The sequence below is a fragment of the Chlorocebus sabaeus genome, chromosome 1 (assembly GCF_047675955.1).
Source record: "Chlorocebus sabaeus isolate Y175 chromosome 1, mChlSab1.0.hap1, whole genome shotgun sequence".
Taxonomy (NCBI): Eukaryota; Metazoa; Chordata; class Mammalia; order Primates; family Cercopithecidae; genus Chlorocebus; species Chlorocebus sabaeus.
This window is the reverse complement of record NC_132904.1, coordinates 15581649-15647429: the sequence shown is the minus strand read 5'-3', so window position 1 is coordinate 15647429 and position 65781 is coordinate 15581649. Positions and strand designations below refer to the sequence as shown.

Genomic DNA, 65781 nt, shown 5'->3' with positions numbered 1-65781 from the left:
CATTTCTTTTTTTTTTTTTTTTTTTTTGACAGATTCCAGCTCTGTTGCCCAGTTTGGAGTACAGTGGCACAATCTCAGCTCACTGCAACGTCTGCCTCCAAGGTTCAAGCAATTCTCATGCCTCAGCCTCCCAAGTAACTGGGATTACAGGCACGAATCACCCCCGGGCTGATTTTTTTTTTCTATTCTTTTTTTTTTTTTTTTTTTTTTCTGAGATGGAGTCTTGCTCTGTCGCCCAGGCTGGAGTGCAGTGGCCGGATCTCAGCTCACTGCAAGCTCCGCCTCCTGGGTTTACGCCATTCTCCTGCCTCAGCCTCCCGAGTAGCTGGGACTGCAGGCGCCCGCCACTTCACCCGGCTAGTTTTTTGTATTTTTTAGTAGAGACGGGGTTTCACCGGGTTAGCCAGGATGGTCTCGATCTTCTGACCTTGTGATCCGCCCGTCTTGGTCTCCCAAAGTGCTGGGATTACAGGTGTGAGCCACCGCGCCCGGCCGGTTTTGTTTGTTTTTAATGAAGGCGAGAGTTATCATCAGGTTTTTGTGTTTAATTAATGGAGGATATACTGGAAAGGACAGAAACCTTAAAGCAGTAGGAGACCACCATAATAGTTCACATTTTGCAGCCATAAAAAGGAATGATGCCAGGCATGGTGGTTCATGCCTATAATCTTAGCACTTTGGGAGGTGGAGGCGGGCAGATCACTTGAGGTCAGGAGTTGGAGACCAGCCTTACCAACATGGAGAAACCCCGTCTCTACTAAAAATACAAAATTATCCGGGTGTGGCAGTACATGCCTGTAATCCCAGCTACTCAGGAGGCTGAGGCAGGAGAATCGCTTGAATCTGGGAGGCAGAGGTTGCGGTGAGCAGAGATGGTGCCATTGCACTCCAGCCTGGGCAAAAAGAGCGAAACTCTGTCTCAAAATAAATAAATAAATAAATAAAAAAAGGAAAAAGGAATGAGATCATGTTCTTTGCAGGTACATGGATGAAGCTGGAAGCCATCATCCTCAGCAAGCTAACACAGGAACAGAAAACCAAAAACACAGGAATAGAAAACCTCATGTTCTCACTCATAAGTGGGAGCTGAACATTGAAAATACATGGACACAGAGAGGGGAACCTCACACACCAGGGCCTGTTGAGGATTGGGGGGTGGCGGGTGAGGGGAGGGAACTTAGAGGATGGGACAATAGGTGCAGCAAACCACCATGGCACACGTATACATATGTGACAAACCTGCACATTCTGCACATGGATCCTGTTTTGTTTTGTTTTGTTTTTAGAATAAAGAAAAAACAAAGAAAAAGAAGAAACAAGCAAGCAAAAATGATTCACATTTAAAATAATAAAAAATAGGTCGGGCATGGTGACTCAAGTCTATAATCCCAACACTTTGGGAGGCCAACGCAGGCAGATCTCTTGAGCTGAGGAGTTCAAGGCCAGCCTGGGCAATATGGCAAAACCCTGTCTCTACAAAAAGTACAAAACAAACAAACAAAATAGCCAGGAGTGGTGGTGTATGCCTGTCATCCCAGCTACTCAGGAGGCTGAGGTGGGAGAATCACTTGAGCCTGGGGGGCGGAGGTTGCAGTGAGCTGAGATCATGCCAATGCACTCCACCCGGGGCAACAGAGCAAGACTTTGTCTTTAAATAAATAAACAAAATAATAAAAAACAGAGAAGAGGAAAGAGACCTAAGATACATTTCCAAATCTGAATCAATAGGATTTATCAACCTTCTCCCCTGCCCTCAAAACGAATTCCTTCCTCAACTCTGTTCTCCTGACACTACTCATAGGTTACGTATAACAGCATTATCACATTTGCTGTCATGTGGGCTCCTGGCTAGCGGCTGCTTCACAGCTTAGTGGACAAGAACACTGAGACAGGGTGGGTCTAAATCCTGGCCCTGCAGCTGATTATTTGTGCGATTTTGTCCAAATCACTCCATCTCATGAGCCTCATTCTTCCAGTCTGTTAAGTGCTCAAAATAAAAGTATCCAATTCAATTCAGTATGTAATGAATTATTTAGCCTAACAAATAGTTATTATAAATCTTTGGGCCAGACGCAGTGGCTCATGCCTGTAATCCCAGCACTTTGGGAGGCCAAGGCGGGTGGATCACCTGAGGTCAGGAGTTTGAGACCAGCCTGGTCAACATGGTGAAACCCCATCTCTACTAAAACTACAAAAAATTAGCCGGGTGTGGTGGCAGGTGCCTGTAATCCCAGCTACTCAGGAGGCTGGGGCAGGAGAATTGCTTGAACCCAGGAGACAGAGGTTGCAGTGAGCCAAGATCGTGCCACTGTACTCTAGCCTGAGCAACAGAGCAAGACTCCGTCTCAAAAAAGAAAAAAAAAAAAAATCTGCATGAGGAATGTACATAAAATGGTGCAGCCATTTCGGAAAACAGTCTGGCAGGTCCTCAAATAGTTAAACATAGAGTTACCACTATAGCCCAGCAATTCCACTCACCCAAGAGCATTGAGAATATCTGTTAACACAAAAATGTGTACACAAGTGTATTATTCATTAGAATAATACAGCTGTATTATTCATTAGAGCTAAAAAGTACAAACATCCCAGTAGTCCATCAACTGATGAATGGAGAAACAAAATGTGGTATACTCATACAATGTCATATTATTTGGCCATAAAAAGGAAGTACCGATACATGCTACAACATGGATGAACCTTGATAACATTATGCTAAGTGAAAGAAACCAGACACAAAAGACCACATATTGTATGACTGCATTTATATGAAATGCCCAGAAGAGGCAAATCCGTAGAGACAGAAAGTAGATTAGTGGTTGCCAGAGACTGGAGAGGGGAGATAATGGGAAATGTGGAATGACTGCTAATGGTATGGGGTTTCTTCTTGGGGTGATGAAAATGTTGTACAATTAGATAATGGTGATCATTGTAAAACTTTGTGAATATACAACACGCTGAACTGTATACTTTATTATATTTTATTTTTTTTGGAGACAAGGTCTCGCTCTGTCACCCAGGCTGGAGTGCAGTGGCAAGATCTCAGCTCACTGCAACCTCCGTCTCCTAGGCTCAAGCAATCCTCCTGCCTCAGCCTCCCGAGTACCTGGGACTACAGGCATGTGCTACCAGGCCTGGATAATTTTTGTATTTTTAGTAGAGATGGGGTTTTGCTATGTTGCCCAGGCTGATTTTGAACTCCTGGACTCAAGTGCGCCACCCACCTTGGCCTCCCAAAGTGCTAGGATTACAGGTGTGAGCCACTGCTCCCAGCCTAAATTGTATTCTTTAAAAGAGTGAATTGTATGGTGTGTGAATTATATCTCAATTTTAAAAACAACAACAACAACAACAACCACCTTTGCATGTGTCAGGCACTAGGGATTCAATGGTGAATAAGACACAGACCCTATCCTCAGAGAACACAGAGCCCAGGGGGAGAGAGTTACAGACAAATCAAGTGTTACATCATCTACAGGAAGCACCAGGAGGAGAGACATGGTGCCATGAGAACATATGCTTAGAGAAGGGGATTTCATCTAGACTGGGGCTCAGGGAGGAATCTTTCAGGGTGAGGCTTATGCTAAGAATTTTCCATGCCAGAATCAGTAGAATTGATCAACCCTCCAGAGGAGTAAACAGCAAATGAAAAATCTTACAACAGGAGGATGCAGAGACATTCCGAGAGCTAAAAGAGGGATGGTGTGAACAAAACACATAGGATACAGGGCCTGTGGTGTGACGTTCCAGCTGGCAAGGTAACAAGCTGATTACATTGGATCTTCTGAGACAATAAAGAGTATGCAGTAATCTCAAATGACCGAAACTGACCTTCCTCCTCCCTAACTTCCCTTGCCTCCATTGTTGCCCGTATCATAAAAGCACCACCCTCTTCCACCCAGTGGCTTAAGACATGAAACTCAAGTCATCCCAGGCTTTCTCCCTGCCTCACTCTCCATATCCAGCCTATCAGCGAGCTTGTGGGTCCTACCACCTAAAGACTTGTCATCTCTAGCCACTACTGTTCCCCAAGCCCAGATCACCATCAGCTCAGGCCTGGACTCCTGCAACCCTCTAACCTGGTCTTCCCAATCCTACCACCCACACATGACCCCACCAGCCCATCGGAATGGACCACTCGAGATGCAGATTTGATCAGGCCACATCCCTTGAAAGGCTTCCTGTGACCCTTGGGGAAATGCACAAACTCCCAATGATGGCCCCTGAGTCCTGTGCCATCTGGGTCTGCCCTCTGTGTTTTTGCCATGGTAACCTCCTTCACACCCAGTAATACTCCATGCTCTCTCCTACCTCAAGTTCTTCCTGGGTCTGGAACATTCTCTGCACTAGCCTAGCCAACCAACCCTTCAGATCTTTTGTTTGTTTGTTTGTTTGTTTGTTTCTGAGACAGAGTCTCGCTCTGTTGCCAGGCTGGAAGGCAATGGTGCAATCTATCTCAGCTCACTGCAACCTCCGCCTCCTGGGTTCAAGCAATTATTCTGCCTCAACGTCCCAAATAGCTGAGACTATAGGCACCCACCATCATGCCTGGCTAATTTTTGTATTTTTAGTGGAGGTGGGTTTTCACCACGTGGGCCAATGGTGTCGAACTCCTGGCCTCAAATGACCACCCTCCTCGGCCTCCCAAAGTGCTGGGATTACAAGCGTGAGCCACTGTGCCCAGGCAACTCTTCAGATCTTAATGGTCATTTCCTTTAAGTGCCTGACCTCTTGTAGTAACTTGACTGACTCCAGCAATAAATCCTTTTGCAATGTAACCTATGTAACATCTGAGTTTCCCTTTGATAAAACTCATCATATATTTGTTCCTCCGACAGTTCAGAGGGCAAGGGCCTGTGCCCACCTTCCTCACCACTATCCTCTCACCACGTAACACAGAACCCACCACCCACGACCCACCATCCACCATGCCTCCTGCCCGACAAATTCCTAACCATCCTTCAAATCTCACTCACCTATTACTTTCTAGGGGGCAGTTTCCATGAGCACCAAGACAACGGGACACATTCCTTTACACACCCTGCTGAACATCTCTTTTTTGGGGGGCAGGTAGAGATGAGTGTCTCACTGTGCTGCCCAGGCTGACCTCAAACTCCTGGCCCCAAGTGATCCTCCTGCCTCGGCCTTCCAAAGTGCTGGGATTACAGGTGTGAGCCACCGTACCTGGCCACAACTGGCTTAGATTTTCTATCTTCTTTGTCCCAGCACCTAAAACAATGCTTGTCACAAGACTCCTCTCAGGTCAGCCCACAAGAGCTCTTATGAAAATCTCTAAACTGTGGCTGGGCACAGTGGTTCCCGCTTGTAATCCTTGCACTTTGGGAGGCCGAGGTGGGTGGATCACCTGAGGTCAGGAATTTGAGACCAGCCTGACCAACAAGGTGAAACCCCCTCTCTACTAAAAATGCAAAAATTAGCCAGGCACGGTGGCAGGTGCCTGTAATACCAGCTACTTGGGAGGCTGGGACAGGAGAATTGCTTGAACCTGGGAGGCGGAGGATGCAGTGAGCTGAGATCACGTCACTGCACTCCAGCCTGGGTGACAGAGGAAGACTGTCTCAAAAAAAAAAAAAAAAGAAAGAAAAAGAAAAAAAAAAAGTAAATCTCTAAAATTGCATGCAAAATTCTACGTGCATTCAGGAGATAGGCTGTGACTTCTGTCAGATTTTCAATGAGGCCTAAGATCTGAAAGAAGAACCTTTTCCCGAGATGCTAAAGAAGCTTCAAACAGCGCTGCCAACACAGACTTCTACTATGAAAAACCATCCCCCTCTAGAATACAAGTTCCAAGAGGGCAAGAATCAAGGACCTTTACCTATTTTTTTTTTTTTTTTTTTTGAGACAGGGTCTTGTTCTGTTGCTCAGGCTAGAGTGCAGTTTTGTGACCATGGCTCACTGCAGCTTCAAACTCCCGGGCTCAAGCGATCGTCCCACCTCAGCCTCCTGAGCAGCTGGCACCACAGGCACGTGCCACTATGCCCAACTAATTTTTTTCTTAAGTTGAGACAGTGTCTCACTATTGTGCCCAGGCTGGTCTCAACTCCTGGGCTTAAGCAGTCCTCCCACCTTGGCCTCCCAAAATGCTGGGATTACAGATGTGAGCCCTGTGCCTGGCCTCTTTACCTATTCTGTTAATTGATGTATTCCAAGTACCTAGAATGGTGCCTAGCACATTGTTGATGTAGGTGTAAAATGACTAAATATAGTCTCAGACAACTGAAACAGTTATGTAGACGGTATATGTATTGGTTATCTATTGCTGAGTAACGAATTATCCCAAAACACAGTGGCTTAAAACTACATGTATTATCTCAGTTTGTCTAGGTCAGGAGATAGGGTATAGCTTAGCTGAGTGTTCTGTCTCAGGGTCTCTCACAAGCCTGCAAAGCGTCGGCCAGGGCTGCAGTCATCTGAAAGCTCAAGTGGGGAAGGATTTGCCTCCAAGCTCACCCATATGGTGAGTGACTCAGTTCCTTGCTGGCTGGAGGCTGCCCTCGGTTCCTTACCACCACATGGGCCTCTTCATAGGTTAGCTCACAACATGGATGCTTGCTAGCTTGCTTCATCAGAGTAAACAAGAGGGAAGAACAAGACAGTGAGAGAGGGAGAGAGAGGGAGAGAGAGAATGAGAGGAAGATCAAGAGAGGGAAACAAACAAGACAGACTTTACACTCTCGTAATTTAACCTTAAAAGTAGCACCCCATTACCCTTGCTGTGTTCTGCTTATTAGAAGCAAGTATTTAGGTCCAGTACACACTCAAGGGGGAGGATTATACACAGGCATGAATACCAGGAAGGAGGGATCATTGGAGGCCCCAGTGATCTTTGAGGCTGTCTACTGCAAGACATGTACAGAATGTTTTCTCATATAGCATCCGATTTATCTGGGCACCCAGAGCAGAAGGCACACACCAAATGCCTACAGGTCAAGCAGATGATGACAAGGAGGGAAGACATCAGTGGGGGAGGTTTGGCAGACAACTGAGCCTCTGCCCACCCTCCATCAGGCTGATGCCAAGCAGGAATGCAGGTCAACTGTTGTCAGATCTTCCAAATTTTCTTTTTCTTTTTCTTTTGAGACAGGGTCTTGCTGTCTCCCAGGCTGGAGTGCAGTGGTGCAATCTCGGTTCACTATAACCCCTGCCTCCCGGGTTCAAGTGATTCTCATACCTCAGCCTCCTGAGTAGCTGGGATTACAGGTGTGCACCACCAGCCCAGCTAATTTTTGTATTTTTAGTAGAGACGGGGTTTCACCATGTTGGTCAGGCTGGTCTCCAACTCCTGACTTTGGGCGATCTACCCTCCACCGCTTCTGGCCCAAATTTTCAAAAGAAGCCAACATCCTAATTTTTTAAGACGTCTTCTGATTTTTAAAACGGATAAGCAAAAATACACCCGTTTATTTATTATTTTATTATTTATTATAGCAGTTTATGACTCCTCCCTATGGCAGAAAGTACCTACTTCATTGTTTTGTTTTGTTTTCTTTTTTTGAGATAGGGTCACACTCTGTCTCCCAGGCTGGAGTGCAGTGGTGCAATCTCGGTTCACTGTAACCTCCTCTGCCTCCCAGGTTCAAGTGATTCTCATGCCTTAGCCTCCCAAGTAGCTGGGATTACGGGCATGCACCACCAGTTCAGCTCATTTTTGTATTTTTAGTAGAGATGGGGTTTTACCATGTCGGCCGGGCTGGGCTCAAACTCCTGGCTTCAACTGATCTGCCCACCTCGGCCTCCCAAAGTGCTGGGATTAAAGGCGTGAGCCACCACCCCTGGCCGGCCTAATTGTTATTTCTTATACCCTTTTATGTGTGTTCCAGCCCTCTTACTGTCCACTCCACCCCCGTCCCACTTGCTCATAGGGATCTAACTAATTCACTTTGAGCACTTTCCACAGCTCTTTGCATGTAGCAGGCCAACAATATTGTTGAATGAAATATGAAACTCAACACATATCTCACAAGGGGCCATTTCCCCCTGTCTTAGAGCAGGGGTTAAAAGTGGTCACTGGTGTCTAAGTTAGAATCCTGGCTGGATGACCTGCATGCTGCATGACCTTAGGCAAGTTACTAGCTTTTGAGAGCCTCAGCTTCCTCAGCTGGGAACAATCGTACCTGCCTTAGAGAGTTGTTAGATGGATTAGCTGAAATAATACACGTGAAGAATTTCACAGAGTTTAGCGCACAACAGCAACTCAATAAATGATTTACTGTCACTCACATCATCCATTCCCTTTCTCTCCTCACTGGCTTCCTGCCTCATCACCCTTTAGTCCTTTATCGACCATCTTCTGCCACTGTCTACCTGGCTGGCAGCTCGAGTGAGCCACCACAACGCAAACTTGTCATTATCACTGAACGATTTAAACTCTTCAATAGTTTGCTGTTGCCCTTAGTCGGAGAAAATCCAAACTCCTTATCACAGCTCACCAAGCTGTTGTGGAGCTGTCTGCCCAGGCTCCAAGTCTCATCTTCACCTCTCTTCACACTCAGCACTCCAGCCACACTGAAGCTGAAGCTCTCCTTTCCTGAATGCTCCACCTCCACACTTAACCGCCACTTCAACAAAGCCTTTGCAAGTGCCATTGCCTCCAGCTGGAACCTCTAATCCCCCCTCCTACCACCCCTTCTAGATGTTCCGTCTATGTGCTAACAGAGAATTCTTGATGTTTCTTGCTGAACCTGAGGGCATGCACAATATCGATTTTCCTCACCTGTCCTCTCTTCCAAGAACAAGGCCAGCAGAGAATAGGCAAATGATAAAATGTGCGGAATTGTCCACAGCAGCGCTGACCATAAGCAGACAGCGCCACCTGTTGACCAAAATCTGCACTTCAGTACCTGGAAAGGAGCTTTATTGCTTTCTACCCCTAAGACATGAGTAATGGCTTTGAAGTTTTCCAGTACATCCGGTATCTTCACTCCCACCAAACTTAGCAATGAAAAACGCTAATGTTATTGCATACTTAGTGTATGCTAGGTACTCTCCTAAGTGCTTTGGTTATTAACACGTTTAATTTTTGCAACTACCTAATGAGGTAGGTAACCTTACTGCCATTTTATGATGGGGTAATTGAGGCACAGAGTAGTTAAAATGCCTCACCCAAGATCACACTGCTAGAAAATTTCAGTAGAAACTCAAAGTTAAGCAGTCTGGCTTGAACCTGCACTCACAAGCCCCAAACTCACTGCCTCTGTTCTATCTCCTTTACTCCAATGATCTAGTTACAACCCGGACACTTCTACCAGGAAGCTCCACTTTGAAGGTACCGCTGTCACAGTGGCACTGGTGTCAACCACAGTCCCATCTGGACACAGCAAACGCAGCAGTTGGGTCTGGCCTCCATGTTATTGCTCTGCTTGTGTGACCTCCAGCAAGCAACTTACTTCTTAAATCCTCAGCTTCCTCATCTGTAAAACAGGATTAGTCAGGGGGCTAACCCTATTTTACAGATGCAGAAGCTAAAGCACACAAAAGTGACAGGTGCAGAGCCACACAGAAAGCGGCAGACAACAGGCAAACCTAAGCTGTCTTACTTTTTTTTTGAGATGGAGTCTCGCTGTCACCCAGGCTGGAGTACAGTGGCACAATCCCGGCTCATGCAACCTCCGCCTCCTGGGTTCAAGCGATTCTCCTGCCTCAGCCTCCTGAGTAGCTGGGATTACAAGCACCCGCCACTATACCCAGCTAATTTTTGTATTTTTAGTAGAGACAGGGTTTTGCCATGTTGGCCAGGCTGGTCTTGAACTCCTGACCTCAAGTGATCCACCCACTTCAGCCTCCCAAAGTGCTGGGATTACAGGCGTGAGCCACTGTGCCTGGCCTGTCTTACTCTTAAACACTACATTAGTCTCCCTCTGCTGGTAGGGGCTGTGTCTGTTTACTCTCAAATGCCACGCACACTGCTTTGCACATAGTAGGTGTCAACAAACTTGTTTTAATATATATATATACACATACATACACACACAGTCACATTCCAGTGTGACAAATACTCCACCAGGAGACAGCGCTACCACTCCAGGATCTTGAAGACTCGCTACAGAGAGCTTAGGCCTGGCAGTCTTCACAGATGACACCCAACAGGGAGCACTTTTATTAAAGTGGGAAGGGGTGGGGTGTACCCCAGGGTGTATGCTGACACGGACCTCATGCGGGCCCAGAGCTCTGCTGCACCCTCTTCATCAGCTCTTCATCCTGCATAGACAACTCTGTCAACTTTTTGCCCATTCGCTCATGGATGTCCAAGTACTTAGAGACACATCGGTCCAGGCACACAGACTCGCCCTTGGAGAGCTCTGCTTCCTTGTAGTGAGGAGGCACACACTTCCGGTGGCACGCACTGGTCATTCTGGAGGGAGGGAGGGGCAAGGTCATGTCAGCAGCATCCTGTGACATCCCAGGAACCCTCGACTATTCCAGCCCTGCTATATTGATGTCACCTTCCCCAAGAAAGCAGTGTAAATCCTCAGTTTACACCTCAACCACTGGAAGGTCCTTGCAAGTAGGAAACTTGCCTGAGCCCATGTATATGACTAATTAAGTAGAAACAATTTGTTAAGGACTGGCTATGTGCCAGGCATCATGCTAAGTGCTTTACCTGCATTCTGTTACGCAATGCTTACAATTACCCCAAGAGATACTTATCCCCATTTTACAGATGAGAAAATTAAGGCAAACAGAGGCTCAGTAACTTTCTAAGAATCACATAGAGCTGAGATATGAACCCAGGTCATCTGACCTCACAGTCTACACTTAACAATCTTTCTAATTTATAGCCGTCAGGATAAACCAACCAATCAAGAGAGCTTAAGCCAATAAAAATAGCAGACATTTCACTGTTACTAAGTGTTGGGCTTGAGGCTAAGGACTTTCATATATTTTTAGATTTAATATTTATGATGCCCTATGAGGTAGGTATCATTATGTCTTTTTCATTATGAGGAAACCAATTGTCAAACAGTGCAAGTAACATGTCCAAGTATACTGCTGGTGATTGGTGGAGCCAGGATTTGTTCCCAAATGTGCCAAATGGTTATGAGCACTAGTTGCAGAACCAGACTGAGGTGCTAGTTCGGCATTGTTACCCACCAGCTGCGGACCCTAAGGAAGTTACTTAACCTCTAGCAGCATCAATTTCCTCATTTTAAGATGGGACTAATAAAATTAACCCATTGGATTATTTTGAAGATTAACAAGAGCCTGACACAGAATAAAGGGTTTTAAAACGTTAACTACTAAATGGGCTGGCTATGTGCTATTTATCAAGAGGCAAATACTCAGCTTTTCTTGGAACCTAACCAGAACCTGGATTGGAGTTTCTCTTCCTGCTTGGCTCCTGCAATGCCAGTTCCATCCCCATCTAAATGCCCAACTCATTCTAGTGACTGCATCTACATTAGGATCAACCTTGGAGGTGCGTATGGGGAGGGTAAGCATGGGCCTCAGGCTCCCCTACATTCAGGAAGGAATTTGTTGTAAGTCATTCACCTTCGATATGGGTGACCAAGACTTATTTTCCAAGACAGGGTAGAACATAGTTCTCTTTACCTGTTGTACATATCGGCCATCATCTCCACCTCCAGCTCCGCAGCCAGCTGTTGGGCCCTGAGAGGATCCATCTCAGCTTAGCACCGTGGAAGGTATCTCCTTCTGGCCTCCTAATCCTGGGAGCAGACATCACCATCAGCACCCACCGCCGCCGTTCACTCTCCTACCCCTGGGGCTAGAGGATACAGAGGACTCACAGGGCGCCAGACCACCACGGGCCACTAACCTCAGTGAGCTTAACCACCCCATTTCACGGATGTGGAAACTGAGGCCTCGCCCAAGGTCGCACAGGACGTCCATGGCGAGCCTGGAAATCGAGCCCCGGATCTCTGATGCCCCAGTCCCTGGAGGTCACCTCTATTCAGAAGATCGAGGACCGAGGCAGAACGCTCTAACCCATAAGCCTGAACCTCCTGGGCCCTGGGAATGAGATCGTACGCTGAACACAGGCAACCGGGACGCAGCCTCAAGGCTGCGCCTCTGAAATGGCGACGCCATAATCAGAGCCACATTGAATTCAGAGGTCATGGGTCACTTACCACTGCCTGGGACGGATCGCAATGCTCACGGAGACCCCAGCTTCTCACAAAAAACTATAACGTTACCCGCCTCTCCAGAAGGCTCCAGCGGAAGCACGTGGGTTACTTCCGGGAGGGAAGTCCCGCCTCTCCTTTGATTCAAACTCGCTTCCGGAACTAAATACCAACGAGACGGCGCCGGGAACTCGGCGATCCTAGAAAGGGAGTGGCCGGCGCCGGGCGAAGAGGAAGGCGACTTGCCAGTGCTAGAGGGGACGCCAAAGTACCATAGAGGCTTGGGCGGGGTGCAGAGCGTCTGCAGCCCGCTTACAATTCAAGTCCCTTGGGATGTCACAGAGCCGCTTCAGTTTATTGGTTCTGTAGGAAGAGGCGTGGCGACAGATATCAGTGAACCTCATCCCAGTTCCGGACAGCCGACTCCTGAGCGCAAATCAGGCGTGGAGAAGGAAGAATGCCCTCAAACAGCGATTCTGTTTTTGTTTCGCGTTAAAATCCCTGGAACGTTTTTAAACGTCCCAGTGCCCAGGACTCACCTCATTTCAATTAAATCAGAATCTCTGGGAGTAGGACCCAGCCATCAATACAATTTAAAATTCCCCAGGTGATTCGTCTGTACAGCCAAATTTGAGAAGCAGTGCTCCATGGGACGTTGTGCGATTACTACTTTGTGTAGGTCACACTAAGCCCCTTCTGGGGTTGCAATGATAAGCGAGATAAGCTTCCTGCTCGTAGAAAGACAAGACGTGTAAAATATGTTTTCTTCAACAGTCAGAGGTCCTGAGCCACAAAGAGATTAATAAAAGCAATTTCGGCTGCCACCGGGGCTAATCTTGGGTGAGGGAGAAGGAGGGTACTGGTGAACTTTTCAACTTTCAAGACTTAATGTGTTCTTCAAACTGCACCATTCACTCATTCCCCACTAAAAAGAAGGAAACAACACTCAGTCCCTTGATTTGTCACACAATTTCCTAGTAAAATAAATTTACAAGATGTAAATTGATGACGCAAGGGCACATTGCCCATTGGAAAAGGTGGGCTAGACATTTTATATGTATGGTCATCATATGCTTCCCTAATTGTCCAAGACCATCCTGATTTTAAACAATTGACCTTTCTGCTCTGAAGACTCATCTTTGTCAAACCTTGTGCCCTGATTTTTAAAGATTGAGGTATAATATTCATAAAGTGCATAAAATACACGAATCTCAAGCTTAATTAAATATATATGTGTATATATACATTTGTATAACCACCACCCAGATCAAGATATAAAATACTTCCTGAACCCCAAAAAGTTATCTTGTGTTTCTTCCCCATCAATACTGCCTCTTGAAGTTAACCACTATTCTGACCTCTATCACCATCAATTCGTTTTCCTTGTTCTTGAACTTCATGTAAATGGAATTACACATTATTTTCTATTTTGTGCCTGACGTCTTTAGCTCAATGTACCTGTAAGATTTCCTCCATATTGTTGTGTGCATCCGTTATTCCTTCTGTTTTATTGCTGTCTAGTGTTTGTATGAGCATGCCAAAATTCATTTATCCATTCTCCTGTTGATGGATGTTTGGATTCTTTCTAGTTTTTGCCTATTTTGCAATAATGCTGCTATGATACTCTTGTACCGATGGACATATCTTGCCTTGGTTTTTGCTTTTGAAAATATAGTCAACATTGGCCAGGTGTGGTGGCTCACGCCTGTAATCCCAGCACTTTGGAAGGCTGAGGCAGGTGGATGACCTGAGGTCAGGAGTTCAAGACCAGCCTGGCCAACATGGTGAAACCCCATCTCTACTAAAAATACAAAAAAAAAGTAGCCCAGTGTGGTGGCGGGTGTTTGTAATCCCAGCTACTCAGGAGGCTAAGCAGTAGGCTAAGGCAGGAGAATCGCTTGAACCGGGGAGGCAGAGTTTACAGTGAGCCAAGATCACACCATTGCACTCCAGCCTGGGCAACAAGAGTGAAACTCTGATCCCCTTGCAAAAAAGAAAAAATATAGGCAACATTATGGAAAGTTAAGAAACTGCGTGGGAAAAGGAGATGGGTTCTTACAAGAGGAATCTTGCAATATTTACTGGGCCTTACGAAAGGTTACATACTGTATGATTTCATTTAAGTAACATTCTCAAAATCACAAAATTATAGAGATGGAGAAGAGATTTCTGATTGCCTAGTGTTAGGGTTGATGGGGAGATAGAAGTATACCTATAAAGGGTAGCACAAGAGAGATCTTTGTGTTGCTGGATAATTCTGTATCCTGATTGTGGTGGTGGTTACAAGAATCTACACAGGTGATAAGACGTCATAGAACTGACTGGACGCGGTGGCTCATGCCTGTAATCTCAGCACTTTGGGAGGCCGAGGCGGGCGAATCACGAGGGTAGGAGTTGGAGACCAGCCTGGCCAATATGGTGAAACTCTATCTCTACTAAAAATACAAAAAATTAGCTGGGTGTAGTGGCAGGCACCTGTAACCCCAGTGACTTGGGAGGCTGAGGCAGGAGAATCGCTTGAACCCGGGAGGTGGAGGTTGCAGTGAGCTGAGATTGTGCCACTGCACTCCAGCCCAGGTGACAAAGTGAGACTCTGTCTCAAAAAAAAAAAAAAAAAATGTCGTAGAACTATGACACACACACATTACACCAATGTGAATTACCTGGCTTTGATAATGAATATAGTTATGTGAGATTTAACCTTTAGTGGAAGTTGCTAAAGGGTGTACAGGACCTCTCTGCACTATTAATGCAATTTCCTGTGAACCTATAATTATTTCTAAATAAAAAGTTTTAAAAATCACTACAAAAAGGAAAACAAATCACTGCCCACACTATTACTGTTTCCCATCACTTCTCACTTCCATGGCTGACATTGGGGTCCAAGCCACCACCATCCTGCACCAGGGTCACTGAGTTTATCTCCTGACTGCTCTCCCCACTTCTATCCATGCTTCTTCACTTTATTCTCAAAACAGCACCCATCCAGAGTGTATCTGCCCAAGACTGGCGACTTCTTCCACATCTCTCTCTGGCTTACTGGTTTTTCGTTTAAATTCATTTCTCTTGTCCTACTGTCATTAAATATTGAAAAGAGCAAAATACGCTGGGCGTGGTGGCTCATGCCTATAATCCCAGTCAGGTTTCAAGTATTACTAGAGCCAGCCAGCAACCATTAATATTCGACTGTTTAATCACTAGTACCCAAACGCAGATGCACACAAAGATCTCTCTTTCAGATCATCCCGGGCAAGACCTCCAAGTTCCTGTCATATTTATGTTAATTAGTTATTTCCTTCAATATGTATTTATCAAGTACCTACTATAAGCCAGGCAATTCTGCTAGGCTCTGGGCATACAGCCATGAGCATGGTAGATAAAATCCCTGCCCTCATGGAGCTTAAAGCCTAGTGAAAGAGACAGATAATAAGGAAATGAATAAGGTAATTTTAGATTTAGTATTATGAGGACAATAAACACAGTATTATGAGGACAATAAAAACAGCTGAAATGATGGAGAGGAATTGAAGGTCTCTGAGGGAATGAAATTTCAGCTGAGTCCAGAAGAGTGAGAGGGAGCCAGTCTTACAAAGAGTAGAAGGAAAACCAGTCCTGAGTCTGAAAAGGGATGGATTTATTTAAGGAATAGGAAGGAGGCCACTGTGGCCCAGTGGTGGGGCTTCGGGGAGGAGGACTGGGGGGTCCCAAGATTCGTAGTAGTAAGAGTGTCCCCTGCACCCATTCTCCAAAAGCAGTGCCTTTCTTAGATCATAAAACACACAGAGAAAGTGAAGACTTTTTTTGAGATGGAGGCTCTGTCACCCAGGCTGGAGTACAGTGTGACTTGCTGCAACCTCTGCCTCCCAGGTTCAAGTGATTCTTGTGCCTCAGCCTCCCAAATAGCTGAGATTACAGGCATGCGCCACCACGCCTGGCTAATTTTTGTATTTTTGGCAGAGACAGGGTTTCACCCTGTTGGCCATGCTGTTCTTGAACTCCTGGCTTCAAGTGATCCACCCGCCTTGGCCGCCCAAAGTGCTGGAATTACCGGCATGAGCCACCGAGCCCAGGCTTGTTTTGTTTTTTTCTTAGCAAAATGTGCTAAAATACTCAATTTTTTCTTAGTATAAAAATGTGTTTGGGCCGGGCGCGGTGGCTCAAGCCTGTAATCCCAGCACTTTGGGAGGCTGAGACGGGCGGATCACGAGGTCAGGAGATCGAGACCATCCGGCTAACACGGTGAAACCCCGTCTCTACTAAAAAAAAATACAAAAAACTAGCTGGGCGTGGAGGCGGGCACCTGTAGTCCCAGCTCCTTGGGAGGCTGAGGCAGGAGAATGGTGTGAACCCGGGAGGCGGAGCTTGCAGTGAGCTGAGATCCGGCCACCGCACTCCAGCCCCGGCGACAGAGTGAGACTCCGTCTCAAAAAAAAAAAAAAAAAAAGAAAAAAAGAGAAAAAAAAATGTGTTCGGAGTCTAATGTGTACCTGTCACTTCAGCTCAAAATAGAACTCAGGAGTTTTGTATTTTCCAGCCTCCATCCAGTGATCTGTCAGCTTGTCCCATCACTTTTGCCCTCTCTGCCCCTCCCCCTCCAAATCTCTCAGTCAGCTGTGAGCCCCAAGACACATCCCCTGTGTTGGCAGCTGCCCCACTCATCCCCTCCTTAGCCCAGCCTTAAGCAGCTGCTTTTGTCTGAGGACGAGGGAAAGGGCCTATGTAAGGAACGTGGCAGGGGTGGGTGTGAAGGGAGCACAGGAGGCCTTGCATGGGCTCTGGCTGAGCAGCGGAGGCCAGGGCCATGCTCCAAATGGGTCCTGAAGATGGTTGTCAAGGTCCCTATGGTTAGGAGAGTCCATTGGGAAGAAAGGTGACCACAGGACGGATGCTGCCAGGCTCAGGGCAGGAGGGACGTGCCGTGATTGAAAGGTGCCACCTGTCAGATCTTCCACGGGAAATCCGAGCCTCCCAGTCTAAGGGAAAGTGTTGTACCAACAGGCTAGTAAACAATGCTCTTCAGGCAGCCCAAGCCTCTTGAAGTGGGGGTGGGGTGGGGTGGAAGAGGGAGAGGAAGGGGGGAGGCGGGACCAAAGAGCTGGGGGCTAGAGGCCACTGGGGTTTAAAGGCAGCCTGGGAGTGAGGCCGCTCAGCTGGAAGAAAGACAGCTCCTGAGCCACAGGCAGAAGCCCCACAGGTAGGAGAAACCCTGGGTCTCTTTCTAAGGGCCCCTCCCCATCTGCCAATTCTCAGTCCCACCTTCCAAGGGCCAGAGCCTCCCAGGAGGGCCCCCCAGCTGGAGAAATCCAGGCTCCTTTCTAATTCTCTCCACCACGATATCTACTCTCTTTAGATGCCAAGGGTCTCAGCCCTGCACCAGAGCACCTACAGAGCAGACTGCCAGTGGCCATCCATGAGGAGGCCTCAGAGCAGGGGAGGGGACCTTGGGAGTCTCGAGAGTCAAGCTGGGTTGGGGGGTAGACTGTCTAAGCCAAGCCTGTCCAGCCCATGGGCTACCTATGGCCCAGGATGGCTTTGAATGTGGCCCAATATAAATTCATAAACTTTCTTAAAACATTATGAGATTTTTGGTGTGTTATTTTTTTGTTTTTTTTGTTTTTTGCAATTCTTGTTTTAGCTCATCCGCTATCGTTAGTGTTAACGTATTTTACATATGGCCCAAGACACTTCTACTTCTATCAGTGTGGTCTAGGGAAGCCCAAAGATTGGGCACTCCTAGGCTAAGCAATTGAGATCGGCCTCTCCAAGGGAGGGCCCCTGGCTGAGTGGGGAAGGTGGAAGCCTTAGGACAACGAGATGACAGAGGAGGCTGCAGTGGGTGGCGGACACATCACAGAACATCCAGCGTTTATACTACTGGGGGTTTGGTTCTTGGGCTCCTGGATCCCTTTCCTCCTGGTCTGCCAGAAGAAACAGGAAGAGAGAGGGAGGGGAGATAGCTGCACTGCTGCTTTGGACACAAAACAGGAATGGTCTGGAGGCTTCCTGGGGAAGGAAGGAGGAAGGAAAGTAGAGAAAGATAGGAGGGGCAGAGAAACTTTCATGAAGGGCCTACTGTGCACCAGAAGAAAGAGAGAGAAACTCCTCGGCTGAATCTGACTGCCCTTCCCAACTGGTGGGGTGCCCCAACTCTGGGCCGGGGCCTTTGGAGGGACACTGGGCTGAGGAGCTAGTGGGAGCATATATTTGGTGTGAGCTCTGGTGTGGAAGTTGGGACACTTGGATTCTAGATAAGGCCAGGCCATTTGTCCTATAACTTTAGTCAAGGGACTTCAATTCCCTGAGCATCAAATTCCTATTGGCTCCCTAATGGGCCCAATAACCTATTCTGAAGGGTCACAGCAAGACACCACCAAGAGAAAGCAAGGCCTCCACAGCGTAAGCTGTAAACTACAGTAGGGCTATGAATGCTGGGGGTGGGTGGTGGCGTCCTGGTTTCTCAGCACTCTGAGCATCTTCACTGCTTTTCTATTTGTGACAAGCCTGGAGGGTAGAAAGCTGAGGTGATAAACACGCAGGATAGCCGAGGTATGTGTGCGTGTGCGTGCATCTACCCTTCCCCTCCACCACCCTAAGTATGCAGCATGTAGACAGAAGGAAAGATGGTTAGAGCTGCTAGGCTCAGTGGCTCATGCCTGTAAACCCAGCACTTTAGGAGGCCGAGGCAGGAGGATCGCTTGAGGCCAAGAGTTTGAGACCAGCCTGGGAAACATCGTGAGACCCCATCTCTATTAAAAAAAAAAAAAAAAATTGGCCAGGTGTGATGACGCACACCTGTGGTCACAGCTCCTCAGGAGGCTGAGGTGGGACGATCCCTTGAGTCCAGGAGGTCGAGATCACAGGGAGCTATGATTGAACCACTGCACTCCAGCCTGGGCAGCAGAGTAAGACCCTGTCTCTTTAAAAAACAAACAAAAAAAAAGATGACTGGAGCACTTAGCTATGTCTTAGCCAAATAGTGTCACACTTTGAGGTATAAAAAGGGCTTGTTATCATCCTACTGGCATTCAGTTCTCTCTGCCTTGACTCACTGATAAATGCCCTCCAGGCTGGGTCAGGACCTTGCCCTGGCCCAGGGCTGGTCACAGCCAACCTACACCATACAAGCTGATGGAAGCTGAGTACTCATTCACGCCAAGCATGCCTCCGAATCCTGTTTTGTTTTGTTTTTTTTAAGAGCTGAGGTCTCACTTTGTTGCCCAGGCTGGAGTGTAGTGGCTATTCACAGGCATCATTATAGTGCACTGCAGGCTTGACCTTCTCAGGTGATCCTCCTGCCTCAGCCTCCCAATTAGCTGGACCACAGGCATGTGCCACCACGCCTGGCTCCAAATATTTTCTAAGCATGGGCTGCCTTAATCCTCCAAATATTTTCTAAGCATGGGCTTCCTTAATCCTCCAGCATCCCTATGGGATGGGACCTATTGCTATCTGCAGAAATCAAAACACAGAGAGGATGGATAGCTTGCTCAAGGTTAACACAATTGGTAACCCATGGCAGCTGGGATCCCATCACAGGAAGACACAAGAATCAATGATTTTCACCACTAGTCCATGTCTCCTTCCAAACAAGAGCAGAGAGCAGGAGGGGAAGGGATTGTGTTAGACCAGCATTTGCCATGCTTTCTTCTGCTGCTAGAGACGGCAGTAGATGCTCCTCAGAAAAACAAAGCAAAAAGAAAAGAAAACAAAGGGAGGGGGAAAAAGTCATGGTCAAATAGGTTTGGAGAAAAGTGAGTGAAATGAAGTATAAGCAAGGTTAAGGTTTCTTGACTATCTGGCTTCTAAAATCTACTTAATTGCTAATGAAGTTGTGTATCTGTTTTTGTTTTGTTTTGTTTAATTTTATTTTCTTTACTATAGAGACAGAATTTCATATGTTGCCTAGGCTGGTCTTGAACGCTTGGGCTCAAGTACTCCTCCCACCTCGGTGGCCCAAAATGCTAAGATTACAGGCGTGAGCTACTGCGCCTGGCTGAAACTGTATATCTCTAAGAGGGTAAAGAGTAGGCTTTTTTGCAGAGCAACCTTAGCCAGAGAATATTCTTTCTCCTAACCCCACAGAAAACCCTCTCCATGTCATGGCAGACCCTAGTTTTCCACAGAACACAGTGTGGAGAACCTGACCCAAATGAACCTCATCATTGTCAGCCGAAACTGAGGCCCAGAGAGGGAAAAGGACTTGCTCAGGTCTCAGTCGGGACTGGAAGATGCAGGTCACAGCCAGTTCCACAACTTCCCGGCTCCCAGCATATCTGCTGATGTATATCCATCGCCCTGGCTCAACTTCCCTCTTTTTTTTTTTGAGACAGAGTCTTGCTCTGTCACCCAGGCAGGAATGCGGTGACACAAACTCGGCTCACTGTAACCTCCGCCTCCTGAATTCAAGCGATTCTCCTGCCTCAGCCTCCCAAGTAGCTGAGATTACAGGCGTCCACCACCACACCCAGCTAATTTTTGTATTTTTAGTAGAGATGGGGTTTCACCATATTGGCCAGGCTGGTCTCGAACTCCTGACCTTGTGATCTGCCCACCGCAGGCTCCCAAAGTGCTGAGATTACAGGCGTGAGCCACCATGCCTGGTGTCATCTTCTCTCTTACTTTAAGACATTGCTGGAGCCACTGAACCAGGAAGGGGGCTCTAGCAGGAACCATAGGACAGTGTGAGCATCTTTACAAATCCCAGCCTACTTTTAGGAAACAGTGAGGGCATCGAATTCAGGAACCCCAGGACTCTAGGTAAGACCCGAGTGGGTGGTGGGAACAGAGCCCTGTCCGTCTTCTTGCCTCCTGTCCTCTGCCCATTTACCCAGGTGCCCTCGGTACTATCACTGAGAAAGATGGTACTGCCAACGGCAAGGGGTATTTTTAGTGCGTGACAGGAGTGCCCACTTTTCTTACTGCCTGAGTCATGCCCTGAGCCCTATTTGGGGATTGTTTTCTTTGTAACTACACCCCCCAAGAAGGGCAGGGGCATGAAGGAGCTAACCCGAGGCCCAGCTAACCCTACACACCTGTTTTGTAGATCCTCCAGTATATACAGTACTTAAATAGGCAACTCCGAGTTAAGATGTCATAATCTACCCCCATGCTTTCTGGGGGCAGTAGGAGGGTCAGGTTGCCAAGCAGAGGCCCAGGAGAGTACAGCTTCATTCTTCACTCAAGGAAACACTTCTTTGCCCAGGCCCACGTTTTCCAAAAACCATAGGCTGGCAGAGCTGGCAAAGCTCCAGAGACCAGTTGGCCCTGGGGTTCCTAAATTTCAGCCATTTTTATGCACCACCTTTATGATTTTGCTACCTCTGCACCACCTATATTCCAGTTTCCTGAATGACTTCCTTTGAATCAACTTATTTTTAAATTCAGTAAAAGTATTTTTAAAAGACACTGTATCACTGTTGGAAATGGAAACTCAATACCACTTACCAGAAATAGAAAGTAACTGTAAAAATAAATACAATGGAAACAAAATGGTGTTATTCAATTCTATCTAGATACTTCTGCTTGCCTAGGCTCTCAGGGGAGAGCAGCAATTGTTCCACAGGTGTTCTAGGATGCCAGTATATAATTGTGACCAGGCGCTGCTCATGCCTGTAATCCCAGAACCTTGGGGGGCCAAGGCAGGTGGATCACTTGAGCTCAGGAGTTTGAGACCAGCCTGGGCAACATGGCAAAACCCCATCTCTACCAAAAAATAAAAAAAATTAGCCAAGTGTGGTAGTGAGCACCTGTAGTCCCAACTACTCAGGAGGCTGAGGTTGGAGGATCACCTGACCCCAGGAGGCAGAGGTTGCAGTGACCTGAGATTGCACTCCTGCACTCCAGCCTGGATGACAGAGCAAGACCCCCTCTCAAAAAATAAATAATACAATAAAATTGTGACCACCTCAGTGGCTTAATCAAAAAGAGGCAACATGACTGAAAAGGCATTATGTGACTCAATGTTCTTTAAAGCCAAAGCCAGAACCTACAGAGGGGCATCAGGTGAATATCATCCAACATCACATCAATGTAGCCCAACAATCCCAGCTTCGGGGAAGCACTTCTCTGTCCTTCATGCCTGGGTCTCATGTCCAAGTAGGAGCCAAGACTGAACCACGGACTTCCTGACTCCCAGACCAGAGCTCTCTGAGGATGGGGTCTTCACCTCATGCTGGGATGGGGCATGACCAGGTCTGCTTGTCTTCTCTTTCCAGAGATGGAGCAGAAGGAAGGGAAGCCCTCTGAGGATGGGACCACCGTCTCCCCAGTTGCAGACAACCCTGAGATGTCAGGAGGTGGAGCCCCTGCAGAGGAGACCAAAGGCACAGCTGGAAAGGCCATCAATGAGGGGCCTCCTGCAGAGGCAGGAAAGCAGGAAAAGGCACCTTTCGAGGATGGCATTTCAGCGGAACTCCAGGGGGAAGCAAATGGATTAGATGAGGTCAAGGTGGAATCTCAGACGGAGGCTGGTGGGAAACAGGACGCTGAGGCTGAACTTAAAGAGGAGGATGGTGAGAAGGAAGAGACCCCTGCGGCTTCTCAGGAGATGACTAGAAGGAAAGAAGAGACCAAATCTGAACCCAAGGAGGCTGAGGAAAAGAAGGAGAGCATACTGGCCTGTGAGAAGCAGAAGGCGGAGGAGAAAGAGGCCAAACCTGAATCTGGGCAGAAAGCCGAAGCCAACGACAGAGACAAGCCTGAACCTAAGGAAACTGTTGAGGAGGAGGAGGCCAAGGCAACCTCTCAGGAGGAGACAGGCCAGAGGGAGAAGCGCAGCACTGAACCCAAGGAGAAGGCTACTGACGAAGAGGCCAAGGCTGAATCGCAGAAGAAGGCTGTTGTGGAGGATGAGGCTAAGGCTGAACCCAAGGAGTCTGATGGGAAAGAGGAGGCCAAACATGATACAACAAAGGAGGCTGATGCAAAGGAGGAGGTGGAGGAGGCGGAGGAGGCAGTGAGTGAGGCAGGAAAGGGGGAAGGAGGCTCTGTCATCTCCTGCTCCTGGAAACAAGGCCCCTCTGCTTCAGTCCGTTGGCAAAGTTTGGTCTTCCTCCCAATGATTTCCAGAGCCCAGGGTGGGGGAGGGGGGACAAGGGGTGCAGCACCGTAGTCCCAGACTGCCTTTCAGATCTTTCTGAAGTCCTCGAAGCCAGGGCAGGTGCTATGTGACCATGAGCTCACACAGGTCATGCTCATTCCAGGAGCCAGGCAGTCCCAGTGAAGAGCAGGAGCAGGACGTGGAAAAAGAGCCAGAGGGAGGGGCAGGGGTGCTTCCCAGCTCCCCAGAGGAGTGGCCTGAGAGCCCCACGGGGGAGGGGCACAACCTCAGCACAGGTGAGTGAGAACCCAGAGCCCACAGGATGCTGCAGGGGCCACCTGCGGGAGGGAGCAAGGAACATGTCATGGATAGCCCCAGCTTCCCTCCCTCCTTTCCCTCTCCTCCAGATGGGTTGGGTCCAGACTCCGTAGCTTCTGGAGAGACCAGTCCTTCAGCCAGGTAATGTCAAACTCTGGGGCTCCAGCTCCAATTCCCTCTACCTCCTGCTTCCCTCAGCATCCACCATCACCTCAGTCTGGGCTCCCCCAGCACCTGATTTCAGGATATTCCAGGATTCCTGGCATTCAGCTTCCTATCCCAGGGCAGAGCCCAGGAAACCAAAGAAGCTAGGGGCATAGCGGGGCACAGTGGCTTATGCCTGTAATCCTGGCACTTTTAGAGGCCGAGGTGGGCAGATCACCTGAGGTCAGGAGTTCGAGACCAGCCTGGCCAACATGGCAAAACCCTGTCTCTACCAAAAATACAAAAATTAGCTGAGCATGGTGTTGGGTGCCTGTAATCCCATCTACTTGGAAGGCAGAGGCAGGATAACTACTTGTACCCGGGAGGCGGAGGTTGCAGTGAGCTGAGATTGTGCCATTGCACTCCAGCCTGGGTGACAAAGCAAGACACTCTAAAAAAAAAAACAAAAAACAAAAAAACCACAGGCAGAAAGGAACACGAAGGATACCTGGTCCACTTCCCATGTCATGGCTGAAGTCTGCCCTGCAGCATCCCTGACACTTCACAGGAGCTCCTTATCTTTCAGCTGAACATGTATCCATGGTGCCAGTCACCCAAAAAGCATGATCAGAAGCCTGAGTTGAGACAATGGTTCTGCCATATACCAGCTGTATGACCTTGGCCACATCACTGAACCTCTTCTCATTTGTGAAGTGGGTGTACCAATTGTACCTAAGTCGTAGGATTATTCTCAGACTTCAATGAGTAACAAGTGCAAAGCACTTTAGCCCAGTGACTGGTCCGTGGCAGGTGCTGGATAAAATAAGAGGCTTATGCTTGCCATTGCACCACTTCAGTCACTAGAGGAATTATATGGAGCTGAAATCTGCCTCCTTGTCCTCCCTTTTTTTCTTTTTTTTTTTTTTTTTTGAGATGGAGTCTTGCTCTGTTGCCCAGGCTGGAGTGCAATGGCACAATCTCAGTTCACTGCAAACTCTGCCTCCCAGGTTCAAGAGATTCTCCTGCCTCAGCGTCCCGAGTAGCTGGGATTACATGCGCATGCCACCACACCTGGCTAATTTTTGTATTTTTACTAGAGGCGGGGTTTCACCATGTTGGCCAGGTTGGTTTTGAACTCCTGACCTCAGGTGATCCACCCACCTTGGCCTCTCAAAGTGCTGGGATTACAGGCAAGAGCCACCGCGCCTGGCCTCCTTGTCCCTTTCTTAGGGAAAGATAACCAGTGAATAGTCACTGAGCAGGCACCACTGGATGCTTTACATTCACCTTCTTACATAGGACAGGTAGGTATTCTTGTCCTCATTTTACAGATGAGGAAGCTAAGGCTCAAACGATGTGACAGTCCCAAGATCACACAGCAAATAAGAGGCAAAGCTGTGCCGAGTGCAGTGGCTCTCACCTGTAATCCCAGCACTTTAGGAGGCTGAGGTGGGCAGATCACCTGAGGTCAGGAGTTCGAGACCAGCCTGGCCAACATGGCGCAATCCCATCTCTACTAATAATACAAAAATTAGCTGGGTGTGGTGGCGGGCGCCTGTAATACCAGCTACTTGGGAGGCTGAGGCAGGAGAATTCCTTGAACCCGGGAGGCGGAGGTTGCAGTGAGCCAAGATCATACCACTGCACTCCAGCCTGGGCAACAAGAGCAAAGCTCTGTCTCAAAAAAAAAAAAAAAAAAAAAAAAAAAAAAAAGCAAAGCCAGGTTCCAAACTCAGGTCAGACCTCAGAGGTGTCCTAGCTCTACCCACATGTCCTCACCAGACCACATGCTCCTCCAGGTTAGACGGAGACTCACGATTCCTTCTCAATGTCCTCCCAGTGCTGGGCACAGAAAAAATGTGTGTAACAACTGCACACACCCCTTTAGACTGCAGTGCCGCCCACCCTCCAGCCCCACAGCCCCCTCCCTGCGTCCTGCAGTGCTGGTCCCAGCCTCTCTCATGCTTCTTTGGACTTCTCCATATAGTGAGTCTTCACCCAGCGATGTGTCCCAGAGTCCCCCTGAGTCCCCTCCCTCAGGGGAGAAGAAGGAGAAGGCACCAGAGCGCAGGGTATCAGCCCCTGCTCGGCCCCGGGGGCCCCGAGCACAGAACCGCAAAGCCATCGTGGACAAGTTTGGCGGGTAGGACACAGGCCAGGGGCTGAGCTGGGTTTTCCCGTTCGTAGGAGCCCTGGGTTGGTGGGAGGGTGGCCTCAGGGGCTGTGAGAACAGCCCAGACCAAAGCAGGAGGAATGACACCTGAGGGCTGGGGATCCTCCCAGTGGGGCCCTTCATGGCCTCCTGCCTCTCTGGCTTGGCCTTGCACCCCTCTTCCCTCACAGGGCAGCGTCCGGCCCTACGGCCCTGTTCCGGAACACTAAGGCAGCTGGGGCAGCCATTGGTGGTGTCAAGAACATGCTCTTGGAGTGGTGCCGAGCCATGACAAAAAAATACGAGGTGGGCATGGGACAGAGCTGCATGGGTGAGGCAGGGGTCCAAGGAGGGTTTGAGTGGTGCAAACCCCAAAGGGCAGGAGGGTGGGAAGGGGGCCAAGTCCAGGCCATCTGGCTGAGGCTCACTGAGGCCTCCCCTGTGCCCTGCCTGCCACAGCACGTGGACATCCAGAACTTCTCCTCCAGCTGGAGCAGTGGCATGGCCTTCTGTGCCCTCATCCACAAGTTCTTCCCTGATGCCTTTGACTACGCAGAGCTGGACCCCACGAAGCGCCGGCACAACTTCACCCTGGCCTTCTCCACAGCAGAGTAAGCCACAGCCATGGGCTGGCAGAGCTGGACGGGATCCTAGGCGAGGACTGATTCACAGGGGTTGAGTAGTGCGGCAGTTACACTGATGCTGGTGCCACACATTCATATACCCAACAGACATTTTTTGAGGGCCAGGCACTGTTTCAGGCTCTGGGGATACAGCAGTGGGTGAAACAGACAAAAATCTCTGCTTGGGTCAAGTGCAGTGGCTTACTTGTATAATCCCAGCACTTTGGGAGGCCGAGGCAGGAGAATCGCTTGAGGCCAGGAGTTCAAGACCAGCCGGGGCAACATAGTGAGACCCCCATCTCTACAAAAAATCAAAGAATTAGCTGGGCATGGTGGTGGATACCTGTGGTCCCAGCTGCTCCGAGGGGAGGCTGAGATGGGAGGATCACTTGGGCTCAGGAAGTCAAGGCTGCAGTGAGCCATAATTGAGTCACTGCACTCTAGCTTGGGTGACAGAGCAAGACCTTGTCTCAAAAAAACCCAAAAAACTACAATTTTAAAAAATGAAAGGGAAACTTGCAGTATGGATTTACAACTCTAAGTGAGTATCAGAAGGGCAGGCAGCTCTGCTCTGACCAAGTGCTCCTGAACCGCAGGCTGTGAACCACTGTCCTGCTCCTGCAGCTGCCTGGACTCTGGTTCTGAGCCAGGCAGAGCCGCTGGAAGGTGGGAGGAGTCATCAGATGACAATGACAGGCCGACAGGAGGCATCAGGCAGCTGAAAGCCCAGGAGGTCGTGGGGATGTGTGGAGAAGGAGGGAGGAGAATAGAAGCGGAGGTGCCTGGGTTTGAATCCCACCTCCTCCTCCCCAGCTCTGTGACTCTGGCCAGCTGTCTTAGCCTCTCTAGGGGCCCCACATCACAGGGCTTGCTGTAAAGATTCAGTGTGAAGAGGAAACAGTGTCTGCCACAGCCATCACACCCCACTGCCTGTTCCAGAACTCTCCTCCGATTCCCATGGAGTCCGGGAATGAGGGGAGGGAGTGGCCAATGCCGAAGCCCCCAGTGGCGGAGCCCTTCCCCACCCACTCCCCAGGCTCAGTGGGAATGAAGGTTTTGCCTCTCCCACACAGAGGGACAGCATCCGAACCCACAACCATGGGGCACTGCACTGGTTGCAGGGAGTTTATCCCATTCTCCAAAATCCTCCAGTGTGTGTCCTTCCCACGGCTCCCAGTCCAGCGTGGATTTTGGCCCTGCAGTCTCAGCCCCAAGGGAGGATTTCCACTGGGGCCCTGGTTTCTCCTATGCCAGCACCTATGGCTGACTTTGGTAGGCAGGGACTGCTGAGACCCAGCTTCAGAGTAAGGATGCCAGAGGTGTCAGACAGGCCCCCGGGGTTGTGTTGCTCACTTTGGCCTTGGGCAAACCACCGAAACACTCTGAGTCTCTGCTTCCTCTTCTGCTGGCTGAGGATGGAGGGAAGGAGTCTATGGGAACGTCCAAGGGGAAGCGTCTGATAAAGCATGAGATTGGTGTGAGGCCTCAACACTGATTAGCTCAGATTATCGGACTCAGCAAAGCCAGTGGTGTCACAGAGCTCCAAAGGGCAGCTGCGAAGTTAGAAAAAGAGGACTTGTTGCCAAGTGCCAGCAGCTCCTGCAACACACCAAGCATTCCTGCCTCGGGGCCCCTGCACCTGCTGTTTCCTCTGCCTGGACTCCCTTCCCCAGATGTGCATATGACTTACTCTAAGAGGCCTACCCTGAGCACCCTATTAAAAAATACTACAGCTGGGTGCGGTGGCTCACACCTGTAATCCCAGCACTTCAGGAGGCCAAGGCGTGTGGATCACTTGAGGTCAGGAGTTTGAGATCAGCCTGGCCAACATGGTGAAACCTTGTCTCTACTAAAAATACAAAAATTTGCCGGGCGTGGTGGCACACACCTGTAATCCCAGCTACTTGGGAGGCTGAGGCAGGAGAATCACTTGAACCCAGGAAGCAGAGGTTGCAGTGAGCTGAAATCTCCCCACTGCACTCCAGCCTGGGCAACAAAGCAAGACTCCATCTGAAAAATAAATAAATACATTAAAAACAAAAAATACCAGATCTCCTCCAACATAAGAACATACCCTGTGTCCCTTCCTGCCTTATTTTCCTCCTGAGCACCTCTCACCATCTGATGTACCACCTACTTTGTGTGTTGCTTACTGTCTCCCGCCACAAGAATGTCCATGCCATGACAGTGCGGAAGTTTTGGTTTTATTCACTGATGAATTCTCAGAGCCTGGAAGAGGGCCTGGCACATAATACGCTCCTGATAAATACATAGAAACTGAATGAATGATGCTCCTGGAGATGCTGCAGCTGCAAGCCAGGACTCTGGCTAGGATTTGGTTTCTGTCCTTTATCTTTTTTTTTTTTTTTCTTTTTTGAAACAGAGTATCACTCTGTCGCCTAGGCTAGAGTGCAGTGGTGTGATCTCAGCTCACTGCAACCTCCGCCTCCTGGGTTTGAGTGATTCTCATGCCTCAGCCTCCCAAGTAGCTGGGATTACAGGTGCCCGCCACCATGCCCAGCTAATTTTTTTATTTTTTGTAGAGATGGAATTTCACCATGTTGGCTAGGCTGGTCTCGAACTCCTGACCTCAGGTGATCCACCTGCTTTAGCCTCCCAAAGTGCTGGGATTACAGGCATGAGCCCCCGCGCCTGGCCCCTTTAAGTTCTTCCTGAGGGGCCTGGCCTAACAGAAGTTCCCCGGTTCCAGAGGACAGATACACACGCATGTGAAAGTGGTGGGTTAATGTAGAACTAGAGACCAGAGGGTCCTGCTCCCATGTGAGGACAAGAAGCGCAATGAAAATGTGGGCTTTGGAATCAGACCCAGCTGGGTTTGAGTCTTCTATTATTTTAATTTTTTTTTTTTTTTTTTGAGAAGTTCCCATTCTCCAAAAAGGTCTCACTGGGTTGTCCAGGCTGGTCTCAAACTACTGAGCTCAAGGGATCCTCCCGTATTGGCCTCCCAAAGTGCTGAGATTACAGGTGTGAGCCACTGTGCCTGGCCTCAAACTCATTATTGAAGTATTCACTGGGGTTGGCTTTGGTGTTACCTGTCTACATCCTGTGACCTACCTATAGGAGTATCACAGCTAAAGGAAGCCACGGCACCTGGCCTGGGTTTGTCTTAACTCTGCTGTGGCCTCAGTTATCTCATCTATATAATGGGATGATTGGCTTAGATGATCTCCCAGCTCCAACATCCCAGCCCATCCTATGAGCTTCATCGTTGCTGGGCTGCCCGCACCCATCCCCTTATCCTTCACCTTTGACCTTCTGCTCCCATATCCTTCACCTTTGACCTTCTGCTCCTCATTCTACCCCATTCCTTAGGAAACTGGCTGACTGTGCTCAGCTGCTGGACGTGGATGACATGGTGCGGTTGGCTGTGCCCGACTCCAAGTGCGTCTACACCTACATCCAGGAACTGTACCGCAGCCTCGTGCAGAAAGGACTGGTGAAGACCAAGAAGAAATGAGGAGGTGACTGCCTCTGTGGGCAGAGATGGGCAGGGCGCCCAGCTCACCAGCTGTGGCCTGGGGGCTCCCTTCTGCTCGATGGAGGCACCAGAGCCAGGGGCTCAGGCAAGGGCATGTGGCGTTGGTTTTAACTGCATTAAAAGTACTTTTGTAAAATCCTCTCTGGCCCCTCAGTGCCCTCTCCATACTTGGCCCAGGAACGTCTGCACTCTGGGATGATAAACTCTGGACACAGAGGTTTCCTCACCTGCTGAGGTATCAATAACTATGCAAGGTGTCTGGGAAAGGACAATGGCCTGGGTCTCACCACTAACCAGCTGTGTGACACTGGGCCATACAGTTAACCTCTCTGGGCCTCAGTTTACAGGCTGAAAGGGGATAATGGGAGTTGCAACCTTATGAAGGTGTTGCGAGAGTCAAATGAGATAATGAAAAGGGCAAAAAGCTTTGCCCAGTCCTGCCACTCAAGTGTTCAGTAAGTGGTCGCCAAAAATAAAAAACAAACTTACATTTTGACTCTGGTGGCACTTCTTCTGGTTATATTCCCCTCTTTCCACGCTTCTCAGGTAAGGGTACTCCAGGGCAAGAGCTGGAGAAGATTCTCTAGAAACAAGTGGGATCTGGTTGACTTCCTTGACTCAAATCACCCCATATTCTGTCTCTGAAAAGCCAGCAGTATTCCAGGAGCTTACAACAATTGCAACCAGAAAGTTCTTCCTCTGGGTTAAGTTAATCCCTCTATCTGGCTGAAGTTCTGGCTTGTTTTTGCTTTTCCATTGCTCATGAGATACAAACCCCTGAGCTGATTACAATTTCCTGCTAACTATCCAGTCTGGTTTTATCAGCCATTTGGGGCATATGTGCTGATAAAAGCAGCTCATGAAAAATACAGAAAACAAAACACATCCCAGCCACAACCCTGGCTCACCTGCAGGGGTGTGGATTGGAAGAATGGACCCCAGCAATCCACTGAAGTGCTCTGTGCCTCAATTGCCTCATCTTTAAAATGGGGATGTTGGCTGGGCGTGGTGGTTCACACCTGTAATCCCAGCACTTTGGGAGGCCAAGACAGGTGGATCACCTGAGGTCAGGAGTTCGAGACCAGCCTGGCCAATATGGTAAAACCCCATCTTTACTAAAATTACAAAAATTAGCCAGTCGTGGTGGCGGGCATCTGTAATCCCAGCTACTCAAGAGACTGAGGCAGGAGAATCACTTGAATTCAGGAGGCAGAGGTTGCAGTGAGCCGAGATCACACTGCTGCACTCTAGCCTGGGTGACGGAGTGAGACTCTCTCTCAAATAAAAAAAATAAAATAGGGACGTCATCCCTGTGTACCTTCTGAAAGCACCTCTGTCCAAGGATGGCCTATTTTTCCATAGCCAACATTCCTTTTGATGTTTGGGGAACATCCAGGGGAAGCAAGGTCAGAAATTTATGCTTAAATCCCTAGTCCTCTCTGGTCCTGATGAAACTACCCCATCGCCTCATCAAAGACTCAGCTGCACTCCAGAATTCATCTCTGACTTTAATGGCTTAAGCAAGAACATGGTTTCTGTGGCTCCCCCTGGACTGGATGCTGGAGGACACACACTTCATAGCACAGTCTGAGGCCTGGTCCCAGGAACTGGCAATCTAACAGGATGGCAAGTGGTTTTGAAACATACAGATTTTCAGGATGGAAGTTTGATTTTTCAGATTGTGACTCATCCGTGGAAAATAAACGGTTTAGCACCTAAATCTGTAGATTCCCATCAGTGGCTTTGCTGACTCAGGTGTAAATAGGGTACCCTCCATATGTCTCCCACCCATACGCTCCACTGTCCCCAGGCCCTCAGTGCCTGAGCCCTAGGGGGATTCGAGTTGGCTGCTGGGCTCATTTCCTGCAAGCGGGCCTGCAAGGTGACCTGTTTCTCGAAGATGGAGAGCTGGAGAACTGGCCTGTAACTCTGCAAACTGAAACTCCCTTGGCTCTGGGGGATGCAAAGGCTGTGGGAAGGGTGTACCTGTGGCCAGGTGAACCCGGGAGTGAGTCCACACACAACACACACACTCACAGCTCCCTTCCCTCTACCACACACACACAAACGAATGACTAACAACCTAAGAAAGAAAAAATGAGTGGGGAATGGGCCATAGGGGGCTCTGGCCTCAGTCCATGAGGTGTGTCCGTCCACCATGCCAAGGATCCAGGCCACAGAGGGTCAGAACATGAGTTAGGCAGGCCGGTCCACTCCATATTGGAGGGTGAACTCTTCAGCATTCTTTCTGAACAGCTCCGGATTCTCCGTCAGCAGGTCAGCGAGGTCCACCCGCAGGGGCTCCCTGATATTCGGTCTATTCACCAGCACATTCAGGGCCTCCAGGACTGGGGAGAGACAGGCCAGGACATCAGGGCAGAGGGAAGGGGGTCATGGCTGCCCACTCCCAAAGCCTTGACACTCCACACCCACTCCTTGGAGGAAAGGTTCCATCTCTTAGGATGACTCTATGACCGGATCAAACACCCCGCTCATTCTTGGTTGGTGACACCCAAGACCTTGACTGATTACATCAGTGGTTTTCAAACAACTACATTCCATGGCTTCAGAGAAGCTCTTCATCATGGGAGCCACTGAAATAAGTGAGGTTTCTGGGTCTTATCCCCATTTCAACAAAAACTACTCTGTTTTCCTCCATTATATTGATAGTCCAAATAAATTTTTCCTTGGGCAAAAGGGGTCTAAGGCTAAAGACTGAAAACCACCATGGCCCCCTGGCTCTTCATCTTTCACAGATGCCTTTGGGAACCTGGTGAAGGTAGCAGCCCATCTCCTGAGACAGACGCACACTCCACGTGCAAAACAGATCGTTCCCAGACCCCTTGAAGCTCATCCAAGGACCACTCCTCTCCCTGCTCCCACTCCCACCAACCAAAGGACTTTTGTTTCCTGAGTTAAAAACTCCTGAGGTGGTCCAGGTAGAGGATTGCACACTGACTCAGTCACAGGCTCTAGAGCTGCGTTGTTCAATATGGTAACCATTAGCCACAGGCAGGCATCTAAATTTAAATGAATCAAAATCAGGCCGGGCACGGTGGCTCACGCCTGTGATCCCAGCACTTTGGGAGGCCAAGATGGGTGGATGGCTTGAACTCATGAGTTTGAGACCAGCCTGGGCAACACAGCAAAACCTGGTCTCTACAAAACATACAAAAATGAGGCAGGTGTAGTGGCATGCTCCTGTAGTCCCAGTTACTCGGGAGGCTGAGGTGGGAGGATGGCTTGAGCCCAGGAGGTAGAGGTTGCAGTGAGCCAAGATCACACCATTGAACTAACTGCCTGGGCAATAGAGACAGACCGTGTCTCAAAAGAAAAAAAAAAAATTAAAATTAAGTACCATTAAGAATTGAGTTCCAGCCAGGTGCAGTGACTCACACCTGTAATCCCAGCACTCTGGGAGGCCAAGATAGGCAGATCACCTGAGGTGAGGAGTTCGAGACCAGCCTGGCTAACATGGCAAAATCCCTCTCTACTAAAAACACAAAATTAGCTGGATGTGGTGGCACACGCCTGTAATTCCAGCTACTCGAGAAGCTGAGGCCAGAGAATCGCCTGAACCCGGGAGGCAGAGGTTGCAGTGAGCCAAGATCGCACCACTGCACCCCGGCCTAGGCGACAGAGCGAGACTCCGTCTTAAAAAAGGAAAAGAACTGAGTTCCTCAGTTGCAACAGTCACATGTGGCTCGCGACTCAGCCAAGTGCTGCTGTTTGCCATCTGTATGACCTTAGGCAACCACTTCGCCTCTCACATGCCTCAAATGTCCGGGTCTATTCAACAAGGCTAACGACAACACTACCTCACAGGGTTGTGGAGGAAATGAAAATGAAGTCCGCGTGTGATGTTCTTAGCACAGCACTGAAAGTGCTCAGTCAAGTGACAGCTATTATCATTATGAGGCCAGTTCCCTCCACTGTCATTTAGGACACCGAGTCCCAGAAAGGAACGAAAACTTGCCCAAAGTTCACAGAGGGAACAGCGGGCTTTCTTATCCCGAGCCCTTCCCTGTACAGCCAAGCTGCCTCTCTTGTGAACCACAGCAAGGTTCCTCTGTCACAACTGCCCAGGTATAGGGACAGAGGCAGGAGGAGGTCAGTCTGTCCAGGAAGCATCCCTTCTATCTCATAGTAAGTTCAGCCAAGACTCACAATTTTTACCTCCTCTCTTCCGGGCTTTTAAAGCTCAGAATAAGTCTGTGAACCCCCCTTCCAGTAATCTCTACCCAGTATCAGTCCCTCCTCCGGGCAAAGCCCAGCCCCACCTTGGCAAGTCTTGGTGCAAGGCTTCCAGTTCTCACTGCTGATGATGGGCAAGCAAACATGTCCGCTCTCGTCCACGTTGGGGTGGTAGATCTTGGTTGTGAATTTGATCGTGGGAGGCCTGAACGGATACTCAGGCGGGAAGCTGATGCACAGGTTGAAGGCTTTGAGGTGGTAGGGAGGTTGGTCCTGTGCAGAGAGAAAAGGGGTCAAGCTCCGGTCTGCTTTTCTTCCCTTCCTGCCCCCATCCCAGGGTCCTAGGCATCCTCTGCTTCACTCCCAGGGGGACACATGAGCCAGGATACGCACAGCACCTGCATTCATTTGACAACTGAGTCATGGATTAGTGAAAATGTGAAATCACCAAAGGGCACTGGCCTGGGAGGCAGAGAAGTCTGATCCTGGCTTTTGCTGTGTGACCACGGTTGAGCCACTTCCCACCTCTAGGCCTCAGTTTCCTCATTTGTAAAGTGGATAAAGATGGACTAGATGAGCTCTAAGGACCATCTCAGCTTTCATAGATTTCTGAGATTATGGAAGAAAAGGATGGAACATCCTTTCTTAGAACATTAGAATGGGGGTGAGGAAATGGAGAAACTGAGGAAATCCTAAGAACTCAGGAACTTAGGAAAATACAATGGTGCAGCTGCAGTGGAAAACAGTATGGCCATTTCTCCAAAGATTAGACATTGAATTACCATATGATCCAGCAGTTCTACTTCTGGGTAGATACCCAAAGAACTGAAAGCAAACAGGTATTTGTATACCAATGTTTCTGGCAGCCAAAAGGTGAAAGCAAACCAAGTGGATCAATCAACAAAACGTGGCATATACACACAATGGAGTATTATTTAGCCTTAAAAGGAAAGAAATTCTAATATATGCTACAACCTGGATGAACCTTGAAAACACTATGCTAAGGGAAATAAGCTAGACAAAAAAGGACAGATATTGCAAGATACCACTGAAGTGCAGCACCTAGAATAGTCAAATTCATAGAAACGAAATAGTAAAGTGGTCACCAGGTGCTGGGGAAAGAAAGGAATGGGGAGTTACTGAAGGGGTACAGAGTTTCAGTACAGGTGGACAAAAAGTTCTAGAGATGAACGGTGGTGATGGTTGTGCAACCATGGTTGTTTGTTTGTTTCCTGAAGCAGGGTCTCGCTCTGTCATCCAGGCTGGAGTGCAGTGGCATTATCATTGCTCACTGTAATCTCAAACTTCTGGGCTCCAGTGATCCTCCCACCTCAGCCTCCTGAGTAGCTGGTACTACAGGAGCCCACCACTAAGCCTGGATAATTTTAAAAATTTTTTGATAGGGTCTCACTATGTTGCCAGAGCTGGTCTTGAACTCCTGGCCTCAAGTGATCCTTCCACCTTGGCCTCCCAAAGTGCTAGAATGACAGGCATGAGCCACCATGCCCAGCTGTAATCCTATTTAATGACACTGAACTGTATACTTAAAAACGGTTAAGATAGTAAATTGTGTTATATGTATTTTACCATGATTAAACACAAACAAACTCAGGGGCTGGAGTGACCGAGGGGTTGGGAGCTGCAAGGAGCCAAGAGAAGACCCTCTAGACTTTGAGCGACCTGAACACTTTTCTGAGCGCCTATCTGTGCTGTCCTGTGCTAAGGACTTGACATGCATTAGCCTGGGCAACAGAGTATGCGGGTCACACAGACTCCGGAGCCACCATGCCTGGGTGTGACTCGGCTCTGACACTCACTAGCAATGTGATCTTGAGCAAGTAACTTCACCTCTCCATGCTTCCATATGACAATAATAATAAACTTCTTCATAAGGCATATGTGAGGATGAGATGATTTAATTTATGCCAAGCACCTGGCACATGGCAAGTACTACATATATGTCAGTTACTACAATAGGTATAAAAACTCACAATTATTAGCGTCTCTATTTACAAAGGAGAAAACTCAAGTTCAGTGTATGTAAGTAACTCACCTAGGACCACAGCAGCCTTGCAGGGATGGGAACCCGGCACTGTCAACCCAACACCTTTACACAAGATGACTACTCACAGCCCTAGGAGGGAGAAACCCCAGAACCTGGGTGACCCCAGTGCAGAACAAAGGGGCCTTCTGGTTGGTTCCAAATTACCAAATCTCTTCAGAGTCATTGTTATTGAAAAGACAGAGCAAAGACAGCAAGAATGGCATATGTGGTTAAGCAGAGAGTCAAGATTTTCAGAGCTCCTCCTCCTTAATAGGCAAAACAGAAATCATGGTGACCTTGAGTGCACTGAGATGAGAGATGGAGTAACTAGGCCGGGCGCGGTGGCTCATGCCTGTAATCCCAGCACTTTGGGAATGCAAGGTGGGTGGATCACCTGAGGTCGGGAGTTCGAGACCAGCCTGACCAACACGGAGAAACCCTGTCTCTACTGAAAATACAAAATTAGCTGCGCATGGTGGCGTGTGCCTATAATACCCGCTACACGGGAGGCGGAGGCAGGAACCGAGAAGTGGAAGTTGAACCTGGGAGGCCGATGTTGTGAGCAGAGATCACAGCCTCGCACTCCAGCCTGGGCAATAAGAGCAAAACTCCATCTCAAAAAAAAAAAAAAAAAGATAGAGTATAAAAGAGTAGGAAGATAAAGAGAAAATATCTCACCTTTTATGGTCTCAAGAAGAAAAGGCTGGGCCTATCAGTCAGAGAAGGCCTATGGCTGAGGCCTCAGAGCAGGATGGGAGGGTGCTGTGGTTAGATGTTTGTCTCCTCAAATCTCAGGTTGAAATTTTATCCCCAAGACCGGCGCGATGGTGGCTCATGCCTGTAATCCTAGCACTTTGGGAAGCTGAGACAGGTGGATTGCCTGGGCTCAGGAGTTCGAGATCAGCCTGGGCAACATGATGAAATCCCGTCTCCACTAAAATACAAAAAAGTAGCTGGGCGTGGTAGCGTGCGCCTGTAGCCCCAGCTGCTCAGGAGGCTGAGGCACGAGAATTGCTTGAACCTGGGAGGCAGAGGTTGCAGTGAGTCTCACTCTGCACTCCAGAGTGATCTCCAGTGTTGGAGGTGGGGCCTAGTAGGAGGTGTATGGGTCCTGGGGGCAGATCCCTCATGAATGGCTCAGTGCCATCCTCACAGTAACAAGAGAGTTCTTACTCTATTGCTTACTGAAAAAGCTGGTTGTTTAGAAGATCCTGGCACCTGCTCTCTCCCTCCCTCTTTCTCTCTCTCTCTCTCTCTCACTCTTGCCATGTGATCTGTACATGTGGCTCCCATTTGCCTTCCACCATGAGTGGAAGCTTCCTGAGGCCTCACCAGAAGCAGATGCTGGTGCCATGCTTCTTTTTTTTTTTTTTTTTTTTTTTTGAGATGGAGTTTCACTTTCGTTGCCCAGGCTGGAGTGCAATGGCATGATCTCAGCTCACCGCAACCTCTGCCTCCGGGTGCAAGCGATTCTCCTGCCTCAGCCTCCTAACTAGGTGGGATTACAGGCATGCACCACCATGGCCGGCTAATTTTGTATTTTTAGTGGAGATGGGGTTTCTCCATGTTGGTCAGGCTGGTCTTGAACTCCCGGCCTCAGGTGATCCACCTGCCTCGGCCTCCCAAAGTGCTGGGATTTTGGGATGAGCCACTGCACCTGGCGCCATGCTTCTTGTACAGCCTGCAGAAGCTTGAGCCAAATAAACCTTTCTCTATATATTATGCAGCCTTAGGTATTCCTTTACAGCAACACAAATGGACTAAGACAGGGGTATCAGTGTGTCCTGCCTGAAAGGGCTTCTTTCTGGGCTTTGTAGGTCTTAATAGAGGAAGGAGGTAGCAGAGTCATGGAGCTGAGAGCTCTGGGGACCTGTCCCAGCTCTGCCTCAGGCTTGCCGTGTGACTAAGCTTTCTCTGAGGATAAGTTTCCGTGTTTGTAAAATGAAGAAGTTGGACCAGAGGATTCCATATTGTATCTTACAGTCAATTGAGAAAATCCTACTACCTTCTAAGTTCTAGGTTAAATAAAGTATTTTGCTACTTTTTGTTGTTGCTTTTTTGAGACAGAGTTTCACTCTTGTCATCCAGGCTGGAGTGCGATGGCCCATTCTCAGCTCACTGCAACCTCCACCTCCCAGGTTCAAGAGATTCTCATGCCTCAGCCTCCTGAGTAGCTGGGATTATAGGTGCCCACAACCATGCCCAGCTAATTTTTGTATTTTTACTAGAGACAAGGTTTAGCCATGTTGGCCAGGCTGGTCTCAAACTTCTGACCCCTGGTGATCCACCCACCTCAGCCTCTCAAAGTGCTGGGATTACAGGGGTGAGTCACCATGCCCAGCCTGCTACTTTTTAAAAAATTTTGAAAACTATTCATTTTTCATGGAGTGGTTAAAAGAGAAGACCCTGGAGTCTGCTGAATTCCACTTACTTTGAGTGACCACAGACCAGTTACTTAACCTCCTTGGTTTCTATCTCCGCAATTTTAAGAGGAAGACAACCTTCCTCATTGGACGGTTGAGAAGATTCAATATGACCTGATATGTCGTGTGCTTAAAACAGCACTTGGTCCACAGGAGACTCTCAGAAAGGAATGAGTATTCTTACTATTAGCTTCAAAAGGCTCATCGAACTGAAACCTTCTATGACCAAGATGTGACAAGTGGGGCCACTTTGGTGAACACATAAACTGAGACCGAGTCTTTGAGGAGGAATTTCTCTGCTATTCCAAAAGACCTTTCTTGGTTCTCCTTCCTCTGCCAGTCAACCATCCCCTCCTTTATGGCCTCACCAGGAACCTTCAGGTTAGCTGATGACTTACATCAAGCTTTGGTCCTCCAGTTCTGGGATTCCTCCCAAGTGTCATGTTTCTTCAGGACACCTATATGGGTGGAAGGTCTGTGGCCAGTTCCTGGGGCACACTTAACCACCTTGGTCTTGCCAACCATTGAGGTCCTCTGATTTCATAGTCTTCTGCTAAACGAGACCTTTCCTAGGTTTTCCTATCACCCCCGCTTTACTTTCATCATCTCAAAGTTGGTCTCCTTGGAGATATAATCAGTCCCTGGAGCTCCTTTGAGCATCTTCTCCTGGCATCTGAGGTCTAGAACAGGTGTGCTCACTCTAAGCCAGGTAAGTGGATCGCTTCAACACAGTAACCCAAGGGAGTTGACAGATTCCTATGGTGACCTGACTCAGGCCTTTCTCTACTTTTCTGGACTACAGTTTAGTTTAAAGAGAAGATGACACAACCTAGGCCACTGCATTGTCAATAAAAAGTAAACCCTGCCGGGTGTGGTGGCTCACACCTGTAATCCCAGCACTTTGGGAGGCCGAGGTGGGCAGATCACTTGAGGCCAGGAGTTTGAGACCAGCCTGGCCAACATGGCAAAACCCTGTCTCCACTAAAAATACAAAAATTAGCCAGACATAGTGACACGTGCCTGTAGTCGCAGCTACTCAGGAGGCTGAGGCAGGAGAATCGCTTGAACCCAGGAAGTGGAGGTTGCAGGGAACCGACATGGTACCACTGCACTCCAGCCTGGGTGACACAGTGAGACTCTGTCTCAAAAAAAAAAAAAAAAAAAAGTCCAAATCCTAAATAACAAGATGAATTATTCCCTTGACATTCCAAAGAGCTTTGACTAACCAAAAGTTCAATGTCTTAAATTTTATTTCCAAGTAACGAAAAGTGTAGATTAATTTCTCAAAGTATCTTTAGTCACTAATAATGGGATGAAAAAAAGAGAGATCTGCACTCTGATAACTGTTTTGGAATACTGCTTTCAGAGAGACTTTATCAAAAAAAAAAAAACAAATAATAAACAGAGAAAAATAAGAACAGTAGAAATGAGCATTTGTGTTTTCATATGTAACAATTTTCTGAAATAAGACTAAAGAAAAACGAAATACAATTTAAGTTTGCGGGAGCAAATTCTACCAACGGTGGGAGCCTGGAAGTTTATCCCTACTCCTTGACAAAGGTCCAAGAGATCTTTATTTCTTCTTCCTTTTGATGCTGTTTGTCTCCCGAAGTTCTGTGGTGGGCTTGGTGGCTACTGGTTTAAGGAAGGGGTCTCCTACTAAGTCCAAAAGTCCTTTAGTATCTTTATGGGAAGATGAACCTCAGAAGTATCTGGATCTCAGAAGCAATCAGTTCAGAGAGACGACCCTTCCAGCAATGATAACCTCCAGTAAAAGGATCCCAAGGCAGGGAAAATTCTTGCCTAGTCCTAACCCTCCCTGCCCATGTCCCTGGCCTAAGTTGTCCCCAACCCAAAGCCACGGTCCCCATGGATACTCACAGGTAGGAGGAGAGCGTGCCACACCAGGACATTGGCATCACTGCTGGACAGGTTCCGCAGGTACGGGGGAGGCTTCTTCTGAAGATCCTCCAGCTCCTGCAGGGGACACAAGTGAGTGGGCAGTTGACCTAGTCCTCCCTATTTCAGCCCCCTCCCCCTGTCCCAGCAGCAAGCTGTCCCAAGTCCAAAACTGGCCATCTTAGGGGCAGAAGCCGGTAAAGTCAGAGCCTGCATTTACTGAGCACTTAGTATGTATCAGGCACAGTGTTGGTACTTTTTCTTTTTTCTTTTTTTTTTTTTTTTTTTGAGATGGAATCTCGCTCTGTTGCCGAGGCTGGAGTACAGTGGCACGATCTCGGCTCACTGCAACCTCCGCCTCCCAGGTTCACGCCATTCTCCTGCCTCAGCCTCCTGAGTAGCTGGGACTACAGGCACCCACCACCACGCCCCGCTAATTTTTTGTATTTTTAGTAGCGACGGGGTTTCACCATGTTAGCCAGGATGGTCTCGATCTCCTGACCTCGTGATCCACCGCCTCGGCCTCCCAAATGCTGGGATTACAGGCGTGGGCCACCGCGCCCGGCCGGTGCTGGCGCTTTAAGTGAATTTTCTGACTGTGGCCTCACCACAACTCTGGTACACCTAGGTACTAGGTGCAGGGAAAAATAGATCACTTCTCCCAGATATTAAAACTTGAGAGTAAGTGCTCTTAGGAGGCTTTTCTCTTGAAAGCAGGGTACTTAACCTCTGCTCTCTAGCCTTCTTTCTAGAAAGTCACTAGGTTCTAATTCCCTGCCTCTCTTCCTGTCTTCCTTCCATAAACATCTACTGAGCATCTACAGCAAAGACAGGACCCCACCGCTTCAAACTCTGCCAGATCAGGGCTGGAGAAAGGAAATGACTCCAGAAGACCACAGCAGAGAAGAACTCCAAGCAGGGAAACAAGGGGGCAAGGAGTGACTCACCTTCCCAGAACTGTGGCCCAAGCACCTGAATATCCCTTTTGAATTCTCCCAACTGCTATCACTGAGCATTCTCTACTGGCATGTAACTGAGCCAGGACCCAGTCCTCAAGAATTTCAGTAGAGTAATGGACGAAACATGGATGTGATTATGTGAATGTGTATGGATATACAGTAGGGAGGGAGATGAGAGGGGAGAAAGAAGGCTTCACAGAGGGGGCACTCTGTGAGCTGGGCCATGCAGAATGAGCAGGAATCCATGCAGAGAAGGGGAGAAGCACCAGGGTAGAGGGCCCAGATGGGGCAAATGTGTACAGTATATCCTGCAGAAGGTAAATAGGTAGTACAGGAAAAGCATTCCAAGGTCAAGTACATTTGGGAAATCTAGGCTAAAGAGATTTCTTCACTGTAGAACTTCCCTGAGCCTTTAATATGCTATTGTGTACGGTGATTGACCAAGATGTGGGCCCACAGCATGCAGTACTTCTCAAATGTATTCGACAAAGGAATGCTGCCCCTCTTTTAGGGTCCATCTTGTGGGACTACAGGCCTTTTCTTCTTGGGGAAGGTAAAAAGACACTCAAGGGCAGGTCACATTTCTCTGGAACAATGAATTGGTACAAACCAGTGGTTCTCAACCAGGGGCAATTTTATCTAACTAGCGACATTTGGTAATATCTGGGAGCATTTTTCCGTTTGCACAAATTGGGAGAGTGGGTAGAGGCCAGAGATGCTGATAAACATCCTAACAAGAAATTATCAGGCCCAACAAGAGGGGAGACCGCTGCCCTGCAGGGTGAGTCTCAGGCCTGATCACATTCACCACAAGCTGACTGAAGGGCCTTCGGACCTTAGGCGAACATCAGTAGTAGTACCCTGGCAGTACTCCTCACAGACCCATGGTGGTGGTGGACAAGGGGAGAGACTCCCATATCTGGGGAAAGGAGAGGGAAGAGTGGGAAGGACTGTGTCCTGTGGTTTCGGTGCCAGCTTAGTTGCAGTAGCACAGAGCACCAGGTAAATTTCTAAGGTTTCCGACTGCAGGCCCTGGCCCGTGGACAGCAACTGTGGACCTGTCTGGGGCCCAGCAGCGAGCTAACTGCCCTAAAGGGAAGGACACAACCCTGACTGGCTTCACCACCTGCTGATTGTAGAGCCCTAGGGCCTTGAGCGAACATAGGGCATAGCCAGGTAGCGATTACAGCGGGCCTTGGGCAAAACCCAGTGTTGTGTTGGCTTCAGGCCTGACCTAGTGCAGTCCCAGTTCTAGTGACCATGGGGACACTTGTGTCACACCTCACCCAGCTCCAGGGAGCTCAGTAAGCCTCCATTTGTTTGGGAGAAAGTAAGGGAAGAAAATGAGAGTCTCTACCTGGTAATCCAGAGAATTCTTCCTGATGTTATCCAAAACCACCAAGGTAGCGCCCTCTAGAGTCTGCAAGAACTACAGTGTTACTAGGCTTAGAGTGCCCCCTAATGTAGACACGGCTGCAGTGACCAAAAATTAGATTACAACGGCCAAGCCCTTCGAATACCTAGAAAGCCTTCCCAAGAAGGATGAGTACAAACGAGCCCAGACTACAAAGACTAATAAATACCTAACTCCTCAGTGCCCAGACACCAACAAACATCCACAAGCTTCAAGACGATCCAGGAAAACACAGCCTCACCAAACGAACTAAATAAGGCACAAGGGCCAAGTCCAGAGAAACAGAGATATGTGACCTTTCAGACAGAGAAATCAAAATAGCTATTCTGAGGAAACTCAAAGAAATTAAATATTTCCTCCACAGAGAAGGAATTCAGAATCCCATCAACAAATTTAACAAAAAAAATTGAAATAATTAAAAAGAATCAAGCAGAAATTCTGGAGTCAAAAAATGCAATTGAGGCCGCGTGCAGTGGCTCATGCCTGTAATCCCAGCACTTTGGGAGGCCGAGGCGGGCAGATCAGCTGAAGTCAGGAGTTCAAGACCAGCCTGGCCAACATGGTGAAACCCCTGTTTCTACTAAAAATACAAAAATTAGCCGGGCATGGTGGCACATGCCTGTAATCCCAGATACTTGGGAGGCTGAGGCAGGAGAATTGGAGAGGCAGAGGTTGCAGTGAGCCGAGATCACACCATTGCACTCTAATCTGGGCAACAAGAGCGAAACTCTGTCTCAAAAAAAAAAAAAAAGAAAAGAAAAAAATGCAATTAACATACTAAAACGCATCAGAGCCTTTTAATAGCAGAATTGATCAAGCAGAAGAATTAGAGTGTTTAAAGGCAGGGTATTTGAAAATACAGTCAGATGAAGCAAAAGAACAAAAGAATAAACAAAGACTTTGGGAGGCCGAGGTTGGCGGATCACGAGGTCAGGAGATCGAAACCATCCTGGCTAACATGGTGAAACCCCATCTCTATTAAAAATACAAAAAGAAAAAAAAATTAGCTGGGCATGGTGGTGGGCACCTGTAGTCCCAGCTACTCGGGAGGCTGAGGCAGGAGAATGGTGTGAACCCAGGAGGTGGAGCTTGCAGTGAGCCAAGATCGCTCCACTGCACTCCAGCTTGGGTGACAGAGCGAGACTCCCCTCAAAAAAAAAAAAAAGAAGAAAAATAAACAAAGAATGAAGTATGCCTGCAGGATCTAGACAAGGGCCTCAAAAGGGCAAATCTAAGAGTTACTGGCCTTAAATAGGAGGTAGGGAGAGAGACAGGGCTAGAAAGTTTATTGAAACAGATAGTAACAGAGAACTTCCCCAATCTAGAGAAAGATATCAATATCCAAATATGAGAAGATTATAGAACACCAAGCAGACTTAACCCAAAGAAGACTACCTCAAAGACATTTAATAATCAATCTCTCAGAGGTCAGGGATAAAGAAAGGGTCCTAACAGCAGCAAGAGAAAATAAACAACACACAATGGAGTTCCCATATGTCTGGCAGCAGACTTATCAGTGGAAATCTTACAGGCCAAGGGAGAGTGGTACGACATATTTAAATAAAATATGACTGAGGGGAAAAACTTCTACCATAGAATAGTATATCCAGTGACAATATCCTTCAAACATGAAAGAGAAATAAAGACTTGCCCAGACAAACAAAAGCTGAGAGACGTCATCAACACCAGACCTGTCCTATAAGAAATGCTAAAAAGGAGTTCTTCAATCAGAAATTTCTTTTTTTTTTTTTTTTTTTTTGAGACGGAGTCTCGCTTTGTCGCCCAGGCTGGAGTGCAGGGGCGCAATCTTGGCTCACTGCAAGCTCCACCTCCTGGGTTCACGCCATTCTCCTGCCTCAGCCTCCGAGTAGCTGGGACTACAGGCACACACCACCACGCCCGGCTAATTTTTTGCATTTTTAGTAAAGACGGGGTTTCACCATGTTAGCCAGGATGGTCTCGATCTCCTGACCTCGTGATCTGCCCGCCTCGGCCTCCCAAAGTGCTGGGATTACAGGCATAAGCCACCGTGCCCGGCCTATCAATCAGAAATTTTTAAAAAAAATTTAATGAACAATAAAAAAACATCTGCGCCGGGCCCGGTGGCTCACATCTGTAATCCCAGCACTTTAGGAGGGTGAGGTGGGTGGATCACCTGAGGTCAGGAGTTCAAGATCAGCCTGGACAACATGGCGAAACCCCGTCTCTACTAAAAATACAAAATTAGCGAGGTGTGGTGGTGCCTGCCTATAATCCCAGCTACTCGGGAGGCTGAGGCAGGAGAATCACTTGAAGCCAGGAGGCGGAGGTTGTGGTGAGCCGAGATTACACTATTGCACTCCAGCCTAGGCAAAAAGAGGGAAACTCTGTCTCAAAAAAAAAAAAAAGAAGAAAGAAAAAACAAAAGAAAAGAAATCATCTGAAGGTACAAAACTCACTGGTTATAGTAAGTGCACAGAAAAACAGATTAGGGCTGGGCACAGTGGCTACGCCTGTAATCCCAGCACTTTGGGAGGCTGAAGCTGGTGGATCACCTAAGGTCAGGAGTTCAAGACCAGCCTGGCTAACATGGTGAAACCCCATTGCTACTAAAATACAAAAATTAGCTGGGCGTGGTGGCGGGCACCTATAATCCCAGCTACTCGGGAGGCTGAGGTAGGAGAATTGTTTGAACTGGGGAGGCAGAGGTTGCAGTGAGCCAAGATTGCACCATTGCACTCCAGCCTGGGCAACAAGAGCTAAACTCTGTGAAGAAAAGAAAAGAGAAGAGAGGAGAGGAGAGGAGAGGGAGAGAAAGAAAGAGAGAAAAGAGAAAGAGAAAGAGAGGAGGAGAGAGAGAGAGAGAAGGAGAGGAGAGAGAGAGAGAGAAGGAGAGGAGAGAAAGAAAGAAGGAAGGAAGGAAGGAAGGAAGGAAGGAAGGAAGGACAGACAGAAAGACAGACAGACAGAAAGAAAGAAAGAAAGAAAGAAAGAAAAAGTTAAAAAGCAGAAAGACAAAGTTAAAGTGTACAGTTTGTATTAGGTTTTTGTTTTGTTTTTTTGCTTTTTTGTTTTTTGTTTTTTTGAGACAGTGTCTCACTCTGTCACCCAGACTGGAGTCCAGTGGCACAATCACAGCTCACTGCAGCCTCAACCTCCTGGGCTCAGGTGATCCTGCCATCTCAGCCTCCCAAGTAGCTGGGACTACAGCAGTGTGCTACCATGCCCAGCTAATTTTGGTACGTTTTGTAGAGACAGGGTTTGGCCGTGTTACCCAAGCTGGTCTGGAACTCCTGGGCTCATGCAATCTGCCCGTGCTACCCAGGCTGGTCTCAAAACTCCTGGGCTCAAGCAATCCGCCAACCTCAGCCTCTCAAAGTGCTGATATTACAGGAGTGAGACACCACACCTGGCCTTTATTAGTTTTCATTTTGCTTGTTTGTTTATGCAATCAGTGTTAACTTGTCATTAGTTTAAAATAACGGGTTATAAGATATTATTTACAAACTTTGCAGTAACCTCAAATCTAAAAACATACAACGGATACATAAGAGTTATCTGACCCAAAATGTCAGCAGTGATGAGGTTGAGAAACGGAAGCTCTCCAAACCCAGTCCACAGTTGAGGAGGGGTCCTTTAACACTGGGGACCGTTTGAACTTTCTCTGCCTTCTCCCCACCCCCAACATATAATATAAACACATCCCATGCCCCCCTCCTCTCTCTCAGTCTATGTTCCACCTCTGTTCAACCAATAAGCTGCTTCTGGTGCCTCCCACCCAGAGTCAATGGGCCCTCATTTATCTTTACCCCAAACTAGAAGCACCTGTACTCCTAAGAGTTTCTCTATCATCTGTGACTGTTTGGCAAGAACAAAGCCCAAGGCTGACCAGAGAAGAACTGGAATAAACATTTCTCTGACTTTACTATAACTGGGCACACTTGGACTTTATCTATTTAGGGTGAGTTCTGCCAAAACTTTCCCAAAGCCTGAGGAAGTTGAAACCCAACTTAAAACACACAGTTCTTTCCTACTGCCTAATAGGAAATCACCTGACTAACCAGAACAGAAAATGAAAGTAGAAAGGCCATTGAAAGAGCCTGCAGGCTGGAGGCCTGTGGACCTGGCTGGCCTCATAGTCCAGTCCCATTGCTCCTTACTGAAAGACTCTGCACAAGCAAGTTGTTTTCTCTGCGCCTCAATTTCCTCATTTGTAAAATGCAGGTATATATTACTTATCTCACAGAACTGCTGTGAGAATTAGATGAAATAACCATGTACACTGTTTGGCATGTAATGGTTCCAGTGCAGTAAATTCTGGCTCCCACCTCTCTTCCCCTTGGCTGGAAAGACCCTCTGACTCATTTTGCTGCCAACCTCCAGATTTAGGATCTAGGCCAAGCCTGCTCTGGGCGTCCCAGTCTGAGGCCATTTTCTTCTCAGAGGCTGTGGGTAGCAGGCACCCTTTTCCTCGCCTAGAGCCTGCCCCTCCACCCTGCAGACTGGAAGGGGCACTTCTGAGAGACTTGCGGTGCCATACTGCCATACTCACTTCACCAGGATCACCTTCCTCCCTAATCCATCTCCAAACACCCTGGGTTTTCCCACCTTCTGGAGGGAACTGCCCCCTCTGCATCCTTCCAGATCTTATTTCAAATTGTGTCCCTGATAGGAATAAAATTCAACAAGGGCCGGATTTGTGTTCATCTCTGCCTGCCCCACCCCCCACCTCCTAGAACAGGGCCAGCACGTGTAGGCATTCAACACTTGTAGAACTCACGAATGCAAGCCACCTACTCCAGGAGGCCTTCCAGGTCCACCTCCGCATCTTTCTTCCAGAGAATACCCAAGGAACTTTGCCCCAAATTCTAATCAGCATTCCGTGTTTCTCAGGACTCTAGTAATAGAGGCATCAAATTATGGGATGGGCCATGGGCTTATTTCAAGGCAAGGACTTCATCCTGGTCATCTGTGTTCATAACCCACCACCAGCAGTAGCAGAATGCCTGGCACCAAGATGCCAAGGACCTTTCCTGCACTGGAGATGCACCCAGTTATTATCACAAGTCTCACGCAGGAAAAGCGAAATTGAAACCAGTTTTGGAGGAGCTAGCTCATCTTCACCACGCAAACGGCTCAAGCGGAGGCCCCCAAACCCCCAAAACTCCAGCTCTGGCCACTCTTGCAGGCCAGTCCTCCTCTGAGTAGAGCGCGGGAAGGACAGGGATTCAGCCAGCTCTGATGCCCAGACAAATAAATGCCGCGGAGGAGATTGAGAGAGGAGGGAATGCGGGGGGCGAGGGGAGCCAAGAGAAAGGGGTCATCCTGTACGCGGTTACCTTAGCCACTCGTATGCTCGCCATCTCAGGACCGAGTGTGTGCCACTGGCGGCCTCCAGCAGGACCGAGCACCGACACGCGACACAGCGCGCCGCGCCCCGCCCCGGGGGCCCCACCCCCGGCAGCCCCGCCCACCCCTCCTACCGCGGTCACTGCGTGGACCTCCCTGCATCCGCTCCGGCGGGGCCAGAAGGCCGCCGAGGGACAACGCGCCGGGCAACTGCCCGATCCCCGCGCGGAGGGCTCGGATCCGGGACTCACGGTCCTTGTGGGGAGACGGGGGCGGGCCTCGGGGCGCGAGGCTCTGCTGATCCCTGCCTCCCGCGGGGGGCGTCATGCACCGGCAGGGAGCGCTCAGGGGCGCTGGGGGGCGCTCATAGGGGTTCTAGCCTTCGCTCCGCCGGCGGCCGTGCCGGGAGCTCTCCGGTCTTGGTTAGCACCGCCGCGCGTCGCCTCAAATACACACTCGCCCTGAATGAATAAGGGATGCTTGCGGTGCGGACGCGGCTCCGTGACAGTTCTTGGTGGCCTCCATCATCAAACCTCCGCCCTGAGCCCCTGCCCCAGCGAGCTTCCGCAGCCGCCGAGCCTGCCGCCTTCCCTCCATGGGCCCAGCGCTCCTTCTCCGAAACTGCGTGAGGGACGGCATAGACCTGTGCCCTCCGAGCACCGCTGCCCGGCGTTCGGGAATCCTTTATGCTGTCCGGCGTTCGGCGCGGGCTGCAACGTTTCTCCCCGTGGCTTGAGGCAGAGCACCTCAAGGAGGCGCTGTTGGACCCTTTCTCTTTTGCTTTGGGGGTTCGGTCTACCATCATTCAGTCCTTTACTAGGCTTAGTATTTACCAAGTGCCTACTGTATACTGATTTGGGAAACAGTTGGCTGGGGGAAGCCCCAAGACAGACTCAGGAGTCTCCTTCCCAAGAGAGCGTCTGCTTCGCCTCCCTTACTTTACATCTGGTCCATTACAAGCTATGGGCCTAGTGTGCGCCCCCACGCACAGCTGGGGTCCCCACTCCTCTGTGCAAAGACAGAGTACTTGCACCCCTAAGCACCGAGCAGCAGCATCTAGGGAAGATGAGACTTGTTGGGAGGGCCGATCCCCTCCTTCTCACCCTTCCCTACCCCCCTTTAGTCCAGACAAGAAAGGAAATGGGTATATTTTGAGCACTAGTTTGTGATCTCAGTACCTCACAGGTTTTTTGTTTCCTGTTTTTCTGACAGAGTTTCGCTGTCACCCTGGCTGGAGTTCAGTGGCGATATCGGCTCACTGCAACCTCTGCCTCCCGGTTCAAGCTGTTCTCGTGCCTCAGCCTCCTGAGTAGCTGAGATTTACAGGCGCGCACCACCACGACCGGCTCATTTTTGTATTTTTAGTAGTCAGGGTCTCGAGCTTCTGGTTTCAAGTAATCCGCCTGCCTCGGCCTCCCAAAGTGTTGGAATTACAGGCGTGAGCCACCTTAATGTTTTTATCAAAGTATTTTGAAACCTAATGACTTCTCTGCTCAGATTTTGCAGAATGATTGTTACATTCAATTCAATAAACTTTAACAGCATCTTCTATATGCCCGAAATGAATAGGACGCTCCATAATCCCTTAACAGGGGTAGAGATGAGGGAACAAAGACATTCAAACCTGCCTGTGATCAATAGTCTCAGTTAACAAGCACCTACTACTGAGTGGCAGGCATTGCCAATAGGAAACACTAGGATGAGAAAGGGGAGTCCTCACCCCTGAGGAGCTCCCAGACTACTAGGACAGAGGGAGAGAATGCAGCCCTTGATTTTTAATGATAATGCTGTAGAGAATCACCTGGTACTCTGGGAATATGAGGAGGGTCAGTTTTTCCCTCTTCAGAGAAGGGCAGAGGTTTCCTGGAAGAGAGAAAAATTCAAGTGTATTGTGAAACATGATGAATCAGCAAGAGTAAGAGCGTGGGATGAAGATGTTCTAACAGGAGGGAACAGCATGAGCAAATGGGGCAGTGTCTATGGAAACTGGAGCAAAAGCGTCTGTCCACGCGTCCTAGCTCTCCTTTTCTTTTCTTTTCTTTCCTTTTCTTACAGGAACTCTGCATCCCGAGATGAATTCACAGCCATGGATTTAGCTGGGTCCTAAGTCCCCACAGGTGTGACTTTCATGTCCTTTCACAATGCAGACCTCTGTGTGTCAGAACGAGCCCTAGGGAGACCTGGGTTCTAGCTCCACATCTGCTCCCACGTGCAGTATGGCCTTGGGTGGTCCGTGGAAACTCCTGTCTGCTTCCCAGGACCATTGTGAGGCTAAGCTGAGGGAAGTGGAGGAACTTTGAAAATTGTTAAGTCCAAGGTCGGGTGTGGTAGCTCGCGCCTATAATTCCGGCACTTTGGGAGGCCAAGGCGGACGGATTACCTGAGGTCAGGAGCTAGAGACCAGCCTGGCTAACACAGCGATACCTCGTCTCTAATAAAAATACAAAAATTACCCGGGCATAGTGGCGAGCGCCTGTAATCCCAGCTACTGGGGAGGCTGAGGCAGGAGAATCACTTGAACCCGGGAGGCGTGAGCCGAGACCACGCCATTGCACTCCAGCCTGGGCAACAAGAGCAAAACTCCGTCTCAAAAAGATAAAAAGAGAAAATTGTAAGGCCAGAATATAAACAATCAGGTTTGAATCCCAGGTCCACTATTTTTGGCTAAATAACCTTGGGCAAATTACTTAACTAGTCTGTACCTCCATTTCCTCATCTGTTAAATGGAACTCGTAATAGTGGATGTGAGGAACAATGATTTGATATTTGCAAAGAACTTTAACTTTGAACGGTGGACAATAAGTGACAGTTATAATAATGATAACATAATAAAGATTAAAATGGTGTCAGGTGCCTGCGCAGGAGTGGATGTTCCAGGCTATAGGAACAGATACCTGAGCTTGCTTCCTTAGAACAATGGCAACACTATCCTCTCCAATAGGCCAAAACTCCAATACCTGTTTTACTTCTCTCTCATCTAGTCACTGGCATTTATCCATCCATCTACAAAATTTATTGAGCACCTACTTACACAAGGCCCTGTATGGGGTACTCTATGGGACTCAGGCATGGGTTAGGCTGGCTCGTCTTCACCATTGAGAGGAAAAGACACCCATCTGTGTGATGACAAAAGGTGGTGGGAGAAAGGCCTCTTAAGTGACATGCACATATAAGGTATGTCTCTTCCAAGACTGAGCTCTGCCAACTGTAAGGCTTGCCAGTCTCTTATGAGGATAAAATGAGATGGTATATGTTAGGAGACACCTTGAAGGTGCGAAAGTATGTTATCTGTTTATAATGCCTCTAGAGTTCTGGGCAAGAGGTTCAGGTTTTTCAAATGTCTCCAAAAACCTGCAGTGCATCTTCAAGGGAAGAATTTGGATCAGGAAGGATCAGTTGATTTCCTTCCATGCCCATTCCTTGGGCTTGTTCCTATTTGGACTAGGGACGATTAATCTCAGAACTACCCCAGCAATCCCTATCTTCCTAGAGCTTAAAGAAGTTCCCAGGCTGGGCGCAATGGTTCATGCCTATAATCCCAGCTCTTTGGGAGGCCAAGGCAAGTGGATCACCTGAGGTCGGGAGTTCAAGACCAGCCTGACCAACATGGAGAAACCCCTGTCTCTACTAAAAATACAAAATTAACCAGGTGTAGTGGCACATGCCTGTGATCCCAGCTACTCGGGAGACTGAGGCAGAAGAATCGCTTGCACCTGGGAGGTGGAGGTTGCAGTGAGCCGAGATCGAGTCATTACACTCCAGCCTGGGCAACAAGAGTGAAACTCCGTCTCAAAAGAGAAGAAAAGAGGAGAAAAGAGGAGAAAAGAGGAGAAGGAGGAGGAGGAGGAGGAGGAGGAGGAGGAGGAGAAGAAGGAGAAGGAGAAGGAGAAGGAGAAGGAGAAGGAGGAGGAGAAGGAGGAGGAGGAGGAGGAGAAGGAGGAGGAGGAGGAGAAGGAGAAGAAGAAGAAGAAGGAGGAGGAGGAGGAGGAGGAGGAGGAAAAGAAGAAGAAGAAGAAGAAGAAGAAGAAGAAGAAGAAGAAGAAGAAGAAGAAGAAGAAGAAGAAGAAAGAAGAAGAAGAAGAACAACAACAACAACAACAACAACAACAACCAGAGACAGAAGAGAATTTCCTGCTTCTTTTGATCAGGAAAGGAACCTTCTCCTGCTTACCCCACAGCCCCCCTTCCTCTGGGTTAGTCTCACACACACACATACACACACACCCCTCCTGTACCATAAGCCCTGCCCTTGTGGTTGAGGTAGAGGGATGGATAGAGGCAATCATGGAGACAGGGAGTCCCAGGAGGGGACTGGGGGGATTCCTGCCACAAGAGCAGGAAGGTGGCCTGATGAGTGAAGGACCTGCTTCCTCAGCTGGGCTCAGCCACTCACTGACTTCCTTGTTGTAGGACTTTGGACATAAGAAGTAACAGTAACAACAGATAACAACAATAACTAATGTATATTAGATGTGCAAGGATATATTAGCAGCTTGGGCTGCTATCACAAAATACCACAGGCCAAATGGCTTTAACAACAGGTTTTATTTTCTCACAGTTCTGGAGGCTGGAAGTCCAAGATTAAGATTCCAACTGAGTTGATTTCTGATGAGGGCTCTCTTGCCAGCTTGCAGACGGCTGCCTTCTTGCTATGTCCTCACATGGCCTTTCCTCAGGTGCTTGTGCAGGCAATGTGGGTATTAGAGAAATTGAGCTCTCCAGTGTCTCTTCTCACATGGACACGAATTCTGTCCGATCAGGGCCCCACCCTGATTACTTCATTTAATCTTAATTACTCTTTAGAGGCCCCATGTCCAAATACAACCACACTGGAGGTTACAGCTTCAACATGTGAATTTTGAGGGACACAAACATTTATTCCATAACATAGGTTTGTGCTAAGTGCTTGACATGCAGTATCATAATTGATCCATTCAATAATGCTTGCTTAATTTTCTCTCTAACTTCCTAAAATAGGTTATTTTATTGTTACCAGATTTTTTTTTTTTTTTTTTTTTTTTTTTGAAACAGAATCTCACTCTGTCACCGAGGCTGGAGTGTAGTGACATGATCATTACTCTCCACAGCCTCAACCTCACAGGCTTAAGCGATCCTTCCAGCTCAGTCCCCCAAATAACTGGGACTACAGGCCTGTACCACTATGCCTGGCTAATTTTTGTATTTTTGTAGAGACAGAGTTTCACCATGTTGCTCAGGCTGGTCTCAAACTCCTGGACTCGATTGATCCTCCTGCCTTGGCCTCCCAAAGTGCTGGGATTACAGGCATGAGCCACTGTACCCAGCCTTGTCTCCATTTTATAGGTAAAGAAACGGAGGCTAGGTGGCTACTGGCCCAAGGTCACACAGCTGTTCACTCTCTAAGATGGAACTTAAACCCAGAACTACTGACTTCCTGCTTATTAACTGCCACATCTGTCTGGGCCTTAAGTTTTTCATGTTAAAAATGAGGATGAGAAGGCCGGGCATGGTGACTCATACCTGTAATCCCAGCACTTTGGGAGGCCAAGGCAGGCAGATCATCAGAGGGCAAGAGTTTGAGACCAGCCTGGCCAACATGGTGAAACCCTATTTCTACTAAAAATACAAAAAAATTAGCCTGGTATGGGAGCATGTACCTGTAGTCCTAGCTACTTGGGAGGCTGAGGCAGGAGAATCGCTTGAACCCAGGAGGTGGAGGTTGCAGCGAGTCAATATTGTGCCATTTCACTCACACTTGGGCAACAAGAGTAAAACTCTGTCTCAAAAAAAAAAAAAAAAAAAAAAAAAAAAAGGGGGGGTGAGAATCTCTGCCCTGTCTACTTCATGTGGTTTTACCTGGAAGACTTTGATTCCAGGAAAGTGATGTGCATGTATAAGTTGTTTTCCTTAAGCAGAAAATATCCAGTGATAGAAGTGTTCTAAAATGTGGCTGTCCCAGGTCATTAAAATTAGCCCCCCTTAATCTCAGAACTGGAAGGGAACTTTGAGATCATTTACACTTGACGCTTGAACAATGCGGGGGTTAGGGGCATTGACCCCCGTGCTCAGTTGAAAATCCACAGATAACTTTTCACACCCCCAGAACTTAACTACTAATAGCCTACTGTTGAACAGAAGCCTTACTGAGAACATAAAGTTGATTGACATATATTTTGTATGTTACAGAGATTATATACTGTGTTCTTAAAGTAAGCTGGAGAAAAGAAAATGTTATTAAGGAAATCGTAGGGAAGAGGAAATACATTTACTATTCATTAAGTGGAAGTGGATCACCATAATGTTTTTCCATGTTTGTTGTCTTCATGCTGAGAAGGCTCAGGAGGAGGAGGAAGAGGAGGGGTTGGTCTTGCAGTCTCAGGAGTGGCAGAGGCAGAAGGAAATCTACCTGTAATTGGACCTGCGCAGTTCGAGCTCATGTTCAAGGGTCAACTGCAGTGTTATATAACCACTCCCCACCACATCCCACCGGGCGGGATAAGAAAACAGGTGCCCAGATAGGAGAAATGCCTTGCCCCAGGCCATGGATTAGAACTCAGGGAAACAGTCCTGGTCTACTCAACAGGCTCAGCCTCAGTCTCATCCATGAATTTTTCCAAACTGGGCAATTTGGTGGGAGCAGCGGGGTTCCACCTCATTGCTGGATTGCCATCAGGGACAGTTGGTATTCAGGAAGCATCCCCTTGTCCTGAACCAGGATATGGTGAGCGCCATGGTCACAGCTGCATGACTCCGGCCCATGCAATTTATAGCCTCCCTACCTTGGTTTTCCAATCCATTTTCCTATGACTAGCAAGTACAGGTGGCAAACTGTTGGCTCAGAAACAAGTTTGATTTTGCAGGCTTTTTGTGGCTTATACATGTTTTAAAATATGAGGTCATAGGGGAACAAAAATACCTTTTTCACTACTTTTCATCGTTCTTAGTTGGGGCAGACCCCTGTAACAAAAGACAGATTAAGAGAAAAACAAGTTTGTTAACATATACACTTTATAGATACATGGGAGATACTGAGGGAAATGAGTAAATCTCCAAGAGGTGCCCTAAATACCCTTGCCTGCTGAAGCAAAGAAGAAAAGTGAGGTGGCCAGGAAAAACACCATAAACAAGGGTAAGATTTGTTATGCAGATTTGAGTCCCTGCTTTTTCCCTTCATGAGAGTTTCCAGTGATAGAGGCGTATTTTGGGATGACATATTCTGGTCATATTAGAGTAGCATATCCTGAACCCCATCAATGCAACATTTTTAGAAACGAGAGAACTGGTCAGGTATGGTGGCTCATGCTTGTAAACCTAGCTCTACAAAAATTTCTTTTAAAAATTTGGTCGGGTGCAGTGGCTCATGCTTGTAATCCCAGCACTTTGGGAGGCCGAGGTGGGTGGATCTCTTGAGGTCAGGAGTTCAAGACCAGCCTGGGCCACACGGTGAAACCCCGTCACTACTAAAAATACAAAAATTAGCCGGGCATGCTGGCACATGCCTGTAACATGCCTGTAACATGCCTGTAATCCCAGCTACTCAAGAGGCTGAGGCACGAGACTTGCTTGAACCCAGGAGGCAGAGGTTGCAGTGAGCTGAGATCATGCCTCTACATTCCAGTCTGGACAACAGAGTGAGACTCCATCTCAAAAAAAAAATTAGCCATGAGCAGTGGTGCATGCCTGTAGTCCTAGCTATTCTGGAGGCTCACATGGGAGGATCGCTTCAGCCTGGGAGGTTGAGACTGCAGTGAGCCATGATCATGCCACCTAACTCTAGCCTCAGTGACAAAGTGAAACCATATCTCAAAAAAAAAAAAACAACAACAAAGTACCAATCTAGGAAACTTATTCCAAGCAGCAAAGGATTAATCTCCTTAATATATAAAGAGCACCTACAAATGAATAAAAATATCAACAGCTCTTGAGAGGCCAAGGTGGGTGGATCATCTGAGGTCAGGAGTTTGAGACCAGCCTGGCCAACATGGCAAAACCCCGTCTCTACTAAAAATACAAAAATTAGCTGGGTGTGGTGGTGCATGCCTGTAGTCCCATCTACTCAGGAAACTGAGGCAGGGGAATTGCTTGAACCTGGAAGGCAGAGGTTGCAGTGAGCCGAAATCACACCACTGCACTCCAGCCCGGAGACAGAGCGAGACTCTGTCTCAAAAAAAAAAAAAAAAAGAAAAGAAAAGAAGGGCCGGGTGTGTTGGCTCACGCCTGTAATCCCAGCACTTTGGGAGGCCGAGGTGGGCAGATCACCTGAGGTCAGGAGTTCAAGACCAGCCTGGTCAACATGGCGAAACTCTATCTCTACTAAAATACAAAAATTAGCCAGGTGTGGTAGCACATGCTTGTAGTCCCAGCTACTTGGGAGGCTGAGGCAGGAGAATTGCTTGAACCCAGGGGGCAGAGGTTGCACTGAGCTGAGATCAAGCCACTGCACTCCAGCCTGGACAACACAGCAAGACCCCATCTCAAAAAAAAAAATAGAAAACAAAGCATGTAAAAGATAATTCAATGAAAAGAACATATGAATTATTCCTAAACATGTGAAAAGATCATCATCTATGATCATAATAGGAGAAATACACATGAAAAACACACCAAAGTACCATTTTTCATCAGACTGACAAAAAAAATTAATTAATCATGCCACATTATTTTTAATTACATACAAAGATCTAACATGTCACCCAGGGACCATTTCACCCACTGCTCTGTTTGGCCACCAGTCTCTTGTCTCTCTCTTCTGCAATGGTGAGGCGGATACCCTTTCCTCGGGGAAGAGAAATTCATGGTTTGTTGCCCTTGCCAATAACAAAAATGTTGGAAAGTCGAGTGGCAAAGCTGTTGCCACTGGCATCTTTCACATGAACCATGTCAAAAGATCCAGGGTGCCTCTCTCTGTTGGTGATCACACCAATTCTTCCCAGGTTAGCACCTCCAGTCACCATATGCAGGTTACCAGTGTCGAACTTGATGAAATCAGTAATCTTGCCAGTCTCCAAATCAATCTGAATGATATCATTCACCTTGATGAGGGGACCAGAGTAGCAGATGGTGCGAGCATCCTGAGTGTCCAGATGAGGGATTACTTTGGTGTCCACAAAGATTTTTCTCACTTTGCGCCACTTGTATTTGGCCTCCTCAGGTGTAATACAATATACAGCAAAGCAACCCTTGGTGTCATAGATCAGAGAGAAATTCTCTCCCGTCTTGTCAATGCTGATGACATCCATGAATCCAGCAGGGTAGGTTATATCAGTTCAGACCTTGCCATCGATCTTAATGAACCGCTACATGCAAATCTTTACTTCATCTCCTGTCAGGGCATACTTAAGTCTGTTCCTTAGGAAAATGATGAAGGGGAGACACTCTCTCAACTTGTGGGGACCGGTGGATAGACAAGGAGCAAACACACCGGTCAATTTATGCAGCATCCAATCTTTTGGAGTTGCTGTCTGGTTCAGATGCTTCTTGGGACCACAAGCCATGCTGCATTAGGCATGGAAAGAAAAAAAAAGAATTTTTCTTTAAGTTTGATAATGCGTATCTTTGGGAGAGTGTGGGAAAACAGTCACTCCCATATATTCCTGATAGAAATGTAAATGAGATTGCGCTATTGCACTCCAGCCTGGGTGACAGAGCCAGACTCTGTCTCAAAAAAAAAAAAAAAAAAAGAAAAGAAATGTAAATGTGTACAATCTCTATGATGAGTAAATTGTCAGTATCTATCAAAATCATAAACATGAATTCCTTTGACCTATCAGTTTTGCCTCTAAGCATTTTATCCAATGGATATATTATCAATGTGTGAAATACTATAAATATAGGCTTGTTTATCATAGCAAAACTTTGGAAGCAATCTCTATGTCTATCAAAAGGGATCTGGCTAAATAATTATGGTACATTCATACAAAGAAATATCAGGCATGCCAGCGGTGGCTCAAGCCTGTAATCCCAGCACTTTGGGAGTCCAACGCAGGAGGATCCCTTGAGTCCAGGAATTCAAGGCCAGCTTGAGCAACATAGTGAGATCCCGTGTCTATTTATTTTATTTTTACTTTTTTCTATTTTTTTAAATAAAATAAAAATAAATAAATATCAGGCAGCTGTAAGCAAGAATGAGGAAGTTGTTTATATATTGATAGAGAAGGCTCTTAAGATCAATTTTAAGGGGAAAAGACAAAATATAGTATCCTGTGAAAAGTATGTTATAATCTGTGTGAATAAAGGAAAAATAACATTTGCCTCATATGTTTAGAACATTTCTGGAAGAATACAAGATACTGGTGACAGTGATGATCTCTGGAGAGGGTAACATGGTGATCAGGTTGGAGGAGATAGAGGGGATTTTTTACTTTATGCCCTATTTCCTTTAATTTTGTGAATAAGGTGAATGAACTACCTCTTTAAAAATGGATAACATTTCAGTCAGGCACAGTGGCTTACACCTCTAATCCCAGCACTTTGAGAGGCAAAGGTGGATGGATTATTTAAGGTCAGACGTTCGAGACCAGCCTGACCAACATGGTGAAACCCTGTCTTTACTGAAAATACAAAAGTTAGCCGGGCAATAGTGGCGCATGACTGTAATTCCAACTACTCGGGAGGCTGAGGCAGGAGAGTCGCTTAAGCCTAGGAGGTGGAGGTTGCAGTGAGCAGAAATTGTGTTGAGCGAGACAGTGAGACTCTGTCTCAAAATAAAAAAAGATAACATTTCAATTAAATATAAAGATTCTCTCTTTTTAACCCAAAGAATTTTTGCATTAAAATGTCTATTTCTTTGCTATCCTAAAAAGAAAAACGTTTTTTAAAAGAAAGTAAAATATTTATTTCTGGTTTCTCTTGAAAAATTAAGTCCAGGCATGGTGGTTCATGCCAATCTATATTCCCAGTGCTTTGGGAGGCCAAGGCGGGAAGATGACTTGAGGCCAAGAGTTCGAGATCAGCCTGGGTAATGTAGGGAGACCTGTCTCTATAAAACTAAAAAAAAAAATTAGCCAGGCATGGAGGCACATGCCTATATTTCTAGCTACTTGGGAGGCTGAGGTAGGAGGATTGCTTGAGCCCAGGAGTTGGACGCTGCAGTGAGCCATGATTGTGCCGCTGCACACCAGCCTGGAGGACAGATCAAAATTCTGTCTCAAAAAAAAAAAAAAGAAAAGAAAAGAAAACCATGAGGCTCTTGGCAATACAGGGCCAACATTCCCTCAGGGTAGTCCTTGGCTGGAGCTCAGCAGGGCTGCCACTCTACACCAGGAATGCGTACCCCTGTATGCCACAGTCTTCATCACCTCCTATTTTTCCTGGCCTAGCCATTTTTTTTTAGCCATTTGGCCTTGTAAGGTAACAGGTGTTCTGGAGTCTCTTTTCACTTGTTAACCTCCTACCTCTGATTCTTTCCTTTCTTTAGGGTCAGGGTTTCTTATGCTCCACGACATCTGTGGCCTTTGTAGGCACAGTTGTGCACCTGTCCTAGAAGGTGTGGCAGTGGCCGGTCGCTGCTCAGGACTCTCTCAGGTACTTCATGGGGGAGAACTATTGTCATCTACCACCCCTGAATGTGACAAACTTTTTTTTTTTTTTGGTGGGGTCTCACTGTGTTGCCCAGGTTGGCGTGCAGCAGCTATTCACAGGCACACAGGCATAACCAGAGCACCCTACAGCCTTGAACTCTTGACCTCAAGCAATCTTCCTGCCTTAGCCTCCAGGGTAACTGGGACTACAAATGCGGGCCACCGTGCCTGGTACAGCTCTGTCTGGGTTGGAGGAGGCTCAATTACAGAGTTGGAGAGAATCTTAGAGACTTTCTTTAAAAAGTCAAGAAATATATTAATAAATGGGGGGGGGAAGGCTTTTCAGACACTGTAGATGGCATGGCACCATACCTGTGTGTTCAAAGACAACAGCATAGGCTGGGCACAATGCCTCGTACCTATAATCCCAGCACTTTGAGAGGTCGAGGCAGGAGGATTGCTTGAGGCCAGGAGTTCCAGACCAGCCTAGGCTACACAGTGAGACACTGTCTCTAAAAAAAATTTTAAAATTAGCCAGGTATAGTGGCACATGCCTGTAATCCCAGCTATTTGAGAGGCTGAGGTGAGAGGATCACTTGATCCTGGCAGGTCGAGGCTGCAGTCTGCTGTAATCGTGTCACTGTACTCCAGCCTGGGTGACAGAGCAGGACCTTGTTTCAAAAAACTAAGCAAGGCCAGGCGCGGTGGCTCACGCTTGTAATCTCAGCACTTTGGGAGGCCAAGGTGGGCAGATCATGAGTTCAGGAGTTCAAGACCAGCCTGGCCAACATGGTGAAACCCCATCTCTACTAAAAATACAAAAATTAGCTGGGTGTGGTGGTGTGCGCCTGTAATCCCAGCTACTCAGGAGGCTGAGGCAGGAGAATTGCTTGAACTGGGACCCAGGAGGTAGAGGTTGCAGTGAGGCGAGATTGCCCCACTGCACTCCAGCCTGGCGACAGAGCGAGAGTCCATCTCAAAAAAACAAACAACAACAACAAAATAAAAAACTCCTACAATATGTACATTTATGTTTGCATGTTAGAGACTAACCTGGAAAGGTACCTAAACACCTGGTAGAATGGTTATCGATTTGGGAGGAAAACAATTTTGTCTACATACAGCATATCCTTTCATGTCTGCCTTTCACTGTCTTTAAGTTATTACAGAGGCTTCCTTGACTTACTTCCCCTCACCCCATGGAAGAACCAATTTGCCTTTATTTATGTATTCATCTCAATGCTCTTGATCTATAAATGTGTCTGTTTTCAGAATCTCTTTTGATTCTAACATCTCTTTGATTCTAACATTTGTCTGGTTCTCTCATTGATAAAAGAGTAGAATGAAATCTTTAACAAGTGTCCGTATTGTATCTATATGAGAGTCATTATTGTACCTTTTCCTGAAACTTATCTTTGAACAATTATAGTCTAACTTGCAAGGATGCTTAAGAAATGGATAAGAGTGATTTATCAGTTTGAAGAGGGAAACCAGGAGTCTAGGGATGGAGTAGAAAGGAGACTTACTTTCCACTGTTTTGCACATTAAATTTTTCATACTACAAAATTTAAATAGAAATTTTCTTTTCTTTTTTTTGAGAAGGAGTCTCGCTCTGTCACCCAGGTTGGAAAGCAGTGGCACCATCTCAGCTCACTGCAACCTCCACCTCCCAGATTCAAGCAATTCAAGTAATTCTCCTACCTCAGCCTCCTGAGTAGCTGGGACTACAGGCTCATGCCACTATGCCCAGCTAATTTTTGTATTTTTAGTAGAAACAGGGTTTCACCACGTTGGCCAGGCTGGTCTCAAACTCCTGACATCAAGTGGTCCACCTGCCTTGGCCTCCCAAAATGCTGGGATTACAGGTATAAGCCACCGTGCCCGTCAAAAATTTGAATAAAAATTTTCAATAGAATAAGTATCCATTCAAAACTATAAACAAGTACAATTTTTATATTCTTTTTTTCAAAGAAGTAATTAAAAATAAAACTAATTGAATAGGGGAAACTAAAAATAGGAACCATAACCTAGTGAGTAAAAATATGGGATTTAAGGTCAGCCAAAGTTGGATTTAAGGCTCTGACATTTTCTTTCTTTTTTGGTGGCAGACAGAGTTTCCCTCTTGTTGCCCAGGCTGGAGTGCAGTGGGCAATCTCGGCTCACTGCAACCTCTGCCTCCCGGGTTCAAGGGATTCTACTGCCTCAGCCTCCCAAGTAACTGGGATTACAGGCACCCACCACCACGCCCGGCTAATTTTTGTATTTTTAGCAGAGACAGGGTTTCACCATGTTGTCCAGGCTGGTCTCAAACTCCTAACCTCAGGTGATCCACCTGCCTTGGTCTCCCAAAGTGCTGGGATTACAAACGTGAGCCTAAAAATTTTTTTTTTGAGATAGAGTCTCACTCTGTCACCCAGGCTAGAGTGCAGTGGCATGATCTCGGCTCGCTGCAACCTCCGCCTCCTGGGTTCAAGCGATTCTCCTGCCTCGGCCTCCTACACTGAGTAGCTGAGGTTATAGGCGCTCATCACCACGCTCAGCTAATTTTTGTATTTTTAGTAGAGACGAGGTTTTACCATGTTGGCCAACCCAGTCTCAAACTCCTGACCTCAGGTGATCTGCCCGCCTTGGCCTCCCAAAGTGCTGGGATTACAGGCATAAGCCACTGTGCCCAACCAAAAAAATTGTTTAAAATTATATCTTATGATTGCATTGGTATAAATAAGAATATAATCCTGGCTAGATTCATTATTATTATTATTACTTTTTTTTTTTTTTTTTTTTTGAGACGGAGTCTCACTCTGTCGCCTGGGCTGGAGTGCAGTGGCCGGATCTCAGCTCACTGCAAGTTCCGCCTCCCAGGTTCACGCCATTCTCCTGCCTCAGCCTCCCGAGTAGCTGGGACTACAGGCACCCGCCACCTCGCCCAGCTAGTTTTTTTTTTTGTATTTTTTAGTAGAGACGAGGTTTCACCATGTTAGCCAGGATGGTCTCAATCTCCTGACCTCGTGATCCGCCCGTCTCGGCCTCCCAAAATGCTGGGATTACAGGCTTGAGCCACCGCGCCCGGCCTATTATTACTATTATTTTAGAGAGAGTTTCACTCTGTCACCCAGGCTGGAGTGCAGTGGTGCGATCTCAGCTCACTGCAACCTCCGCCTCCTGGGTTCAAGCTATTCTCCTGCCTCAGCCTCCCGAGTAGCTGGGATTACAGGTGTCCACTACCACGCCCGGCTAATTTTTTGTATTTTTAGTAGCGACGGGGCTTCACCATGTTGGCCAGGCTGGTTTTGAACTCCTGACTTTAAGTGATCCACCCGCCTCAGCCTCCCAAAGCGCTAGGATTACAGGCGTGAGCCACCATGCCCGGCCTTATTTTTATTTTATTTTATTATTATTATTATTTTTTGAGACAAGGTCTCACTCTGTTGCCCAGGCTGGAGTGCAGCGGCGCGATCTTGGCTCACTGCATCCTTCACCTCCCAGGTTCAAGCAATTCTCGTGCCTCAGCCTCCTGACTAGCTGGGATTACAGGCGCCCGCCACAACGTCTGGCTAATTTTTGTATTTTTAGTAGAGACAGGGTCTCACTATGTTGGCCAGGCTGAACTCAAACTCCTGAGCTCAAGTGATCCATGCTCTTGGCCTCCCAAAGTGCTGGGATTACAGGTGTGAGCCACCGCGCCAGGCCTTATTATTTATGCATTGCTATTATGTTTATTTTTTTCCTCCTAATTTGAAAAGAAATTACGATTAAAACATTTCCATTGGTCCCCGAAAAGCCAATAGACTCAAGGTCCTGTGCCTGGTTGGCCCTGATCTATTCTATTTCTGAAGAGTGCTGCCAGTTCTCCATTTATAGAGGAGACATCGTTTCCTTTGTATGTGTATTCAAGTAAACAAAAATGAGTCCATTAAACAACAGGAAACTCAATAATAGTACAAGGGGTAGTAATAATATGGCAAAAATGAAAGCCCTTCGTTTTACAGAGGAGAAGAGACTGAGGTCTAGGGATATAATACCTTGTGGAGGCGCGACAGAAATTCCTAGGTTGTCCGAACCCTTCAGGACACTTTGCAGCTCCCGGAGCACATTCCTGGGAATGAGACGATCCCTCCCTAGCAGGCAGGGACCAACCCCACAGTGATGTGGGAAGCTCCCAAGTTATCCCACAGCCTGCCCTTGCCAAGACCTAGGGCCTCGGCAGTCGGCTTCCTGGAGGACCCTCGGAGAAAACTACTTCAGAATGGGGTTTTGCTCCCATCAGAACACGCTTTAAAACCATTCGAAGGCCAACAAAGGACAAAGTTCCTTTAAATCCAAGCTGACTCACCTTGTTAAAAAAAAAAAAAAAAAAAGAAAAAGAAAATGAGGGAGCTTTGAAGAAGTGTAAATTAGCATTCAAACTAGGGGGCTTCTTCAAAGGCCTGAAGACTGACTCCTGTCACCCAGGTAACCAGTCCTGATCAGAGGACATATCCCTGAGGTAGAAAGCAGGGCCCCTGACTTCCGCATCCCCGCCCCGGGGTTTTCGTTCTCGCCTACTCTTCTATTTTAACCTAACGGAGAAGAGGCTGAAGAAAAAGTCCAGAGGCCTAGCGGGAGAGCTGGAATCCACCAATGGGTGCGATTTCCGGGTCAGCTTTCCAGGTCAGCTATCTGGATGGCAAATTAGAATGGCAGTGGGAGATGAAAGTGTCCTCTTTGAAAATGCGGACAGAGGAAAAAGTCCTATGAGTTAAGAGCTTTGCCACTAGTCTAAGCTGTTCTGTAGCCTGAAGCAGAACCCAGATAGGCCCTACGAAGCTTCTGACTACATGAAAAGACCCAGCCAGGTTGGAATCCTAAATGAACACTAAACTGAGCAAGTAAACCTGGGATGAAGTTAAGCCGTAATGGAATACAACTGGGGGCTGGAGAGAAAGCATCGGTCTGGCTCTGTGTGTCGTGGTGGTTTTTAAAGCAATTTTTGCCAAAAGATCATTTTGTTGTAGCACTCACATAAATGTAGGCAACTCATGTGTTTACGTTTTCTGTATCTATGTGATAAACTGGTGTGGAAAATGAAAATCACCCAAGATGAGAAGTTATAATGATCGGATGACTGAAGTACACTGGGGTGGGGGCCGTGGAGTCTAAAACATGCCTTCAACCTGAAGTGTTAATATTCTCGTGGCGCAGCTGTTTCTCTGGAATTTGGGGGAGGTCCTGCTCTCCCCGCTCCATCCCCATCTCCACACAATATCTTTGTGTCTCTTCTCTCTTTTTCTTTTTCTTATCAGTTACCTAGAGGAGGTAACAAGCACCACCAGTCTCCTGGCAGCAGCTGCTAGAAGAGGCTGTAGAAATGGGTAGTGTATAGGAGAAAATAACTGCTAGAAGGCACAGTTGGACCATTTAATCTGTGTCCTTGATAGCCAATATCAAAGGACCTTGCTCATTCAATCATTCAACAAATATCTATTGAGTTTCTGCTGTGTGCCAGCTGGTGGGCTGAAAGGAAGTTGCACAGACCAGAAATGGAATCTGAGCCTCCCACAAGGCAGGCAAGAATTCTGACCCTGAACCACAATGGACATCCCCATGAGTGCCCCACAGTAGCCCCCAGCCACAGCAGAAGTTAGCAGGTGGCACCAGTGTGCACAGTCTGCTTCTTTTAACACCCCACTCTTCCTGTTTTTTGGTATTCTTCTTCCTTTCACTTACTCAGATGAAGGAGGGAGACATATTAGAAAGATGGAATTGTTAGGGGGCCAACAGATGGGCCTCTCAAGTGGCCTCTGACTAGGTGAGGAACTTTTTTTGTGCTGGGTTGATTCTCAATTAATTCACCCATCCCCTCTCCCAGACATACACGTCATCGTTACTAATCATTATGCACAATCACTTGAGACTCTTGGAAGATTTCTTGTGGCCTTTGTCAGGGATCCCTGTGCTCCAATTTCTGTCTTCTGGCTTAGGCAAGGTGTATACATTCATTTAACAAACATTTATGAAATATCTTATAGGGCAGGCGCAGAGACTCATGCCTGTAATTCCAGCACTTTGGGAGGCCAAGGTGGGCGGATCACTTGAGGTCAGGAGTTTGAGACCAGCCTGGGCAACATGGCGAAACCTCGTCTCTAGAAAGAATACAAATATTAGCCA

At 47.8% G+C, this 65781-nt stretch overlaps 3 protein-coding genes and 1 pseudogene across 4 annotated transcripts; 1 reads left to right on the top strand and 3 right to left on the bottom strand.

Moving 5' to 3' along the window:
• Nucleotides 1-9935: 9935 nt before the first annotated feature.
• Nucleotides 9936-12242, bottom strand: TIMM10 (translocase of inner mitochondrial membrane 10). 2 transcript variants are annotated; one of them, XM_007998342.3, is made up of 3 exons: nucleotides 12108-12242; nucleotides 11569-11684; nucleotides 9936-10369 (listed from the first exon to the last, which is right to left on the bottom strand). In XM_007998342.3, the coding sequence occupies exons 2-3, from the start codon at nucleotides 11637-11639 to the stop codon at nucleotides 10168-10170; spliced, it is 273 nt and encodes a 90-aa protein (XP_007996533.1). In that variant the 5' UTR covers nucleotides 11640-11684; nucleotides 12108-12242; the 3' UTR covers nucleotides 9936-10167. The 2 variants fall into 2 exon arrangements, with proteins under 2 accessions (XP_007996533.1, XP_007996542.1); XM_007998351.3 differs by having other exon boundaries at nucleotides 11569-11743; nucleotides 12108-12207.
• A 9361-nt stretch (nucleotides 12243-21603) lies between these two features.
• SMTNL1 (smoothelin like 1) lies at nucleotides 21604-29854 on the top strand. Its single transcript, XM_007998322.3, has 7 exons — nucleotides 21604-23055; nucleotides 23303-23435; nucleotides 23547-23598; nucleotides 25589-25744; nucleotides 25945-26059; nucleotides 26213-26364; nucleotides 29710-29854. Exons 1-7 carry the CDS (start codon nucleotides 22270-22272, stop codon nucleotides 29852-29854), a joined length of 1539 nt encoding a protein of 512 aa, XP_007996513.3. The 5' UTR covers nucleotides 21604-22269.
• A 1516-nt stretch (nucleotides 29855-31370) lies between these two features.
• UBE2L6 (ubiquitin conjugating enzyme E2 L6) lies at nucleotides 31371-48234 on the bottom strand. The gene is made up of 4 exons (XM_007998290.3): nucleotides 48127-48234; nucleotides 40418-40513; nucleotides 34156-34342; nucleotides 31371-32223 (listed from the first exon to the last, which is right to left on the bottom strand). Exons 1-4 carry the CDS (start codon nucleotides 48148-48150, stop codon nucleotides 32072-32074), a joined length of 459 nt encoding a protein of 152 aa, XP_007996481.1. The 5' UTR covers nucleotides 48151-48234; the 3' UTR covers nucleotides 31371-32071.
• An 8586-nt stretch (nucleotides 48235-56820) lies between these two features.
• Nucleotides 56821-57618, bottom strand: LOC103235380 (small ribosomal subunit protein eS4, X isoform-like; annotated as a pseudogene).
• Nucleotides 57619-65781: the final 8163 nt, after the last annotated feature.

Excerpts from the sequence above, each read along its gene's own strand:
- TIMM10 (XM_007998342.3), bottom strand. The coding sequence starts at position 11,639 with ATGGATCCTCTCAGGGCCCAACAGCTGGCTGCGGAGCTGGAGGTGGAG. Across the intron at positions 10,370-11,568 it reads ATGGCCGATATGTACAACAG|AATGACCAGTGCGTGCCACC; the intron begins GTAAAGAGAACT and ends CCCTCCCTCCAG.
- SMTNL1 (XM_007998322.3), top strand. The coding sequence starts at position 22,270 with ATGCTGGGATGGGGCATGACCAGGTCTGCTTGTCTTCTCTTTCCAGAG. Across the intron at positions 23,599-25,588 it reads GAGACCAGTCCTTCAGCCAG|TGAGTCTTCACCCAGCGATG; the intron begins GTAATGTCAAAC and ends TTCTCCATATAG. Across the intron at positions 25,745-25,944 it reads ATCGTGGACAAGTTTGGCGG|GGCAGCGTCCGGCCCTACGG; the intron begins GTAGGACACAGG and ends CTTCCCTCACAG.
- UBE2L6 (XM_007998290.3), bottom strand. The coding sequence starts at position 48,150 with ATGGCGAGCATACGAGTGGCTAAG. Across the intron at positions 40,514-48,126 it reads CGAGCATACGAGTGGCTAAG|GAGCTGGAGGATCTTCAGAA; the intron begins GTAACCGCGTAC and ends TGTCCCCTGCAG. Across the intron at positions 34,343-40,417 it reads GGCACGCTCTCCTCCTACCT|GACCAACCTCCCTACCACCT; the intron begins GTGAGTATCCAT and ends CTCTCTGCACAG.